Source organism: Uranotaenia lowii, chromosome 2 (assembly GCF_029784155.1).
Source record: "Uranotaenia lowii strain MFRU-FL chromosome 2, ASM2978415v1, whole genome shotgun sequence".
Classification (NCBI taxonomy): domain Eukaryota; kingdom Metazoa; phylum Arthropoda; class Insecta; order Diptera; family Culicidae; genus Uranotaenia; species Uranotaenia lowii.
The window spans coordinates 428,443,650-428,507,393 of record NC_073692.1 but is presented as its reverse complement, the minus strand read 5'-3'; the positions used below and the strand labels follow the sequence as shown (position 1 = coordinate 428,507,393).

The 63,744-nt window shown below is 41.3% G+C and overlaps 6 protein-coding genes across 7 annotated transcripts; 4 read left to right on the top strand and 2 right to left on the bottom strand.

The window, feature by feature from the left end:
- Positions 1 to 27,100: 27,100 nt before the first annotated feature.
- On the top strand, positions 27,101 to 29,098 carry LOC129743509 (uncharacterized). The gene has a single exon (XM_055735542.1). The coding sequence runs from the start codon at positions 27,101 to 27,103 to the stop codon at positions 29,096 to 29,098; it is 1,998 nt and encodes a 665-aa protein (XP_055591517.1).
- An 11,802-nt stretch (positions 29,099 to 40,900) lies between these two features.
- On the top strand, positions 40,901 to 44,340 carry LOC129747785 (ATP-binding cassette sub-family F member 1). Its single transcript, XM_055742129.1, has 3 exons — positions 40,901 to 41,473; positions 41,532 to 43,229; positions 43,551 to 44,340. The coding sequence occupies exons 1-3, from the start codon at positions 41,095 to 41,097 to the stop codon at positions 44,222 to 44,224; spliced, it is 2,751 nt and encodes a 916-aa protein (XP_055598104.1). The 5' UTR covers positions 40,901 to 41,094; the 3' UTR covers positions 44,225 to 44,340.
- LOC129747786 (U11/U12 small nuclear ribonucleoprotein 35 kDa protein-like) lies at positions 44,234 to 45,085 on the bottom strand. Its single transcript, XM_055742130.1, has 2 exons — positions 44,646 to 45,085; positions 44,234 to 44,586 (listed from the first exon to the last, which is right to left on the bottom strand). Exons 1-2 carry the CDS (start codon positions 45,029 to 45,031, stop codon positions 44,334 to 44,336), a joined length of 639 nt encoding a protein of 212 aa, XP_055598105.1. The 5' UTR covers positions 45,032 to 45,085; the 3' UTR covers positions 44,234 to 44,333.
- A 335-nt stretch (positions 45,086 to 45,420) lies between these two features.
- On the top strand, positions 45,421 to 48,930 carry LOC129749859 (ubiquitin carboxyl-terminal hydrolase 5). The gene is made up of 3 exons (XM_055744954.1): positions 45,421 to 45,832; positions 45,893 to 48,071; positions 48,452 to 48,930. Exons 1-3 carry the CDS (start codon positions 45,737 to 45,739, stop codon positions 48,622 to 48,624), a joined length of 2,448 nt encoding a protein of 815 aa, XP_055600929.1. The 5' UTR covers positions 45,421 to 45,736; the 3' UTR covers positions 48,625 to 48,930.
- On the bottom strand, positions 48,899 to 54,932 carry LOC129749866 (phosphoserine phosphatase). Of its 2 annotated transcripts, XM_055744964.1 has the most exons (6): positions 54,692 to 54,932; positions 54,500 to 54,635; positions 49,994 to 50,347; positions 49,644 to 49,924; positions 49,197 to 49,361; positions 48,899 to 49,134 (listed from the first exon to the last, which is right to left on the bottom strand). In XM_055744964.1, exons 1-6 carry the CDS (start codon positions 54,756 to 54,758, stop codon positions 49,052 to 49,054), a joined length of 1,086 nt encoding a protein of 361 aa, XP_055600939.1. In that variant the 5' UTR covers positions 54,759 to 54,932; the 3' UTR covers positions 48,899 to 49,051. The 2 variants fall into 2 exon arrangements, with proteins under 2 accessions (XP_055600939.1, XP_055600940.1); XM_055744965.1 differs by lacking the exons at positions 54,500 to 54,635; positions 54,692 to 54,932 and adding an exon at positions 50,422 to 50,477.
- On the top strand, positions 51,359 to 54,431 carry LOC129749862 (beclin 1-associated autophagy-related key regulator). Its single transcript, XM_055744958.1, has 4 exons — positions 51,359 to 51,582; positions 51,640 to 51,955; positions 52,023 to 53,080; positions 53,939 to 54,431. Exons 2-4 carry the CDS (start codon positions 51,753 to 51,755, stop codon positions 54,196 to 54,198), a joined length of 1,521 nt encoding a protein of 506 aa, XP_055600933.1. The 5' UTR covers positions 51,359 to 51,582; positions 51,640 to 51,752; the 3' UTR covers positions 54,199 to 54,431.
- Positions 54,933 to 63,744: the final 8,812 nt, after the last annotated feature.

The following is a 63,744-nucleotide window of genomic DNA, read 5'->3' as shown; positions in this document are numbered from 1 at the left end:
AAGGTAGGACAATAAACGTTTAAACTTAAAAGACCGGTTTCCTTGGTCCAGTGTTACTTCCTTGTCAGAAGCCGACCCGAGGTTCTTCGCAACCTCTGCTCCGCTGAGCCGACCAAAAGAGGCCGCATGAGGCACACCCTCACCAGAATCCCCGTGGCTTGACCAGGGATTCGAGGGCTATTGTAGCAGGCCCTTCTGGTCAGCTGATAATAAAGGTAACAAGCCACACAGCCATAGGCAGGGCGCTGCTATCGATGGGGGAACCTTACATACATACATATGTACATTGTTAGATATTTAAGTAAGCCATGGTTTGTAATACTAATAAAATGTCACTAGTTGCTAAGAGTGTTATTCGACGAGCTGTGGGCGAAATGCGGGGCACGATATTCAACAGATCCAATCAACTTATCTGCTTTACCGATGACATTGATATAGTCGGCAGATCATCTGCGGCGATGGAGGAGATCTACCGCAAACTGAAACGCGAAGCAGGAAGGATTGGGTTGATGATTAATACGTCCAAGACGAAGTACATGCTGGCCTGGGGATCCGAGACCGACCGAACCCGCTTGTCCTGTAATAACAAGGTCACGATCGACAGCGACGAGCTGGAGATAGCCGAAGACTTTGTATATCTCGGCTCACTGGTGACCGCAGAAAATGACACCAGCCGTGAGATCCGGAGGCGAATTATCAACGGAAGTCGTGCCTACTATGGACTCCACAAGCAACTACGTTCGAGAAGACTTAGCTCTCGCACGAAGTGTAACCTGTATATGACGCTCATTAGACCGGTTTTCTCTACGGGCACGAGACATGGATACTGCTCGAGGAGGACCTGCGTACACTCGAAGTATTCGAGCGACGAGTGTTAAGAACCATCTTTGGCGGCGTACAGGAGAACGGAGTGTGGAGGCGAAGGATGAACCACGAGCTCGCGCGACTCTACGGCGAACCCAGTATCCAGAAGGTGGTGAAGGCTGGCCGGATACCCTGGGCAGAACATGTTGCGAGAATGCCGGACGATTGTCCTGCAAAACAGGTGTTTGCTACGAATCCGGTAGAAACAAGACGAGCGGGGGCGCAACGAGCGGGGGCGCAACGAGCGAGGTGGTTAGACCAAGTGGAGCGTGATCTGGCGAACGTGGGGTGCCCGAGGAATTGGAGAACGGTTGCCATGGACCGAGTGAATTTTGGGAATTATGTTCGTCAAGTTATGTCGTTAGACGGAATACTTTGGAAATAAATAAAATAATAGTTGCTAAGAGTTCCCACTGAGCAGTCGCCTTTTACTTTGCTCTAAAAGGTTATGGGCCCAGCCCCATAGCAACCGTAGTCAGGGAAAGTAACAAGTAAAGAAAATATTCACAGTTAGGAAAATTTCGTTGAAATTAAATTTAATGAGCACAAGCCGAGGAAACCACGTAACACGCAATGGTGGAGAAACGACCGTCAGAAGCACCAGGATGCACGTGGGCAGCATGTCCTGGCCGGTAGCGGAGAAACTTCGAGGTCGAGAAAACTACAGCATGTGGGCGTTCGGCATGAAAATGGTGCTGATCCGGGAAGGGACCAGGAATGCCGTTGAAGAACCGGAAAACGCCGATGTAGATCCTGAATTACCCTTGCGCGCCCTTGCCACCTTATGTTTAGGCATTGAACCAATTAATTATAGTTTGGTTCAAGATTCCAAAACAGCAGAGGAAGCCTGGACGAACCTGAAGAGAGCCTTCCAGGACAGCGGAATGAACCAAAGGATAGGTTTGCTGCGGAAGTTGACCAGCGTTCGTTTGGTGCAGCTCGGTAGAGGATTATGTCAACCAGCTGATGTCAACCAGTCATAAGCTAACGGAGGTTGATTTCAAGGTAGACGACGTTTGGCTGGCAAGTATCTTGCTTATGGGTTTACCTGATACCTATGAGCCCATGATAATGGGATAGAAGCATCTGGAAAAAAAATCACAGCGGATTCCGTGAAGGCCAAAATATTGCAAGATGGGACAGTAGTTGGCAGTCACAAATCGTCTGGATCGAATGAAGCGTTTGCTAGTCATCAGAAGAAGTCAACGAAGAAGGATCGTTCGAAGCCAAAATGTTTCAAGTGTCAAGGCGCAGGGCATTTCGCATCGGAATGCAAGCGGGAAGAATCTGCTAGTAGTAGCTCATCAGGCAGTCGGAGGAAGTCCAATGCAGCGTTCAGTGTTGGGCTGGCGGCGTCTAAGGAACCGGCGTACTGGATATTCGATTCTGGGGCGTCAAGCCATATGTGTCGCTACCAGGAACCGTTTATAAAATTGGAAAAGACAGCTCAAACGGTCAACGTTGCCGATAGCGCTGAAGTGACAGTCGTCGCGATTGGAACTGTGAAGCTGGAAGCAGATGTCCAAGGTACGTCGCGTGAGATCACGCTGTCTAATGCGTTAAATGTGTTCCAGATCTAGCCATTAATCTGTTGTCGGTCAGCCAGATTTGTAGAATGGGCTACCGGATGATCTTCACGAAAGAGGCTTGCAAGGTGATTCATTCCGACACGGGCAATGTAGTATGCGTTGGTACAGAGACGGACGGTCTCTATCGTTTGAATATGGTCAGCAATCAACAGGCGTTTACGGTTCGAACAGAGGCCCGATTCCAGTTGTGGAATCGGAGACTAGGTCACATGAACGAGCGCAACATGATTTTGCGAGTCATTTCCACTGGCTTGGGGTACGAAAACGGAAAGCTGTATCCTTGTGTGCCATGTGTAGAAGCGAAACAGCAACGTTTGCCATTCGAGTCGAGCGGGCAGAGGTCTAATGAAGTCTTGGACTTAATTCACTCAGATCTCTGTGGTCCAATGGAGACAACGTCGATTGGTGGCTGTAGGTAAATAGCATCGTTTATCGTTGACGCAACTCGGATGATATTCGTATTCTACCTGAAATCGGAGAATCAGTAGTTAGAAACCTTCAAAGACTTTGTCTGCCCGTCTGCGTCTGACATGGTCGAGAGCGGATGAACCGCACCATCGTGGAACGGGCTCGGGCATTATTGTTTGATGCTAACCTAAGTAAGCGGTTCTGGGCTTGGGCAGTGTATTTAATAAATCGTTCGCCAACCAAAGGTCTTCAAGTTACTCCAGTAATAGCGTGGAGTTCACGGAAGCAGCCTACTGTTGCTCTGTCGACGACCGAAGCTGAATACATGGTTTTATCAGCAACCACACAGGAGGCGATTTGGTGGAAAGGATTCCTAACAGAGCTGATGAGTGTTGCGGGACCAACAGCTGTAAACTGCGACATCAAATCTGCTATTAGTCTTGCTGAGAAGGAGATGGGTTACTCGCCACGCAGTAAGCACATCGACATTAGACACCACTCCGTCCGCGAACAAGTTGAGCTTACATCAATCAAACTCAACTATGTGCCAACAGATCAACAAGCAGCGGACATCCTCACTAAGGCAGTTCCTGGAACAATATTCTGTGAAGCAAGAACAGTTTTGGGAATTAAATAATAATGGCTTAAGAAGGGGTGTTAGATATTTAAGTAAGCCATGATTTGTAATACTAATAAAATGTCACTAGTTGCTAAGAGTTCTGAGCAGTCGCCTTTTACTTTGCTCTAAAATACATACATACAACAACTTAGCCGAAGACCATAACATAGTATCTGTGTATCGTTCGAATTTTAGTATACGTGCCGTCGCTAGGACAATTCGCATCGAGTCATTGTTAAACTAAAATCTTCAGATACCCTATTGGATGGAGGTATCTCTTTTGTCATTGAAAGCAAATAGGATGGGACTCCATTGAAAAAAGTCCGATTTTAGTATTATCAAAACTATGAAAAATTCTCGGTAGAAAAGAAGAGAAAAGTTTTGAAATTTTCACGAATATGGAAATAAGATTTAAAATTGAAACCTCTTTTCCAATGTTTCCTGCGAACATTGAACAATTTAACTTCTGATTTTGGGTGGCAAATTTGTAGATGAATTTCAATGAAAATAATCTAACAGTGGCGAGAGCTTCTCAAACGTGAATGCTTTCATGACACCACATCCCAAACCTTATCCAGTAAATCCCATATTCCACATCGCACCGCATTGGGGTTTCCCGTTTTTCAACCAAACTTCACACACGAATTGCCGGCAACAAATTACTCGGAAGAATAATGACGACGAAGGTAATATAATGCATTTTTATTACCGGGTCGCGACATCGATTAGACAATTATGAGAGGAAATTTTGTTTGGTTTAAAGTTAAGCTAGCTTCTATAATCGTCGTCATTTCCACACATTTTTACACGAGGCGCCGCGCTTCACTCTCACGACTTTTGAATAGTTCCTGCTTGATTAATTTAAATTGGTTTGTACATTTCCAAACTGTTATAACTTGTGCTACGAAGATCATCCAAACTGATTTCATTAAAGAGCCAAAGGGGGGAGGAATTTTCTTATTTGTAATTTTTCCAATTTAATTTGATTTTTTTTATTTTTGTTATAACCATTATTTTGAGGATTTTGAAATATTTTATTCTTTGGAACATTTTCTTTTTCGGACTTATATTTTTCATGTTTGCTTAGTTTTTTTGAAACATATATTTGGAAATTCTCACAGGTTATCGCATGATTTTTTTTTTTTTTTTTTAAATATGTCTTTATTTGTATCAAATCATGATTACACTTATTTTACATTATTGCATTAAACTAGGTGTTCAGCTCAATAATGAACTGTTCATAGCCCTATAAGTAACTAGATTATAAAAATTTATTTATAAGATTTAAATTTGCTGAGCGCAATCAAGTTTTTAATGTAGGAGAACATCCTGTAATAGCAAAAATATTTTATACTTAAAACTAAACACTATCTTAAAATTAAACTAAACATAAAGAGAACGAATCTCTGCGATGGAAGACTGCATCGATTTGCCTCTGAAGTTGGAGATGATGTTGTTGGCCATCTCTTCGATAGATTCAATGCCTGCAATCCGATGAAGATCTTCGGTGCTGTGCCAAGGTGGAAGCCGCAAAATCATTTTCAGAACTTTGTTCTGAATCCTCTGGATGGCTTTCTTCCTCGTCGCGCAGCAGCTAGACCAAATCGGAACTGCATACATGATCGCTGGTCGGAAAACTTGTTTGTAGATGAGCATCTTATTTCGCAGACACAACCGGGATTTCCTGTTGATGAGAGAATAAAGAGATTTAGTGTATTTATTACATTTAGATTGAATATCTTCAATGTGATTTTTAAAAGTAAGATTCCGATCAAGTGTGAGTCCCAAGTACTTCACGTGATCAGACCATTCTAATGAAACCCCATTAAAAGTTATGGAATGATTTTCATTAGGTTTTAAAAAATTTGCTCTTGGCTTATGGGGAAATAAAATAAGTTGAGTTTTGGAAGCGTTTGGAGAAATTTTCCACATTTTCAAGTAATTCAAAAAGGAATTTAAATTTTGTTGCAATCTACTGCGTACCACCCGTAAATTTCGACCTTTTGCTGAAAGCAAAGTATCATCAGCAAATAATCTTCTACCTTTTCCTTCTGGTACATCAGGAAGATCAGAAGTAAAAATATTGTATAAAATTGGCCCAAGTATACTGCCTTGAGGGACACCAGCTCTAATGGGTGTCCTTTCAGAGCATGAATTTTGATAGCTTACTTGTAAGGTTCGGCTAGTCAAATAATTTTGAATAATTTTGGTGAGATATACAGGAAAATCAAATCGAGCTAATTTAGCTACTAAACCTTTGTGCCAAACACTGTCAAAAGCTTTTTCAATATCAAGAAGAGCAACACCAGTTGAATAACCTTCAGATTTGCTAGCGTTAATCATATTAGTTACACTCAAAAGTTGATGTGTAGTAGAATGTCCATGACGAAAACCAAATTGTTCATCAGGAAAAATAGAATTCTGATTAATGTGAATCATCATTCTATTCAAAATAACTCTCTCAAATAGTTCACTTAAAGAAGGAAGCAAACTAATTGGTCGATAACTTGAAGGCTCTGAAGCACTTTTTCCAGGTTTCAAAATTGGAGTTACTTTGGCATTTTTCCATTTATTGGGAAAATAGGCCAAGTGAAAACATTTGTTGAAAATTTTAACTAAAAAATTTAAAGTGCTTTCAGGCAACTTTTTAAGAAGAATATAGAAAATCCCATCTTCCCCTGGAGCTTTCATATTTTTAAATTTTTTGAAAATAAATTTAAGTTCATCAATATTTGTCTCACAAGAACTTTCAAACACATTTTGCTTAGAAAGAATATCATCAAATTCTAGGGAAATTTGAGCATCAATTGGACTTACAACGTTTAAATTAAAATCATGAGCAGACTCAAATTGTTGGGCTAATTTTTGAGCCTTATCTGAATTAGTTAAAAGAAGTTTATCCCCATCTTTCAAAGTAGGAATTGGCTTCTGGGGCTTTTTCAAAATTTTAGTTAATTTCCAAAATGGCTTTGAGTAGGGTTTTATATCCTCTACTGCTTTAGCAAAATTTTCATTACGAATGAAATTTAAACGACGTTTGATCTCTTTTTGAAGGTCGCAATAAATTAATTTCAAATAAGGATCTCTAGTTCGTTGAAATTGGCGTCGACGAATGTTTTTCAGTCGTATCAAAAACTGAAGATCATCATCAATTAAAGGTTGATTAAATGTATGTTTAACTTTAGGTATTGAAGCGGCTCTAGCATTGACTATTGAAGTTGTCAAATTTTCTACAGCCAAATCAATATCTTCTATTGAATTCAATGGAACGTTTACATCTAAATTACGTTCAATAAAATTCCTATATCGCTCCCAGTTAGCCTTTTGAAAATTAAAAGTTGATTTTAAAGGGTTTTCAATGGGACTTTGGGATAAAGAAAATGTTACTGGAAGGTGGTCTGAATCGAGGTCCGCATGAGTAACTAATTGACTACAATGCTCGCCTAAATCCGTTAGAACCAAATCAATTGTGGAGGGATTTCTAATTGAAGAAAAACAAGTATGCCCATTAGGATATTCAACAGTATAATAACCTGCAGAGCAATCATTAAACAAAATATTCCCATTAGAATTTGATGAAATATTATTCCAAGATCGGTGTTTTGCATTAAAGTCACCAATAATAAAAAATTTAGATTTATTTCTGGTGAGTTTTTGTAAATCTCCCTTCAAAAAATTTTTCTGTTCACCGCTGCATTGAAAAGGCAAGTATGCGGCAACAATTATAATTTTCCCCATAGAAGTTTCTAATTCAATTCCAATTGTTTCTAAGACTTTTGTATTGAAAGAAGGAAGAAGTCTAAATTTGAGACGACTATTGATGAAAATAGCTACACCCCCGCCTTGTCGATCAAGTCGATCATTTCGTAAAATTTTAAAGAAAGCATTGCTTTTCAAGTTATTGTCTGGCTTTAAAAAAGTTTCAGTGATGGCAGCAATATGTATGTTTTGAGTTTTCAAAAATAAAAAGAATTCATCTTGGTTAGCCAGCAAAGATCTAGCATTCCAATTCATAATATTTAAACATCTATTTGGATCCATGAGGGAATCGTAAAGTCATAATAATTTTGTTAGCATAATTAAAAGAAGTTTGGAAAGCTTCAAACATTGAATTTGCTTTCAACATAAGTTGCATCATTTCCATTAAATTTTGATGCAAAAATTTTAATTTTTCCTCAGTAATCTCACCCAAATCAACAAAATTGTTAGGATCAGAAAATGAAGGAGAAGAAAAAGTATTTGAATTTCGGGGATTTTCCCAAGCCTTCGCATGAACGTTGAGACTTGGTTTTTTCCCATTTTTATTAGTTAAACCTGAAGAGGGCAACCCATTTTCAACCACCTCTGAGAACGATAAACAACGAGTTTGTGGGGCAGAATCAGCCCAGGTAACATTAAAATCACTTCGGGTATTACCCAGCCGTGATTCCAATGTAGGCCGAGGCTAACCGCGAACAGGCAGGTTGTTTGCCGGTCTGACGTGTGAAGACGAAAAAGAGGAAGGAGGAGAAGAAACTTTTCTGGAAACTTTGGGATTTTTCCTAGAAGCAACAATTTTTGCCCTAACGGGACATTCTAGAGAATTCGAGGAATGATTACCTGCGCAATTCGCACACTTAAAAAATTCTGTTTTTGGCTTATCACCACCAAAAAGGCATTTAGATTTTTCATGATCGAATGAGCCGCAAAACATGCATCTGGCATTCATTCTACAATTTTTAGTGCCATGACAAAAAGCTTGACAACGACGACATTGCGTAATATTTTGTAAAAAATTGGTATGGGATTTACGAAAAGGTTCAAATTTTACTCGACAATGAAACATAAGACGAGCCTTTTCCAAAATTTGCAAATTATTGACCTGATCCTTTTTAAAATGGATCAAATAAAGCTCAGGAGCAAAACCAACACTACTGGTATTATTCGTGTTGGTTCTTTTCCTCATTTGAATTACTTGAATTGGAGAAAAACCTAACAAAGAATTTAATTCAGCTGTGATCTCATCCGGTGTCTGATCGCCGGTGAGACCACGAAGTACAACTTTAAATGGACGATCACTTCTAGTGTCGTAAGTAAAAAATTGATGTTTTTTATTATTCAAATAATTTAAAATTTTTTGAAAATCATTAAAAGATTCCGCCAATATACGAGCAGTTCCCCTTCGACCGATCTGAAAAGAAATCTTCACATCCTTAACGGAAGTGACGATTTCTTTTCGAAAGGCATTGAAGTCAGGAATCGTGACCGTTATTGGTGGAATGTTTTCGTTTTTAAGAGTATAAGAAGAAGAAGGTTTCTTAGTACTCTTATCAGAATTAAATATGAATATTTCCTCATCACCGATGTTATGAAGGACATCGAATGAGTTGGAAATTTCAACTTTTTTGGGCGATGGACCTGAATTAGTTTCGGCAATACGCTTTCTACCAGCCCTTGAGCCAGCCGATGACTTCCCCATGCTGGAAAGAAAAGAGAAAATATGAATAAAAGAAAATGAAAATAATTTTAGCACTGAAAAGTGCTGATTGAAAAACAGGTAAGGAAAAAAAATAAATAATGTAAAATGTTCCTGCAGGTACACAGCAACGATACGATGCTCCGGCGTACGTGTTGACGGCTCAACGGTACAGATGGAAGTGATTATCGCATGATGATGTTTGTTACACCTCAGTGGAAAATAAAAGAACCACAATAGTGAGAAAATAAGTTTAAGATGCCTTATAAACATTCTTATGGTAAACATGCGGTTTTGAACGAGTTGTGAAACATTCTGAATAAAGTTATCGGAGCTCTAAGACCACATAAAGTCAAATATCGATTGTGCAATCTTTTCCATACATCCATTACCACTCTAGCGTTTAATCAGGCAGTCCAAGTTTCTTTCTCAAAGTTTTAAAGATTAATATAGAGTGTTTTACACTAGAGTATGTTCCTGCTTCAACAAAGGAGATTATAGCAATTTTGCTCTGTGTGGTCCATCAACGTCCACCAAATATTTTAATGCCAGCGAAAGTTTGGTCCTTCGAACCGGATTCGATAAGTGTCATCAAATACTTTGACGTCGATAGGGGTTTGGCGTGTAACAAAAGTTTGCTGAAATGGATGATGAGCTCCAATCAAACATGTCAAAAGAATTAGAAAAGACTATTTCCACAGATAAGACCGCAACGTCCTTGAGGCTACAGCCTCATCCTAAACAGGCGCGGTCCTATGGGGGGGGGGGGTGATCGGGGTGATCACCCCCCCCCAAGCGGCAAAAAACCGTTATAAAATACCCGCAAAAGCTCGAATTTCTATAAAATGTTGGAACTTTGCTTAGTAGATGTGCTTTTAAATTTTCAAAATTTTCCACTCCGTGGGGGTGTTTATTCAGCAAAACACTTAATTTATCACTCTAAAGGCTCAATATTGAAAAAAGTCGGACCATTAAACTTAAGCAGCTGTAACTTGCGATTCCCTGGACTGAATTACACCAAATAACTTTTGTTGATAAGTAACTCAACCAAAGTGTGTTGTTGAGTTTTGATTTTGAATTTGCTATTAACACTACACCCATAGAAGAGGTTGCAAAAATCCAATGCCTATTTAGCATATCTCTGTGCCGATAATGCGCTGAAATGTGCACTGTGCCGAAGACGGTATGTTTGAAAAACCGTAACTGGCATAAGGACTCGGCTCCCAACCAAAATGATGACCACTACATTCAAGCGAAACAAGAAAAACCTATTCCTATTGGATAATTCATCCCAGAAACAAAAAAAAAAAATTAAAACCACAGCGCCGTAGTTAGGAATCGAACTCAAATTACCTATCATAGCGTCTTGCCAGACCGGCATTTTAACCAGTGTACTATTCAAGCTTCATACAGGACGAGGGATATTTGTCATAGGCTTTCTGTCACCGATCAATCGAAAAAAACGCACAACGGCGGCTTCCCGGCGTTTGGCCTTCTTTCAATGCATTCCTTTGTCTTTCGATGGAAACGGGAAAGGGAACGGGAGTGAAGGAACGGGAAACCCATTGAATGAGAACTGTGCTTTGCTTACTGCCTGCTATTACATACACACGCTACATATACACAGCTGCCAAAGCCGGGCAGCTTGTTTTGTTATGGAAACGGGAAAGGGAACGGGAGTGAAGGAAACGGGAAACCCATTGAATGAGAACTGTGTTTGCTTACCGCCTGCTATTACATACACACGCTACATATACACAGCTGCTAAAGCCGGGCAGCTTGGCCGGTGCGTGGTTGTTTGCCGGTAAATTGAAGGAATGTTTTTTTTGTTGCTTTTACAGCATACACACGCACAGCTTGGCCGTGGTTTGCCGGTGCCAGTGGATTGAATTAGAAGGATATTTTTGTTGTTGCTTTTGCTACATTCACACGCACAGTGCTCGGTTCGCTGGCTGCCTGGTGTTGGCCGGTATTTATTTCTATCCTTCTTCGTCTTGTGATGCGATAGGGAGGGACGTGCAAACGTTTTTATTTTGTTTCTTTCAGACATACGCAATTCGGTTAACTTGGGAGATTAATGCCAGTGGGAGCAAATCGAATCAGCACCGGTCGCGTTATCTTCTTGTACCAATGATGCTATGTAATTGACTACACGCCATTGGCACAGAGGCTGAATTTTGGGTGTAAACATACCGACACTTTGTATATACCTATTCATACCGCGAGCGGTCAAATGACGGCAAACACCGTTTTCGCTAAAATTCCCTTGTTTCTCAACCGATTTCTACCAAATTTATAGTTTTGAAAAGCTTATAACTCGACTCAAATATGTTTCTCAGACAATTTTCAGCTACAATCAATAACTTTAAAGTTATTTACAGTACAAGAAAAATTTTATGAAAAAACATGCTTCAGGAAAAAGGTTGTGAATCAGTTATTAAGTGCTCGAAAACATTTTCACTTAGTGCTAGAGAAAGCTGAAGTTAGAAGTTATATGTTGCATATACGGAAAATTTTTTTAAAAATTTTCTAAGATCATGGCCACAAAAAATGTAAAAAAGTTGTGTAAAACCCGTACTTTTCAATCAATCAACCGCCAAAGCTGTTCCTGTTACAGTAGAAAATTTTGAAAAAGTGAATTGAAAAGTAGACGTAATTTGTCACATTTTGGCATTTTTATATTTTTGAAATACTAAATACATAATTTTTGACGGCTTTTCAAAGGTAGTTGTTTTGCGAACTTTTTATGAATCTTAGTTTTCTGAGACAATCCCTACACCCAAATTCAGCTTTGCACTGAATTTTGAGTACGTTAACGTAATAAAACTATATGCAAAAGAAAGCAAATTTCATGCCGGTTCTAGTGATGTAACTGCATTGGCGGTGCAATGCTTTACAAAAATATAATAAATATATTTCTGAAAATAAAACTAGAAAATTTGAGCTAATGCTTGTTTGTTTTTTCGTTTCTTTCCATCCGTCTTCGTGTGCAAAATAGCTTTGAGATATTACCACCCACTGCGCCCGTCTGCCAAGCAAGAATTTGTGCTGACTTCTCAAAATTCAGAAACTAGTTCACTGTTTTATTTATCATATTTTTGCCAAGCATTGCACCGCCAATGCAGTTACACCACTAGAATTGGAATGAAATAAGCTTTCTTTTGCATATAGTTTTATTGCCAAAACCTTACGTAAACGTACTCAAAATCCAGTGCAAAGCTGAGCTTAGGTGTAGGAATTGTCTTAGAAAATCCAAATTGATAAAAAGTTCGAAAAACAGCTACTTTTGAAAAGTCGTCATAAATCATGTATTTAGTATTTCAAAAATCTAAAAATGCCAAAATTTGACAAATTACGTCTACTTTTCAATTCATTTTTTCAAAATTTTCTACTGTAACAGGAACAGCTTTGGCGGTTGATTGATTGAAAAGTACGGGTTTTACACAACTTTTTACATTTTTTGTGGCCATGATCTTAGAAAATTTTTTAAAAAAATTTCCATATGTCCAACATATAGCTTCTAACTTCAGCTTTCTCAGGCACTAAGTGAATTTTTTTTTGAGCACTTAATAACTGATTTACAACCTTTTTCCTGAAGCATGTTTTTTCATAAAATTTTTCTTGTACTGTAAATAACTTTAAAGTTATTGATTGTAGCTGAGAAACATATTTGAGTCGAATTATAAGCTTTTCAAAACTATAAATTTGGTAGAAATCGGTTGAGAAACAAGGGAGTTTTAGCGAAAACGGTATTTGCCGTCATTTGACCGCTCGCGGTATGAATAGGTGTACCACATACGTTATTCGAAAACCGTAACACTTAAAAAAAATAATTTAAAAACGCAAAAATACTTGCATTTCAAAAACAAAAATAGTCCTGTCGTTGAATTTGCGAAAAAAACAATTATATAAGGCGTAATCATCGTTTAAAGTTCAAAAACCGTCATTTGACCGACTCCGGTACGTTTAGTGTTAATGAAATGTAGAGACAACTTTTTTAAATTGTCACTTATTTCCCTCATATGCTTAAATTAACACGAGCAAATCGTCATAAATTTTATTTTTGGTTCAAATTCAGAGCTTTTGAATTCATGATTTTGTTTTGAATTTTAATGAAATGACAAATTTGAAAAAGTCATATAGGGGGGTGAATATGGTTATAACACTGAAATACTTGAAATATTTGTTCTGCTGTCATCATACATTTAATGCATTTAATATGCAGTTTTTTTTTATTTGCTAAGATTTAGAAGGAAACAATAAAAAAAGCTTTGAACTATAAACGTACGGAATAATGTGATTTTCAATTTTCTTTATTTTTAGAAATTTCTACCATGTTTAACCCTCCAAAGCTGTTCGGGTCAATATGACCCGAAGCGCACATTTCAAACACCTTTATCATCACTTCAAAATACTGATGAACTGGTAATTTTGACTGACTAGGTATGTTCTATGGAAATAATGATCGAATTAACGACAATAAATAAAAAATTGAGTTTTAAAAATCGGTTAAGTGGGAAATGAAGTACAGCTGAGCAAAGCCAAAACTGGATGTCGTTTTTTAAAGTAAGATTTTTTTTCTACCGGAAGATCTGTGATGGCGATCAAAACTTTCATTGGACCCCAACATATCTATACATCGTCGGATAGATGGATTCTTGACGATTTTAAACATCAATAAAACACTTGAATACAGAAAAGCTGTCAGAAGTTATGAGTATTTTAAAAATAAAATTGATTTTTCGGACTTTTTACTTTCTGAACCAGTTTCTGATAACCTGGTAATACATATCGACTTTATTTTGAAATGTTGAGTTATAAGAATAAATTACCTACACAATGAATATAATATCATCAAAATCGGTTTACATTCACAGCCAGGAGAACGAAATCAAACTACAACTCAAATTTCTCCGAAACGGATATTTAGCGAACGGCTTTGGAAGGTTAATGAATTAACAGATCTTGGTCGTTCTAAGAAGTAAAAAAACCTTTGACCTTGAAGTGTTAAATTGCCTTTATTGTAAGATATTTAAATTTTAGTCAAGTTATCCATCGGAGTGTCAGTTTTCCAGTAGGCGTTTAAGAAACGTATGACTTCAATTTTCTAACTTTCTAATCTTTTTTTATTTTTTGTATTTTAGTCACCAATATTTCAATAAACAAATTAAATCGTAATAAACAACATATGTTGATGCCGGATTAAATTCATTTTTGGTAAAAGTTTCGAGCAGCTAAAAGCTTCCCAATAGGATTTTTTTGTGTTTCAAAATATTTCTTAAATCGAAGGAAAATTATAAATTCAGAATTAGGAAAAATCATTATAATATAACTTAACTTTAAGAATATAAAGCAAATACCTCTCTGAAATATAAATATAAATTTGAATTTAAAATTTTGTTTTATTTTTATTTTGTTTATAGCTGGTTTATTGAGATTTTTTAAACTTTACAAAGTCATATCAGATGTGTAATGCTAACCTCATTTAAAAACCTAAAGTAATGCTATTTTTCACTTGCGTTTATAAGGAACGCATGTCTTATTGCAAAATAAGAATTCAGGTTCTGAATCACAGTAAAGCTTCTCTTTCGCGAGTTTTTATCACCCTCAATTTTTCACCATTCAAATATGAATTATAAACTTAAAATTAATAACCTATATTATTAATTTAAAAACATAAATTTAAATTTCAAATCTGATTTTATTTAATTCTGTTTAAAATGTATCACATCAAACATTTATATTATGGATGACCATGAAAAAACTACAAGTACTGCCAAACAGAAATCGAATATAAAATATTCATAGTAAGAGTTTAAATCAAAAAAAATTCTCTTGAGATTTCAGCAACAATAAATCGAAAAAAGAGATAACGTGTTATGATTTTTGCGTTCCCTGTGAGTTTTTAGAGCCAAAAAGGAACAAAAAAATACTTATAAAAATTGTTTCAATATGAAGGAATTCATCTCCAGAACCCACAATCTGCATTCAAAACTAAAACACAAGGAAACAAAATCCACATTTCCAAGGTGCAAAGAATTTAAAAATTGATTTCGACTTATTTAGGAGCACTAAATGCAAATTTGTATTTTTTTTATCAGCACTTGTTTCCGGTATAAATTTTGAAAATACAAGGTTAAATGGAACAAATTTAGCATTTTAGCAAAAATGTAAAATATCAAAAAGATAAAAAAAAGGTTTTAACTTAATAAAAAAAATTCATAAAGACTGTGAGTAATTTACCATGAGAAAAAATTATAAAAGTAAGTATCTTTCCCCATTTAGTAAAATACGCAGATTATCTAGACGAAATCTGTATTGTTTTTTTCCGGGAATTTGTCAATTTTTGGCTCTTCCCTCTAATCTGGAGCATTGAATGAATAAAGGATCATGAAAAGATTTTACATATTTTTTGTTGTTCATGTTGATTTCTCTTTGATCGATTCAATTCCAAACTGCTAAATTTTAACATTACTAAGTGCCAGAAAATAAGAAAGGAGTGAAAAAATCTAACCAAAAATCGAGTTTGAGTCGCGAAAATCTTCCGAAATCAGTTCGCCTTGGTTTTAATTTTTCCCTTGTGAATAAAAACTATTCCCTTATAATTCCACAAGGCAATCTATCATACAAAACAGTCAGAAGATCTTTAGTGATTTTCAACCAACACTCCTGGATTTTAAGATCTACAGCAATTATGTCACCGATACTGCTTATAGCTGATCTACACAATAATATTGAAGTTTTTAGTTGAAATTATGCTTAAGGTTTGATATTCTAAATCTAAAAGCTTGGCTATTTCAATTGCAAATGATTGAGACTCTACACTAAAGTAAAGCAGAAATTAACATTCAGAATTAACCGTTTATTTTATAGTTCTTTTTTATAACTCAAAATTATTAAAAAAATTAGTGAACAATAAAAAAGACATAATCACTTTTTCTTATAATTTATTTGTTGTTGTACAATTAAAATTGAAAATTTAAAATGTAAATTTTAAATTCAAGAGCAAATCCAATAAAATTAGGTTCCAGAAGCTTCATATTCAGAAACTGATTTAAGTAATCGGTTTTTTTTTCTAAAAAATAATAATACTAAATTTCGAAATCACGAATCAGTAAAATAATTCAATGAAGAATTTAATGCCCGTATGTTATGTTTATTGATTAGTTTATTGGCCTTATCGGTGAAAAGTGAAATACTTTCGAAAGATTTTATAATATCAGAGCTCTAATATTTGAAAGCTCAGGAAAAAATCAAGATAGCTTGGAAATTTTATACTACATTTTCATCTCTCAACAACGTTTGTATTATTTTCATTGAAAAAAATTACATTTATAACGAGAAATTCTTTAAAGGCCTCTTAAAGTGACAATTTTAAAATACCAGATATACCTACAAATTAAAAAAAAATTATAAACATTTTTTCACAGTGGATATTATACATTCGCTGGTTTATCTATAAAAGGATGTGTAAGTTGTGTAGAAGGATATTGAAATGAGTAGATATATAGAGAAATTTTGATAAAGTTTTCATTATTCATCTCTTGTTTCATACTTTTTTAAATACCTGTAGTGCAGTGCAATTCATGAGGGAAGGAGGAGCAGTGTGCACCCCCCCCCCCCCCCCCCCGCAACCCCTCCCCCTCCTTTCACTCACTCAAATGATTGTTTTTTTCACCAGATATTAACGTTCCTACAAATTGACTGATTTTTGAAAATTGGAAAATCACCCCCCCCAAGAGCCAGCTCTAGGACCGCCCCTGATCCTAAATGTACCACAATCGACACTTTCTCATAAAAAATACAACAAGCCGACAACAACACTTCATCTGTATTCAGAAGCACCTGATCGGAAGTAAATTTGAATGAAACCAACTGCTATTTACGGCAAACGATAATAATTTACGACCGAACTATAAATAAGTCCACCGATCCGATATGTTGGAACTGATTTCCAAACGGATGTGTTCAAGATAGAAATCGAAAAAAATAATCTTCACCAATTGGATTATTTCTATTAACACTCGATAATGGCAATATCATTTACGAGGGCCGATCCAGTGTAATTTACGACGAATGCGAGCGAGCTGATGCGGCAAATGACTTCCAGGTGAGATAAGGAAACCGAAGATGTGGGCAGAACAACGAAGCACGAATTTGCTGCCATGGAAGCACTGTGATAGACGGACAATCAGGACAGGACAATTGGAGAAGTGGAGAAAGAACAAATCGAGACGGGGAAGATACATCAATTGTTATGCGAGGCAAATGATTTTATTTTATTATTTTTTGCAATTGTGGACCTTATTTGGAGTGATAGTGTTTTTTTTTTAATTTAAAATCGAGCAATTATCATCTAGATCTGGATGTTTTAACAAGGTGTAACCTCAAGAGAGAAAAAAGTGCAATATTGAACGCTAAGCTTCAACAAAGTCTTAGCTGACAATTATAATGCTGATAAGCTGATAATACAAGCAGTTCATGTCAATGCACCAGCTCTAGCAATAAACTTTGATTGATATCATTTTGTGCGGAATCACCTATTATAGGAATGGGTATTTCTAGAAGAAAATTGCCATTTATAAAACAATTCAAGACTGTTATATTTGGGGATTCATTCCTTTCAAGGATTCCTTGGATTACAGAGGAAATACAGAGGAATACAGCGGAAAAACACACAATTACAAAATTTGAATTCCTCTTCGTGAATCTTAAGTATAGAGTCTTGCACTTTGATTCATGAGTTTTGAATTCTGATTCCTGAATCATAATTCATTTTTTGTGTCATTTTTGTGTCATTTTTGTATCATTTTTGTGTCATTTTTGTGTCATCTTTGTGTCATCTTTGTGTCATTTTTGTGTCATTTTTGTGTCATTTTTGTGTCATTTTTGTGTCATTTTTGTGTCATTTTTGTGTCATTTTTGTGTTATTTTTGTGTCATTTTTGTGTCATTTTTGTGTCATTTTTGTGTCATTTTTGTGTCATTTTTGTGTCATTTTTGTGTCATTTTTGTGCCATTTTTGTGTCATTTTTGTGTCATTTTTGTGTCATTTTTGTGTCATTTTTGCTTCATTTTTGTGTCATTTTTGTTTCATTTTTGTGTCATTTTTGTGTCATTTTTTGTGTCCTTTATGTATCATTTATGTATCATTTATGTGTCATTTTTGTCATTTTTGTCATTTTTGTCATTTTTGTCATTTTTGTCATATTTCTCATATTTGTCATTTTTGTCATTTTTGTCATTTTTGTCATTTTTGTCATTTTTGTCATTTTTGTCATTTTTGTCATTTTTGTCATTTTTTTCATTTTTGTCATTTTTGTCATTTTTGTCATTTTTGTCATTTTTGTCATTTTTGTCATTTTTGTCATTTTTGTCATTTTTGTCATTTTTGTCATTTTTGTCATTTTTGTCATTTTTGTCATTTTTGTCATTTTTGTCATTTTTGTCATTTTTGTCATTTTTGTCATTTTTGTCATTTTTGTCATTTTTGTCATTTTTGTCATTTTTGTTATTTTTGGGTTTTATCAAAGATATTATATTCTATCAAGATACCCGGCTGAATAGTTTTTCGAACAAGTAGTCTGGGACATCAACTCTTTGATTACGGTGCTGCCACCAGTGAAAAAGTCTTCAAGCTTTCAACTTGCATTCAAGGTTGCAGACGCACACGGACAGAAAAAAAAAACTACCTGACGTAAATTGTCACCTCAGTGCAAAAACTTACTAGTAGATGGGAGGGTAAAAATTATTTACTTCGCAAATAATACAAAAGGATAACTTACAAAAGAAATGAAATTAAAGGTTATTTTACTCAATAAAACTGTTCCCAGCCTCTATAAGAACTATTTCGGATACTAATAAATTGTATATTCAAACAATTCATATGAGTTTGATCAGCTTCATTATTATTATTATAAGATCCAATCATATACAATTATCATCTTATATTATATTTTTTTCACATTCGTCATAACATCCTTGGAGAGGCCAAGTTCTACTGCAGGTTGAAAATGTGTGCGTATCGAGTCGTTTATGTTTCCCATGTTGGCCGTCCTTCTTCCAATCCTAACGGGATCTGCAGATCATGGCAAGACTTTCTTCTGGTGGCTGTTTGAGCTCCACGAGAACGGAATTGTACCGTACATATTTTCATCTGGAGAGTAAAAAGAATACTTTTTAATTAGTTTTAAAAAAAATTAAATCAAACAAAAAAGTCACCCAAAGCTTTTGTTTTGGATGATGAGCCGGAAACTGTTTCTAGAGGATTTAGCCTCTTCTCTACCACCTGTACTCCTACTGCCACGTCATATTTGATGGTGGCAATGATAGAAAAGTTCCATTCAATTTTTGCACCTTCCGGTTGTGTTTCCTGCAAACCATCTTGAAGTTGCACCTTTTTTCCATATCCATCAGAATTAAATGGTTACTGGAGCAGTAGGAAAATCAATGGTTCCGGCTGAGTGCTGCTGTAACAGAGAGAACAAATTCGATCAGTTGCTTACTTGAGGAAGAATTTCTGAATACGGGATTCTATGACTATAATTTCTCCAACAAGCGCAAGTTTTACGAGAACTAATAACTTTAAAAACAGTTTTTTTTTGGAATTCCATCGCACCGAAAAAGTAAACAAAATTGGTTACCTCGAACCATTCTAGGGGTTCCGATTAATTTTGAGTCGCCTTGAACAAGGCCACTTGCCTTGCTGTTGCTATTGAAGTTCGTCCTCACCGGAACCGGCAGACCTTAAATCCTGGCACTGGTAGAGGCATTAGAGGATGTTGCTCCGAATGAATCCAGAACAATAAATTTACAAAAAGCTATTGTAATTTATTAACTTTAACTAGCTATTACGGCGCGGCGTAGGCGATAACGAGGTAGAAGTATTTAGCTCTGACGACTGGCGAAAAATATTCTGCACCAGTTGTAAATGTAAACAAAAACTTCAAAGCATGCTGTTGAAAATTCCGAATGAATGGTTAAAGTCTTATTCGTCAATATTATTTTGGCGCTAGTGTTTTGTCCCCAAAAATTTTTCAGAAGCCGATAGTACCTGGTTTTATGTAGGTATTAATTATTGTATTTTCGATCTTGAACTACGAATCTACATTCTTAAAACTTCAGTTTTCAATTTAAATCATTGAAAAGAGGCATGAGTCTTGAATCTGGAATCTGAACAATTTTGAGATCAAAAAGGAATTTCGAACCACAACATTGAGCCCGAAACTTGAACTTTGCGCAACGCTTTTCATAGAAGCTGTCAATTTCATTCAACTCACGAGTGGGGAATGTGCGGCTGAGTTGCACCAAAGACCAAACAGGTCGGCAGATTTGATAAGAGCTGTTTGCCGTCGTATCGCACATAAAGTAATCACACCCTCTTCTGCGAGTGCGCAATTTGATTGTCTATTTTGTATCACAATGGAATTGCTAATAAATATCACGTTTCCAAAACTAACGTCTGGGATTCTCGAATCTTGAATTCATGAGCCGCCATTTTTTGCAACTACCCGATGATAAGCATATTTTTGAGATACCTAGCGTAAAATACCGAGCGTAAAATTTACCACACTGGCACTGCCTACAAAATGATTCTCTTATGAACATTGAATTAGGTATTATAAATGTGAATAATCCTGTAAGAAGAAAAATACCGTGAATGTGTCCTAAGGGTCTTCATGATTTTCTTTTTTCCTTACGCTGCATGTCGCGGTCTTTTGACGGGGAACATTTCACCGCCTGCTATTTACCGATTAACTGCGATCTCGTGTTGCTGCTTCTTGAAAGTAATTTTTTATAGCGTTGCAACGGTTGCTACGATTGTGCACTTGAACTTGCTAAGGGTTTGTTTGAGCAAACACGGTCATTATTGGAAGACCAAATATGCCGCCAGACTGTAGAAAGCTGAGTAGGTGGAAGGGATCTTAACTGGAATGGTTATTGTTTTATAATCTTCTTATTGTGAAGCAACAGAACGTGGCAAGCTTAGTAAATAGTGATAGCGCTACAATAATTGTTTTATTGAAAAATTAAATTAATCATGAGTTTTTAAAATTTCATTTCTTATCAATCACCACTTTTTGGCATGGGATCGAAAAAATGTCGTCAAAAACATCACTGATATTGTGATATCTTTAAAAGACTACTGTCTATCTCGCTATGGAGAGATTATTCTCAATCAGTTTCCCGGAATTCCTCTTGTCACCTTGTTTTTTGAACACTTCGGTAGGAAGCGATACCAAGTCAAAATTTAAACAATCATGTTAAATTAATGGCGATAACCGAATTTAGAATTATTTCATCATTGTGGTAATATGTTGACATTTTATGAAATTTTTGTCACGAGATAAAGGAAGCCCAAACGTTGAATTAAGATTCTATATTTTTGTTATTTTGTTTTGTTTACTTACATTGCACCTTCTTGTCGACAGTTCTCCCAGGTGTCCTTGAAGGCATCTGATGGCTCTACCAAAAAACATAAAACTGATTCAAACCCGTCGCTGGAGCTTTACATACGCGCTTAGCTTGTACAACTGTCCATCTGTGATTTAGGTGACTCAAGTGTTTTTTTCCAAAAAACTGGATTTTGCAAAATTTCAGCAACAGGAAATAGCTGGGTATTAGAACTTCAAAATTTCCTGATCCTGACCTGACCCACAATATGCACTTCTCTTTATTTTTATTAGTAGCTCTATTAATTTCCTGCAGGTTTGTTTTCGTAGTTATACAAATACTGTTTAGAGTTTCTGGCACTGGCTGTCTACATTTTAAATCAGTTTACAAATGAATTAACTTTAATGGAAATCAGGCCGGAACAAATTTCAAATCCTTCTTTTGTCACTCAGAGTTGGAACATCGCGGGGGGTGGGGGGGGGGGGGCAATAAAAAATAACACGAAAAACAAATAAATTGGAATAAATTGCACTAAAGCTTGTATGCAACAAAATTGCATACTATATTGTTGCATAAAACCTATAAATCAAGTAATTTTTATCGAATAATTCAACGAAACCAAGAAAACAAAAGGTGTAATAATTCCCATCTTCTTAAATTTGTTTTTTGGTCTTGTAATCTTTCAGATATTGGATTTTTTTATTGGAATTTACATAAATTACTTCCAACTTTATTTATTTCCCCCTTCGGGATTTTGGAAATTTCGAAGGGGGGGGGGGGGGTGGTTGACAAAAGAAGAAATTGATATTTGTTCCAGCCTTAGTTTTATATTTTAATTTTACGTACACGCTATAAGCTTTTTGAACTGCACTAATTCTTCCTTACAGATTTATGATTTGTGTGACCGATTGCTATGATTAATTTAAACCCTCAACACATCCTACGGCAAGAAACAAGATATATGCAACGTAAGGTGCTTTACTCCGCAGGTTGTGACAGTAAGAGTCAGGCATTAGTGTTCCAAACTTCAGTGGAGACAAAATGGCGGTTCGGCGTCTCATGGCTGTAACCAGTGCGTTAGTTTACCGTTAAGTGTAGTGAGAATCATAGTTTAAATTGCGAAAAACACCATCAAGATTCAAGGAGGTGCTTTGGGGAGGAACGGAGAATGACCAATCCAAGTGTTGACATCGGAAACACCGCAAGCGTCGCTTTCGACGCGCCGCTGTGAAATGCAGTTCAGTGGCGGGCGGATCAACTGACGTTTCTCCTGAACTGTCAGAGGATTGGCGGTCTCGCTCGGTCTCTTCTTCACGTCAGCCGAACGGACCGGGTGGATATTCTCATTTCTAAAAACACGAGTGTTTAATCTAGGTGTGCTTAGTGCTAGCTATCAGTACGGTAGGATTCCTGTTGAAAGTACGGGTTGCTCAAGCAGTACCAGAACCTACGAAGTCTGACCGCGATCGGATTACAGTTTATCTTCAGCATAATCTAGCTTTAATAATAGATTTCAAACGAGGTTAACAAGTTGAAGCGCATGCACTTAGCCTACATTAAAACAAATTGTTCGGGCGCGAGACAACATCCAAGAGAAAACTGAATTTTTTGAAGCTGTACAAACTGCTGTCAAAAATCAGCGTTTTTTCTCGAACCGCTCGCAACAAACTTCAAAAAATTCAACACGACCAAGATGAAACCTTCTTCCGGAAGTAATCCCGTTGCTACACCGAACCAACGCCGAAAGGGGTACAACTGCTATGCGTGCTCGGAGCCTGATTCCATTTGCGATCTCGACCAGTGTGATCGCTGCAAGCGCTGGTGGCATCAATCGTGTGCGGGAGTTACTCCGTCGGTGGAAAATCGACCATGGTCTTGCCGACTATGCTCACCAGTACCCAGCCAGCCAACAATTCGTGCTAAATCAACTACATCCGAGAAAAGCTCCCGGGCTCGCAAACGTGATCTTCAGCTGCAGCAGCTTGATGAAAAGCGCGCATTGGATCGCAAAGCGAGGGAGGTGGCATTGAGAGCCACGTTGGAAGAAATAGAGGCCGAGAAACAGCATGTCTCGGAGAGATTCTCCGTTATGCAGGCGGAGGATTCTTCCAGCGAAGAAGAAGAAGAAGGTGATCGATCGATTTTGAACACTACAATCGAGCAGTCTTATAGAACTCAAGATTGGGTACAATCATCGCCCACCATCAACGAAGTGAATCAGCAGCAGGCAACGAATAGCAGCGCGATTCAAACCGAATCCAACCATCGAGAATTGCCACCGACCCCCCAGCGGATTACCGGTGCCTTTCCAAAGCGGCGCAGTATGGTCCAGCATCCGGATCTGGGTCCTTCCAGAATGAACTGGCCGAATTGGGATTCCCTTTCCGTGGTAGGAATGCATCAATGGGAATCGTTATTACTGCGAAAGAACGTCTTTCACGTGCAAGATCCGAAAGCAGGGCCGCTAGATCGTAACGCGGTTTATGGGTCGCCGGTTATTGATCGTACGGTCCAGGATTCCACCAGTACAGCGAAGGATAAATCAGAGGTCCAACTATACCAGTCGGGACCATCAGCTCCAGCGTTGGCACCTCCGACCAGTTCTGGTTATTGTCTACCAGTACCGGAAATTACTTCACGCTCGGTGCTCAGTGCGCCGAATCAGGAGACATCGAATAGGAATGTCGAACCGGCATTCCTTAGGCCTTCATCGAAACCAACGGTACCCAACCCAAATTGAGCGCAGCCTATTCCGGCGATGGCTCAACGGCAGCAGGTCGGTCCGAGGGGCAAGCAAATATTGGAGGAGCAGCGTTCATCGAAAGCGGGTCAACCGCCCTACCAGCAGTGGCCGGAGCGATCGACGATGATACCGTCGGTGGTCCAGCCTTCAACGTCGGGTCAACCGGTGCCATCTTCAAGGGCTTCCAACCAGCAACGGCTCGCATCAACACAGCCACCGGTAACCACTCCTCCCCCCCTCCATCAAGCTCAAGGTAAGGCCGAACCATTTTATTCTTCTTTCGAACAATACATGCCGCTCAATATTGCCCATAATCACAACCATACTGCCCATAAAACCACCAATGAACATAACTCAAACCATACTGCCTTCAATACCAATAATACTTATGATTATCGAAATGATAATAATCATAATGCAAATAATTATTCTGCCAATGATTCGAGCCATGATAGAAATCATAACATAGACCACCTCGCACCCCTTATAAAACAACTTGGCTTAGGCCCGAATGAATTTCCGGATTTTACCCATTTTCTGAATACTTTCCAACCAACCCCCTCTCAACTACTAGCCCGTCAAGTTTTCCCAAGGGACCTCCCAACCTTTGACGGTAAGCCAACGATTGGCCAGTTTTTGTGAGCAGCTTTACAAACTCTACGCTAGCTTGCGGCTATAGTCCGGTTGAGAATCTTGGTAGACTTCAACGCTGCCTGAAAGGTCATGCCTTAGAATCAGTCCGTAGCCGACTTCACACCCCAGAATCGGTTCCTTTCATTATGCAAACCCTACGTTTTCTTTATGGGCGTCCAGAGCTTCTTATCAATGCCCTACTGGATAAAGTTCGTTCCGTCCCCGCACCGAAAGCGGATAAGCTTGCGACTTTCATAGATTTCGGGATTGCAGTACAAAGCCTTTGTGGTCATTTGGATGCTGCTAATCAACAAGACCATCTGTCAAATCCGAGTCTGCTGAACGAGCTAGTGAACCGACTGCCTCCAGATTATCAGTTCAAGTGGGTGGAGTTTAGTGAGTTCGAAGAAAGAGTGGATCTGAAACTGTTTTCAACGTTTGTGACGAAAGTGGCGAAGTCTGCAAGCCGTGTCTCCGTTTACAACGGAGCAGTGAAAAGGGAGGACAAGCTGAAACCGAAGCGTGGATCCTTGAATGTGCATTCGGAGTGTGAGGAACGGAACCAGGTGCCTAACGAGAAGCTTTGTCCAGCCTGTTTTCGAAATCAACATTCACTGAAAGATTGTAGCAGGTTTTCAGCAATCAGTGTCGACGAGCGGTGGAACCTTGTGCAGCGATATGGAGCGTGCCGCAATTGCCTGAACTTCCATGGGAAGCGGTCCTGTCGTATCAGCGGTAGGTGTGGAGTCAACGGTTGTACACATCGCCACCATCAGCTCCTACATTCCGGACGTTCAAAAAACTCGACATCAAATCCACGGGAACCTGGTTCAGGAAGCGGACATCAGAACAAGCCAACGACGAGGAATTCTACTAATACCGTAGTGCCAATCTCACAGCCATCTACTTCTCATACACCAACCCATGGAAACAACTATGCCCACCATAGTCCGGAACTTACTTTCTTGTTCCGAATTCTTCCAATTACGGTTCATGGGAACGGCAAGTCAGTGGAGACCTTTGCCTTTGTTGATGAGGGGTCGTCACTCACTATGGTCGAAGACTCGCTCGTTGAAGAGCTAGGAATACAAGGAACACCACAGGTTTTGTGCCTCCAACGGACCGGCGATATGATGCGTACAGAGCAGGAGTCCAAGATTGTCGATATCAAGATTGTCGATATCAATTTGACAAAGCAAATGGAGAGCTACCAAGCCAAAGGGTATGCACATCGAATAACCGAAGATGAGAAAATGAACTCCGATCCAAGACGTGTCTGGTACTTACCACTAGGCGTTGTGGTGAATCCGAAGAAGCCCGGGAAAGTGCGGATGATTTAGGATGCATCAGCGACAGTCGACGGCATCTCACTCAACACTATGCTGCTCAAAGGTCCAGACGAGTTAGCCCCTCTTCCTTGGGTACTTTTCCGGTTCCGACAGTACGAGTTTGCAGTTACCGGAGACATTGCTGAAATGTTTCACCAGATCCGTATCAACGAGCGTGACAGACAAGCGCAGCGGTTTCTTTGGAGGCCGGATGGAAGCAGTAAACCTGAAACCTACGTAATGGACGTCGCTACGTTCGGTTCAGCGTGTTCACCAGCGTCAGCCCAGTACGTGAAAACAGGAACGCCCAGGAATTCAAACAGACAAGCCCTCGCGCGGTTGAAGGAATTATAAGCGGACATTATGTTGATGACTACGCCGAAAGTTTCAGCACCGTAGCCGAGGCAATCAAGATAGCGACAGAGATCAAATCGATACACGCAGCAGGTGGTTTCAATATACGGGACTGGAGATCAAACAGTGAGAAAGTTGTGACAGCCCTTGGTGGAAACGTTTCTCCCGAACCCAAATCCCTGAAGCTGGAGACAACTTTGACTGCCGAAAGAGTGCTTGGAATGCACTGGCTGCCGCATGACGACGTCTTGGGCTATTCTACCGCTTTGGCCCCGGAACTGCAGGAGATAGTGTCGTCTAAACGTAAACCTACGAAGCGCGAGGCACTTCGCTGTCTTATGACGTTTTTTGACCCCTTAGGGTTGCTCGCCGCATTTGTGTTGCATGGAAAGGTCTTACTCCAGGATATTTGGCGCGCTGGTACGCAATGGGACGAAGTCGTGGGAGACGAAGAACACGAGAAATGGCTACGCTGGATCGAAGGTTTTCCACTTATCGATAGCTTGCAGATTCCACGATGTTACTTCGACAGTGTTGACTACGATGATCTACAACTCCACTCGTGGATGCTAGCGAGGACGCCTGCGCTGCTGTGGGATACTTCCGTGTTCCAAAGATAACCGGGGGGTACGCGTGTGCACTGGTTGCAGCAAAAACGAAGGTCGCACCTTTGAAGCATTGGTCCATCCCACGTCTGGAACTTCAAGCGGCTGTAATGGGAACCCGTCTTAGAAAATTCAACGAAGAAGGCCATACATTCGAAATAAAGCGATGTGTTCTCTGGTCCGACTCAAGCACTGTGCTGGCCTGGATACGGTCCGATCATCGGAGATACACCCAGTTCGTAGCCTGCAGAGTAGGGGAAATCCTTTCAAACACCAACATCGCAGAGTGGCGATGGGTCCCATCAAAACAGAACGTCGCCGACCTCGCCACCAAATGGGGACAAGGCCCGCCTTTGACTGCAGAAAACGCTTGGTTTCGTGGTCCGGATTTCCTTCAAGAAGGCGAGGACGAATGGCCACAACCGAGGAAGCCGACTAGCACCGAGGAGGAGTTGAAGACGTCTCGCCAAGTATCCTGTCTCCATTCTGGGTTTGTAGCTCCAGTAGCGATCGTCGACACCAGTAGATTCAGCAAGTGGGAGCGAATGCTGCGAACTGTGGCATATGTACATCGTTACGTAAATCGTCGACTTAAGATGTATCCCGTCGAAGCAGAAAGCAGTTACCTGAGCCAGGAGGAGTTGTTAGCAGCTGAAACCACAATGTTCTGGATAGCGCAGCAACAATCGTACCCGGTGGAGGCATCTATCCTTCGACGAAATCTTCACCAGAACTCGAACGGTCAGGATCGTCTCCCAAAGCATAGCGAACTACACCACATATCACCATACTTCGACGAAAACTTTGTCCTCAGAGTGGATAGCCGAGTTGGAGCAGCAAAAAACGTCGCTATGACAGTGAGGTATCCTGTCATTCTTCCTCCGACCCACAGAATTACTGAGCTGATCATCGACTTCTATCATCGAAAGTTCCTGCATGCCAACTTTGAAACTGTGGTGAACGAACTTCGCCAGTCCTTCCACATTTCGAAGATTAGAGCAACGGTCAAGAAAATAATCCGCCAGTGTCAACATTGCAAGGTATACAGGTGCAAACCACAGGTACCTAGGATGGGTCCTCTGCCCGCAGCACGGCTAGCATCGTTCGAACGTCCATTCAGCTACGTCGGTTTAGACCTGTTTGGTCGAATCCTGGTCAAGAGAGGCAGAAGTTCGGTTAAACGCTGGGTGGCTCTATTTACCTGCTTAACCATAAGAGCAGTTCACGTCGAAGTAGTCCACAGCCTCACAACAGAATCCTGCATTATGAGCATTCGGCGCTTTATTGTTCGACGAGGGGCACCACTGGAAATCCATTCGGATAACGGAACCAACTTCCGTGGAGCCGGCAACATTCTCGAACAACAAATCGGCCAGTTTCAGGACGACTTAGCAGCAACCTTCACCAACACTCACACCAAGTGGGTCTTCATACCTCCAGGAACGCCTCACATGGGTGGGAGCTGGGAGCGTATGGTACGCTCAGTGAAAACGGCCATGGAAAAAAGCTTGTGCGCGGGACGGAAGCTCGACGACGAAGGCCTCAATACATTTGTGGTAGAAGCTGAAGGAGTCGTCAACTCCCGACCTCTGACATATTTACCATTGGATAGCGAGGAAGCTGAATCCCTGAAGCCCAACCACTTTTTGCTAGGCAGTTCGAACGGCGTAAAGCAACCGAGCAAGCAGTTTGTGGATGGAGCTGTAGCCCTGAAGAGCATCTGGAACCAGATAGAGTGCCAGCTGGACATGTTTTGGCGTCGTTGGGTCCGGGAATATCTACCCACTTTGACTCGTCGCACGAAGTGGTTCAACGAAGTTCAGGAGATCGGCGTGTGGAACTTGGTTGTAATTGTGAACGAAGCTAAGAGAAATGGGTGGGTGCGAGGTAGGGTTCTGGAAGTATTCCCCGGGGTAGACGGGAGAGTTCGCCATGCAGTAGTGCAAACAAATAGAGGGTTGTCAAGGCAATCGGTCAGTAGACTGGCAGTGTTGGATGTTGAGCTTATGGGTGACACGGATCCAAAGGCAGTCACCGGCCAGCGTCACGAGGGGGAGGATGTTGACATCGGCAACACTGCAAGCGTCGCTTTCGACGCGCCGCTGTGAAATGCAGTTCAGTGGCGGGCGGATCAACTGACGTTTCTCCTGAACTGTCAGAGGATTGGCGGTCTCGCTCGGTCTCTTCTTCACGTCAGCCGAACGGACCGGGTGGATATTCTCATTTCTAAAAACACGAGTGTTTAATCTAGGTGTGCTTAGTGCTAGCTATCAGTACGGTAGGATTCCTGTTGAAAGTACGGGTTGCTCAAGCAGTACCAGAACCTACGAAGTCTGACCGCGATCGGATTACAGTTTATCTTCAGCATAATCTAGCTTTAATAATAGATTTCAAACGAGGTTAACAAGTTGAAGCGCATGCACTTAGCCTACATTAAAACAAGTTGTTCGGGCGCGAGACAACATACAAGAGAAAACTGAATTTTTTGAAGCTGTACAAACTGCTGTCAAAAATCAGCGTTTTTTCTCGAACCGCTCGCAACACCAAGATACCGAACGCGTAGAGGCAGCGGGATCAGGTCAACAGAGCGCTAGTCGACACCAGGTGGAGCTGAAGGACGCGTTATGGTAACGGTAACGCTAACGCATCGAAGCGTAACAGGACATGATGGGAGGAATTACTGGACGGACCTGAAATGTCTATGACCGGAGTACGAGGTCAATAGCCTAGCGAAGGAACAGGCTCATTTGGATCCATAAGCTCAAGACGTCGACTTCACCAAACCGTACAACCACACAAAGCCAGTAGGCAACCCAGCAAGTTATCTGGGACACACTTTGAACCAGGTAACCGCCATTTTGAACCCCGTACCCGGCGTCCGACTGATACATTTCCGTTTCCCATCATGTGCCTTAGGACCCTGTAATTTTTGGCTGAACAACATCAGCTCCACCGGTCGATCCACCGAAGGTCTACCCTTGAGGTCGCCATCCAGGGAACCGCCAATCCGCTTCACCTAAACTGCGAGGGTCGTGAACTACCAGCCGATACCCAGCGTGCTTCGTCCGTCGTCGCTACAACCCACCAAGAGATCCTTGGATCCCTGTCACCAGCCGTCGGGAAGACGCGAGAAGGTAATCGAACCGAAGCCAACCCACAACACCGTCACGGCACCATTGTCACCACCGCAACACGAGGTAGGACCGTTTTAATTCCTTGGGGAAAAACCCTCATATCGGGGAAGTGAACGACCAAAAAGCTATTCGCCCAGTGTCACGTTAGTGCTTTACGTTTTCGGGAAAATAAAGTGGGAGTTCTCTTGACCGATCTAAAGTGTTTCCTTGATTCCGCGATTCCTTTTACGAGTGCCGACCCTGAGGCTAGAGGGGGGTTCTTGCTCCACTGAGCAGTAGGTTAGCCCGTGGTTACATGGCTTACCTGGTGCAGGGAAGCAAATCGAGTAGATCTGTTAACTCTTGAGTTAATACTTATTCGAATGATAGCCACACAAGGAATGAATCATTATTACAATGTTTCCATCTTATATATTCTTTGACATAAGTTTCTGAGTTGCTGCGATTAGGATAAATGCACTCTGTGTTGCTAACATTTCTTTCTAATTTCAGATCACGATGTATGGTTCCAGACGGGAAGGCATCCGGATGGTACGCCGCGGTCTAACCCGTTCAGAAACGGTTGAAGATTTGGGTTCGTCTACTTGTTGAGTTCGAACCCGTTAGGAAACGTTAGCATAAACTGCATTACCAGTCTTGAACGCCGTGAAGATGGTTTTGGGGATGATAGTTTATACTGCTGCATGGTTACCAGTTGGTTTGATTCCATTTTGTGGCAGATTGAAGAGACTCGAAGTGACCATAGACCGAATTGTTCGATCCAATCAACACCAAAAAGTTTGAGATTTGGTTGATTGGTAACGTTAAAAGTTGCACACTTTGTTCGGTCTCCCACAGTAACGTCGCGTTAAACTTTGCCAATGAACTGGAGGGGTTTGCCAGATGCTGCCTTGGTCTGTTTGAAACTCGGTTGCAGTGGTGGAGATCCTAGCTTCTTCCAAACTTGTTTCGAGACCACGGTGATATCAGACGCTGTGTCAAATTGTAGTCTGATTACCACGCCGCTGATAGTGACCTCGATGAATTTTCTTCGAAGCTCGCTGCTGATGTAGTTGATAGCAACATTCCCTTGGACCGGTTTTGGTTTTTTAAGTTTCTTCACCGGAAGACAATCGCAGTATCCCTCTTTGTGACCAACAGGACTTGCAGATATATTTGGTGAAGGTGCTGCCACGGACATAGTGCATAGCACCGCACAGCCAGCATGGTGCCTTGGGTTTGATTGGTTGCCTTTCTTCGGGGGTTGACTCGGTGATAAGTGTTTCCAGTTTGCAATCCGCTTCATCCGTTTCCAGCTTGAACAGCAGGCGTGTACGGACGTCGGCATCCTAGGAAGATTAGAGGCCTCGGAAAAAGATAAGAGATTTGAACTGGTCCGGTGTGATCTTGACAAGCTTAAAATCTTCGCATCGTTTGTTGACCGTGCCAGCATAGGATACGTAGTCCTCGTCCGGCTGCTTCACGTCTTGGAAGCAGTCGTACCTTTTACTGAACTGTTGAGTTTTTTGAGTTTTTCAACTGTCTCAACAAAGCTGAATTCCCTCGGATGTTTGGGTAGAATGAAATTGAGATACCTATCGTGGACGGTAACGTTCGGAGCAATAACCGAACCTTGGCCGTATCATCGAGTTTGGAACCATCCTGGAGGAAGTCTTCGTATTTTTGATATCAGAGGTCAAACGTCTGAACACTGTCCGGATCGTAGCAGAATTCCCGGATGTTCGATGAAAGGGACTCGATGACCAGTTCCGAATTGTTTGCTGGCTGATGGGAGACTGCTTGATTGGTGAAACGCTCCATGATTACCATCAAACGTTGATTCTGCTCCGCCATCTGTCGATTTTTATGCAGGATCATCTTGAAAATTTCCTCCATGCGGTTTGAACTTCCAAAACTTCCTTCGGTTGGTGATTGGGTAAATCACGTAAAGAAGACTTAAAAATGCGTGAAACGTCTAAATATGGTGTTATCCCGAAAAAAAAATTACTTCCTGGGACTTCAAAAACGGCCGGTTTTTCGAAAAACGGGTAAGTCCTAGAAAGTCGATTTTTGGCATGCAACAATTTTTCAACACGTTAAATGAATTTTTGACGGTCGCCACAGATAGAAAAACGTCGCAAAGTCGTAATGCAGTCACGATGACAGTCATTTTTCCCATTTCAGACAAACAAAAAAAAAACGAAAATTATCAGCTGTGGAAAGATTGTCCTTGAGATCTTTATCTCTCCCGCACATTCATTGTCATCAAACGTCTGCAGAGTGAGATTACTCAGTAGGTACTGCACACGCACTCGATTTTGGCAGATGAGTTCAAGGTACAGTTTATAAGTTTACAACCACTTCAAGGTAACAACAGGCAGGTAGGTTTCGATTGATTCTTGCGCTCAGCTTGGAGATACCTACTGCTCAAAGATAGGATGGCCAGATGTGTGATTAGGAAGCACTTTAGCGAATTACTTGAAGCCAATAATTTTCAGGAAGTTTCAGGAATACCAAAAAATCTAAAATGGAAAAAATCAAATTTGCACCAGAAGCGTTTAGTAAAACGCTTCAACCAGACATTTAAATTTCTAAAGTTTTAATGCGCTTTTTCTATCTAGTTAGATGTAGGCTTAAATTCACTCTGTTGAAATTGTTCATCTGAATAACGATCTATTATCACCGAGTCATTGCCTCATAAATAGTAAAAAACACAAAATTCCTTAGTTTGACAATTTAATCCCTTGCTCAAATCTTGCGCGAACATTAATTGATTGATGTGTTTTAGAGGGAGATGTTTGAGCAAATAAAAAAAAAGTTATCATCTCCGTCGTCTGCGAATGAAACCCCCGTATTGCAAAACGACGCAATTCCTGAATCTTTTGCCATTATCATTTCGTAGCCATAAATCCATTATTTGCGAGCCCAATTATTGCATTTTAAACTGGAAAAACTGTACCAAACCAACGACAATAATGATGGTTAGCAGCATTTATTCACTATCGCGGGGTTCTGGCGTTTCTCAAATATCTCAACTGAGGATGCACCCACAAAATTGAGAATTTATACTAATTTTCAAAACTGCCAATTCACGAAAAATCTTTGCTTTTATTTAGATCTCTGATTAACGTAAGATGTCATATTTATCTTTTTTTAAAACTGTGACCCAAAGATGGGTCTTGACTCAAACATTCAGTCAGCGAAACTTTTTTTGTAGAGAAATGAATCCAACTTAGATGAAATTTCAGGGACTAGATATGGGAAAATTGATGTTGAAAAACATGCGAAAAAAATTCGCCTTGTCTCCCGGTGAGACTTGAACCCACATCTTGCGCCTCTCCGGGGCCCATGTATTAACATTCTACTACAGGAGACCAACCTGGCGTATGAATATTATATTGGTTGAGTGTCGATGTCTATCGGAATGAAGGGAATAGTTCTCCCATGTGATCATAATCACCGGGAGACAAGGCGAAAATTTTTTTCGCATGTTTTTCAACATCAATTTTCCCATATCTAGTCCCTGAAATTTCATCTAAGTTGGATTCATTTCTCTACAAAAAAAAAGTTTCGCTGACTGAATGTTTGAGTCAAGACCCATCTTTGGGTCACAGTTTAAAAATAGAAAATAAGGCGGTGCCAAACACCGAATTTGGTTGGATATCCAAATACGGCAAACGCATCATTTCTCATCATAACTGACAACCCGTGCAGTATATGAGAAGGCAATGCAAATCTTGCCGTGCCTAAAATATCCAAATTTGAGTCCAACTACCGTAAGATGAAAAGATGGGAATAGATATAGACCAAGAAAAATGATTATGATCACATGGGAGAACTATTCCCTTCATTCCGATAGACATCGACACTCAACCAGTATAATATTCATACGCCAGGTTGGTCTCCTGTAGTAGAATGTTAATACATGGGCCCCGGAGAGGCGCAAGATGTGGGTTCAAGTCTCACCGGGAGACAAGGCGAATTTTTTTCGCATGTTTTTCAACATCAATTTTCCCATATCTAGTCCCTGAAATTTCATCTAAGTTGGATTCATTTCTCTACAAAAAAAAGTTTCGCTGACTGAATGTTTGAGTCATATTTATCGTTTTCGTGATCAGTTAGTCAATTTTCATTTCGTTGTCAATCTAGAATGTTTTGCTGGGAAACCCTGACGTCCACGCCGTCAGCCATTGTCAATTGCTCTCTTCCCCAGGGAATGTAAATGTGTTTATTCGGCGCTGCTGTTATCTGAATCCAGTTCGGCTTTAATGACAATCACAATAACACACAACAGACAATTGCGCCAAATATAGAAAAAAAAAAGCAGGAGAGCAGAGGCCATGCCCACAGACTGCGAGATCGTGCCCACCGCAAAAGCAGCCGAGTGTCCATCACGTGAACCGGGAAGACCACCCACACTTCTGATGACTAGCGATAGCTGTGGGTTGTTGGGTAGATGGTTCGGTTGAATACAACAGCTTTTATAGGGCTGTCATAAAAGCTCTATCAGCGAAGAAAGATTGGACAGTGTATCATCATTATCTGCCGATTCAGAAGAGTTCGCAAGCAGAATCAATACCGGAGGCTCTGCAAACGAGGAAGATGTGTTTGCCTGCATTATTACTAAAAACGTTTTACTTAAAATTTATTCCGATTAAAAAATATGAATGTCGAAATATTGTATACACTTTCAAAATTTTAAATTTTTGATAAGGTTTATAATCTCTCTTCTCTTTATATTTAGCTTCGTTTTGATGTTTTTTCTGCAAGTTTTGGAAATCATAAAAGTTGAACACATCGGCGTAAAGATCTAAAGAAATATATAAGCACTGATATAAGCTCAATATTAACATAACGAATAAACTCGGTGAAAAAAACAGAAAAATGATTTTTTTAAGGGATTTTATACAGCGACATAGTAGACCTTTTCTAGAAATTCACAATTAATTTTGTCTATTAAAGTATCAGTAACAAATTCAAATTGAATATGTACTTTTAGCTGTTTGCAAAATTGCTGTTTCGGGGATGTTAGGGGATGACCTGTAGTTTGTAGGCGTTCTCCTTGTCGCAAATTGTTGAAGAAAACTGTTCCGATCATAGTAGTCGTAGGAATACTTTTAAGGAATTTCTTGACTAGTTAAAAAATCCCGGAAAAAAAACTAGACTAGTTAAAATGAATTTAGTGTTACTTTTGAGTTCAATCTGAACAGACGCCTTTCATTACGCCACTAACTCACAAGAGGTTTTGGGACCCAGTCTGAAAGATGTCGAATCCAAATTCCGGAATCGAAATGCTTGTCGGTAGGGAAAATTGGAGTACCTGGAAGTTCGCCGTAAAAACGTATCTGGATGTGGAAGAACTTTGGGATGCAGTCGAACCAGGAAAAAAACCAGACGGAGCACAGGAAAATGATGATCCCGTTAAGGACCGGAAGGCACGTGGCAAGATCATATTGTTTTCGGAGCCGGAATACTATTACCATGTTCGAGACACAACCACAGCTCGGGAAGCTTGGACGAAGCTGAACAACGCGTTCGAGGAAGGTGAACTCACGCGAGAAGTTGGCCTGCTTTAAAAGCTAATCAGAACCGACCTGGAATCTTGTGGGAACATCGAAAGTTACGCGAATCGTATGATTCCAACATGCCGAATTAAACGAAATTGGATTTTCAATTTCTGAGTGAAAAAACGACGACACACGTTGTGGTCACCAAAGCAACATCAAATAGAAGCAAAATTTTTCGCAGCAAAAGGGTCCTAGAGGCCGAAAATGCAATTAGTATGGACACGTTGCAAAGTTCTGTCCCGAAAATCATCAGGGTAAAAGAGCGGATGCATTTTGTACGGTTCTATCCACCATCCGAGCATTAGGGGCGAACGATTGGTACCTGGATTCGGGAGCCACACGTCACATGACGAAAAATCTTGCGTTGCTGAAAGATGTTTGATCGTCTGGTGGTATGGTGGTTGCGGCCAATAAGGAGACAATGTACATCAAAGGTTGTGGATCGAGTACCTTGTATCCGGTTTGTCAAAAGGATTCCCAAGGTATCGTGGTAAACAACGTGCAGCTGATTCCAGATATTTCTACCAATCTGCTGTCGGTGGTTCAAATCGTCAAGAAAGGCTACAAGGTTGAATTCGATTACTGTGTTTGCAAGATTTTTAACGCGGATGGAAAGCTGATTGCGCCAACCGAACGATAGTCGAGCGAACCCGGTGTATGATTTTAGACACGAAATTACCGAAATCGTTCTGAGCTGAGGCTGTTGCTGCTGCGGTTTATCTGATAAACAGGTCCCCCACACGTGGTCATGCGATGACACCCGAGAAAGCGTGGAGTGGTAAAAAATAGACCTCTCCAACGTTCGAGTGTTTGGAACGAAGGCGATGGTGCAAGTACGTTCGGTGGTCTCATTAAGGAGGAGATAGGGTCTAATACTTTCAAAAAATCGATTTTTTTATTTTTTTATTTTCTTATTGTAAAACATTTCAAGAATGTTGTGTCAAATTTTCAAGTCAATTGAAGCAAAACTGTAGAAGTTATAGGCCTTTATCTCCTCCTATCTAATACTGCAAGAAAGCAAGAGCAGAAACTTCAAACGCGTTTTTCTCGAAAGCACATTTTTAAAGTCCGTGGACATCGTCGTTTGAAAACTACTTATCCGATTCTTTTCAAATTTGGAACATATTTTCTACATATAAAATACCAGACCCCAACGTTTTTCTTTTTTTAATTTTTTACTTTGGGGAGATTTTACAGGTGAAAAATGGCGGATTTTTAAGTGAAAAATCGTAGTTTTTACTTCAAACAGCCACAAAAATTTCATAAAAATATTTTTAAGTAAAATAAAAACGTTGGGGTCCAGAAAAACATCTATTGAAAATATACAGTGAGATAAAGTGTCCACCGCAAATCCTGTTTTCTAAAAGGCATCCTCGAAAGTGCTCCGTCACCGGCTCATTTTTCAATATTTTTCTACGAAAAAATTACTAAATGTTCTTTTAACAATGCTTTGTATAATGCAAAAAATTTGAATACATTTGTTTGAACGATAGCTCTAGAAAAAAATCGTGAAAATGGTGTTTTTTTATACCCGTTAGACCCTACCCCCCCCCCCCCCCCCCCCCTTAAGGAAACGACTGTTCCTTTAGGAATCAACGCTGCAAGCGATGCTGAGGTTTATGACGAAAATTCTGATGACAGGATACATCAATAGAAATTTTTGAAGATTCCGATAATGCTGAACCAATTCCTTCTACCAGTGCCGATGATACCGTGCTTCCTATTCAAAAATTCTCAAATCCATCTCGGTCACAGGTGTTGAGGCGCACCGATCAGGAGCACAGACTGTCCGGCAAGTACATTGATTATTCTGTCAAATGTAAGGGTTTACCCGTTTCAAAACTTACACAGGCATATTCCGACGAACCGTGTGAGACGAAGGCATCCGATGACGACGGGGAAGCAGTGGAACCGATGGCATCACCACATGCAAGATTCTGGAAGCAGGCATTTTTCAAGGAGAAATGGACAACCATGCCCACTGGTAAAGTGCTGCGGTACAAAGCACGCCTGGTTGCCCAAGGATTTAGTCAGCAGTATGGAACTGACTAAGAAGAAGTGTTTGCTCCGGTCGTTCAGCAAACCACATTCTGAACATTGATAGCAGTTGCAGCGAAGAAAGGCATGGCTGTAGAGCATTATGGCGTCAAGACCACATTTCTCATTGGTGATCTTGAGGAGGAGATTTTTATGCGGAGTAGCAGTGAAGGCAAAGTTGGCAAGCTGAAGCGAAGCTTGTATGGTCTGAAGCAAGCAGCCAGATCCTGGAGCCAGAAGCTTCATGACGAGTTGTTGGGCAACGTCTATCGCCGGTGTAAGGCAAACATATGTTTTTATCGGAACACGAAAATGGTCATTGGTGCTACGTTCTAGTCTAATGATCTGGAAATTGCCTGCGAGGATCCGTTAATGATCAAGAGGTTGGTCCTTAAACTTCGGAAGGTGTTCGAGATTAGCGATTTGGGTGACATCCGATTCTTTCTTGGCTTGGAACAAACCTCTGTGACATCCAGGAAGTTGTAAAATCAAGTGGATAATCCGACGCTAAAGTTTCTAAGATTCTCTTGGATCCTGGGAAATTTAAGTAAGTTTTTGGAAGACAACTCCGATTACTCCGACTACGACTGCTGTGTCCATTTCGAGTAGAAAAACGAGTTGCTGCGCACAGGAAGACTGCACTGAGATGAAGCGTGTGGTACGATATCTGAAGGGAACCGAGAACTATCGTTTGGGAGCAAGCAGGGTGTGCCTGGCATCGTCGGATACTAGGACGCCGATTGGGCGGAGAACAGAGAGGGCCGTAAATCAAACACCGGATTCGTATTCAATGTGAATGGAGGTACGTGAGCTGAGCATGTTGCAAGCAGTCATGTGTGAGCCTGTCGACTGCCGAAGCTGAATTTGTTGCGTTATCTGTGGCTCAAACTGTTGCTGCAGGAACTCAACGACGAACTCGAGAATTTGGTTATCCTGGAAGACAACCAAAGTTGTCTCAAGATGTTGGCAATGGAGAAGCTGTGTCGGAGTATAGAACATATCTCTGCCAGGTTTCATTTCACGAAAGATTTGATGGAGAAGAAGTTTACTGTCCGTCTGAGGAAATAGTTGCAGACTTACTATCGAAGCCGCTTCTGAGGATCCGGATGAAGAAGTTAACGTTAATGATCGGTCTTACCGTTTAGGAGGAGTGTTGAGGAAATCTGTAATCCGAGCATAGTAGTCGTAGGAATACTTTTAAGAAAAAGCTTTTTCTCAATATTTTAAGAAATTTCTAGACTAGTTAAAATAGATTTAGTGTTTCTTTTGAGTTCAATCTGAACGACGTCTTTCATTATGCCACTAACTCACAAGAAAAATGTTAACCAATTTTGATGTTTTAAATTCATTTATTTAGTTTCTCAATTTTTTTAAATAAAGTCGATATAATACAGCATTTTATTTTTGAAATTCCTATAATTTTTCACAGCTAAGTTGTATTTAAATTGATTAATTGGGTAATACATCGATTTATTATTATTTTTTTTTTTTTTTGGTAGATGTCGAATCTAATGCTTTTTCATTCAGTTTGTTTAATTTATTAACGCGCATCGATAAAAAAAAATCTCTTCGATAGGAAACATCAATTTAAGTGTTTCATTGGGTTTTGGAATTGTGAAGAATAAATCTATCCAGGAATTTTATAAATATGTGGGGTCTAATGAAAGCTTCGACAGTTATCTCAGATCTTTCGGAAAAAAATCTTTGCCGCCGACCGTGGCCTAGAGGATAGCGGTTAAGCCAGAGGTCCTGAGATCGAATCTTGGTCACGGCATACATAGTACGCTTTCTGTGGGCTGGTGATGTTAGCATTAGTAAGATGCTAGCCATTATATTCTTGAAAGATGTAGGCTTTCGTTTTAAGAAGAATTTAGATCTCTTCAAAGAAACATGAAGTTTCACTGAGATCCTAAGTGTGTTCGTTTTTTTTTACTTTGTTGGAATAATCGACAAACGAAGAATGATGGTGACTGGTCGCCTCTATGTAAACGGAAGTTTTCTTTAATAAACAACCGTGAAAATTTATTTAGTCTAATTTGAGCTCTCCGCGTAATAGCTAATGAATCTTATCCACTGTAAAATCTTGTGGGAATTATTATTAGCCGATTATCAATATACTTAAAAAAGAGACATCCAATTAAGGATTTGTTTTGCTGTAGCTTATGTTTCAATCAGTTAGTTTAGTAAATACTAAAATTAACTTAACTAAATTTAATATAAAACTGTTAGGCTGAAAAAAATGTAAAAATTCATGATATCATGGGTGAATTTTGCTAATTGAATTTTAGGCTAATTTCGAAATCGACTGTCAATGTAAAAAAAAACTTTCAAGTTGTACAACACTTACCATTGGCTATTGAGAAACGATCGGGCACTCCTGAACACTGGACTTTCCGGAAGCGCACAATAACACTCCGGAAAACTTTTCTCATCACTTTCTTTTTAATATGTTTTTTCAGAATTTTAAACACGACTCTTCCGAAATCGATTTATTTCCTTAACTGCAGCCTCGTGTTTAGAAGCACATGTCATCTTATCGATTACCGCGAATAGTTTGAAAATCATCCGGGAAATTAAAACGCGCGAACAAAACAACATCCACCGACGGTTTCACTTCTAGCACTTCAGAACAACAGAAACCGACGAAAATTCCATCCAACTGACAGTATTTTTATGCTTATCACTTCATTACATCTGTGGCCACAAATGGGTTTACTGGAAAATTCCTGAACTACGAAATAAAACCACAAAACAGCGTCACTAACCGACAAAAAATAGCACGTGTTTATACATTCAAATTCAAATTTAAGCAGGTACCGCTAAACAAAAATGAAACAAAGCAGCCTAATAGGATGCTTCATTCCCATTCGAGGTTTTGTAGTCTACGGTTAAATATTATTGTTAACCTTAATTCAGAAATTAATTCATCACTTTCACGTAGTTATGTGGGGAATGTACATTTGAATCATCGTTAGAAATTAATCGAGATAAATGTATTCATTTTTTGATAAAACATTTGAACATGAATATGCGGCATGTGTTTTCGTTTTTCAAATAATTTTTAGTACAAACGACTACTTTCCTATCCCTTGCAAGACATTTAAAACGTCATTGATGTTTTTGTTTTGATTTCATCGAGCTGTCACGCGCGCACGAGTTGCCTTTTTTTGCGAACGGGTTTTTTTTCGGTTTTTCTGGTTTTTCTCATTCTCATTGCACCACATTGCAATCGCATGCCAGAGTCGCCGTCGTGTCATTTTTCCCTTCCCTTCAGCTCAGTGAATTTCGTGTAAAATCCAGTTTCTCTGGTGGCCTCGATATTCATTGTGATTTGTGTGTGCAAACTAACACTTTAGGTAAATATTCTAATAATAACCTTTTGGAAGGATGCCACCGAAAAAGAAAGGGAACAAGAAAAATCAGGACTGGTCCGATGACGAGTCCACAGAAGCAGCAAAGCCAGTCGAGTCGAAGTCGAAGAAAGGCGCTGCGGCCAAGGCTGCTGGGAAAGTGAACGTGGCAGATTCGGACGATGAACCGATTGGTAAGGGTAAGAAGGGTGCGGCGGTTCCGGTTCCGGCAACTTCCGGTGGAAAGAAAGCCGGTGGGGGCAAGAGCGGAAAGAAGGGAACTCGAGGAAAGAACGATGATTGGAGTGACGATGATGATAGTAAAGAAATAAAGATCCCAAAGGGTAGCGACGAAGACGAGGCCAAGATTGCCAAACCAGCCCAAAAGAAGAAAGCGGCTGCCAAGGGCAAGAAGGGTGAGTATTTTAACAATAATAAACGGTTTGGAATAAACAATTTTAACAATATACCTAGGTAAAGGAAAGGAAGATGATTGGTCCGATCGGGAAGAGAAGGAAATTAAACTTGGCGCATCCGACGAAGACGATGAGGAAGAAGAGGATATTCCAAAGATAAGCTCGAAGGCAGCCAAGAAGAAGGGCAAAGCTGGCAAAAAGGCTTCCAAGAAGGTTTCCTCCTCCGAATCGGAACCCGAAGATAGCGAAGAAGATGAAGAAGAACCTCCCGTTCCCGTTCCGGCTAAGGGTAAAGCTGCTGCTAAGAAACAACAAGCCAAGGGACGCAAGGAAGAGTCCGAAGAGGAAGAAAGTGAACCGGAATCGGTTCCGGTCCCCGTAAAAACAAAAGTAGAGGAGAAACCTGAACCAGTGAAAGTGGTTCCTGTTGCTGTTGAACCACCAAAAGCTGAGCCTGTTAAAAACAAAATAGAAAAAGTCAAGGAAGTAGAACCTGAGCCGGAACCAACGCCTGATGAACAAGAAGCGGAGGAAAAGAAGGATACCGTTGCGGAAGAACTTGTTTCTAAGGTGGAAGAATTGGCTATCGGGGAAACGGAGAAACGTCTTACTCACAAAGAGAAAAAGAAGTTGAAAAAGCAGGAAGAATTCCAGAAACAAGTTGAAGCCATGACAAAGAAAGGTGGCCAAGGTCACTCCGATTTGGACAGTAACTTTACCATGTCCCAGGCCATGAAAAGTGGGAATCAAAGCAAGCACATGGAACACGCGGTGGACATTAAGATAGAAAATTTTACAATATCTGCCAAGGGCAATGATCTGTTTGTAAATGCGAACCTGTTAATTGCCCATGGTCGTCGTTATGGCTTAGTGGGGCCAAACGGACACGGTAAAACGACATTGCTTCGACATATAGCTAATCGCGTTTTTGCTATTCCGCCTAATATTGATGTACTCCTCTGTGAGCAGGAAGTTGTTGCGGACGAGTTCTCTGCAGTCGATACTGTTTTAAAGGCCGATGTCAAACGAACTGCCTTACTCAAAGAATGCAAAGATCTCGAGCAAGAGGTTGAATCGGGAAAACTAGAACTGCAAGATCGACTGCAAGAAGTTTACAATGAACTGAAAGCCATCGGAGCCGATTCGGCCGAACCGCGTGCCCGGCGTATTTTGGCTGGTTTGGGATTCTCTCGTTCTATGCAGAATCGTGCCACCCAAGATTTCTCCGGAGGTTGGCGTATGCGTGTCTCCTTGGCTAGAGCTCTTTTTCTCGAACCCACACTGCTGATGCTTGATGAACCTACCAATCATTTGGATTTGAATGCCGTCATTTGGTTGGACAACTATTTGCAAACTTGGAAGAAAACTTTACTGATCGTTTCCCACGACCAGAGTTTCCTCGACAATGTCTGTAACGAAATTATCCATCTGGACACGAAAAAGCTCTATTACTACAAGGGCAACTACTCGATGTTCAAGAAAATGCACATTCAAAAGCGAAGGGAAATGATCAAGGAGTACGAAAAGCAGGAAAAACGCATCAAGGAGCTAAAGGCGCACGGTCAGTCGAAAAAGGCTGCGGAAAAAAAGCAGAAGGACAACCTTACCAGGAAGCAGGAGAAGGGTCGTACCAAGGGTCAGAAGGCCGAGGAGGATGACGGACCGGTGGAGCTGCTGGCCAAACCGAAGGACTACATCGTCAAGTTCAACTTCCCGGATCCGCCGCCACTGCAGCCACCGATTCTGGGATTGCACAGTAAGTACCTATTACCGTTTTAATTTATTATCTCAGCGGTTAAATTTTTGGCTGTTAAAATTAAGTGCTTCTTCCCGATTTTAATCCATGATGGCTTGAAGTGTGTCAGACTTAAAGCAGTTTCCACTATTTGGTAAACCAGTCCTCCACCTGGAAATTTGACCCGTAGGTATCCTAAAAACCAAAAGCCTCTGACTCTTTCAAACTAATAGATAACGTCAGTTGCTGATTTTGTAGCTGGGATTTTTTAGGTACCTAGATGTTACTATCCTTATTCAAGGAAATAATCAGACACTCAAATAAACTCCTTTTCCTTTGTAGATGTTACGTTCAATTTCCCCGGTCAGAAACCGCTATTCATCAATGTGGACTTCGGTATTGATATGAGCAGCCGAGTGGCCATCGTTGGCCCCAATGGTGTTGGAAAATCAACCTTCTTGAAGCTCCTGATCGGCGACCTCGAGCCATGCACCGGGGAAGTTAAGAAAAATCATCGCCTTCACATTGGCCGCTTTGATCAGCATTCGGGTGAACATTTGACAGCCGAGGAAAGTCCGGCCGAATACTTGCAGCGTTTGTTCAACCTGCCCTATGAAAAGGCAAGAAAAGCTTTGGGAACGTTCGGCCTAGCCAGTCATGCTCATACGATTAAGAACAAGGATCTGTCCGGTGGTCAGAAGGCTCGCGTAGCTATGGCCGAACTCTGTCAAAGCGCCCCGGATGTGCTGATTCTTGACGAACCTACCAACAATCTGGATATTGAATCGATCGATGCGTTGGCCGAAGCCATCAACGAGTACAAGGGAGGTGTGATCATCGTTTCCCACGACGAGCGGCTGATCCGAGAGACGGAATGTGCCCTGTACGTGATCGAGGAACAAACGATCAACGAAATCGACGGAGACTTCGACGAATACCGCAAGGAGGTGCTGGACAGCCTAGGAGAGGTCATCAGCAACCCAAGTATATCGGCCAATGCAGCCGTGCTTCAGTAAGCCGAAAGTTTAAAAAAAAGTCTCCTAGGAATTGATCATTTTATTAAAATATATTCGTTGCAGTCTTATTTACCTTATTGTGTAGCATTTTCCATAAATAGAAAACCAACTACGAACCTTCGGTGTGGTCAATCTTGTTGAGAAACTTCCTATGTTGACTGGTCTTTCTGTAATAATCGTTCTTGCTGTAATATTTCTCTCCCACAATTGAAGGTTTCCTCCACGGTAGCTCTTTACATCCGAATCGTAACTGTTGACTTTGTTTCCTACCACCGAAACCTCCACCGAGCCGTCGGGGTTTCCAATCTTTAAGCCGTCGTTCCCACTCTTCGTCTACCAGAATATCTTTCCCATCAACAGTCCTACAGTCGAAAAAAAGATCTTAATAAAACGCTACATTATTGGACTATCTTCAAACAACCGTCCATTCAGCTCCTGAATCGCCCTCTCGACATATTTCCGGCGGCTGAATTCAACGAAGCCGTATCCCCGAGACAGCCCCGTGACAATATCTTTAACCAACCGGCAACGGACCACCGTCCCGATCCTCTCGAAAAGCGCCCGCAGCCTTTCCTCGGTTACTGTGTGCTCAAGACGACCCACAAACGCCGTATGATATGGGTCACCGACCACCTTCCGGTTCGGTTTGTAGCTGCTGTTCATTGCCCGAACTAGCGCTCGATCGTGCGGAAACTCATCGGTTCCATCAATTGATCCCACCTTTATCGGATCGTACACTTTGCGAACATACGGAGACCACTGCTGGTGCCGATGGCCGCTATCCGATGGAACCGACATGGTTCGCATGCAGAGCGCATCCAGAGGGGAAAGTTGTTGGTAAACAAAACGCCGGTACACGCTTAGAAAAAAGTTTACAAAACTGCGTTATTTGTACCCACAAATTGTTTCATTTAATATTATTAAATATGTAAAAATTTGTGGGTGCCCTTGTGTTACATTATCGAGTCAATTAATTTTCAAATAATTTTATGCCCAAAATACCCACTAAATACCCGGAGGACCCTTTAAATCAGTCTTTGAATTGATTACAAACGTCAATTACAACAAAAATCGTTATTTGCTTGGCCCATCTTGCATATTGATTCTCTTTGTTTTGCGCGAATATTTTTTTTAGTACAACACAGTTTCCTACCCCTCGAACCGGCTTCCCGCGCGAGCTTCGGCTGTCATTTGGTGTGCGCAAAACAAAACAGTCTCGGCTAACCGAAATCGCAGAAAAACGCATTTTCATCGTTCTCTGCAGTTAGTCATCTCGTTTATAGTTGTGCAAAAAGTTAATTGGAATTCAGGTTAACTAGCGACAAAGGAACTTCCAATAATAAGCGCCATTATCTGCATCCAGATAGTGGGTAACGAATTGAAAGGTATTTCCGTGCGCCCGGCTTCACCATAGCGCAACAGCAAAGCTTGAAACGGAACCATCCGGACCGAGTTTCTTCTCCTCCAATTAGCAGCAGTCCGCTCATTTCTAATTGGAAAAACGGCGCCAAGATGGAGCTCCTGCAGAAACAATTAGGTCAGATCAAGGTGCCGTGTGCCAACGATAACGTCTACAAGGAAGAATGCGTTTACAGCTTTGATAATCCGGTGAGTTGAATTGTGTTATTACCTACAAAAAAAACTGACTATTTTTTTCTTTCAATTCAGGAATCGCCGACCGGATTGTTTATCAGTTTAACCAGTTTTCTCGGTTTCGGGGAGGAGTACGCCAAAGCGTACGCAGCTAAAACTGGCAATAAGGTGTTTCTGCACCTAAAGCGCGATAAGATTGAAATTCCGGAACAGCCGCAGGAGGGTCCGGAGAAGAAAATTACCCGGCTGGCCATTGGGGTTGAGGGTGGTTTCAATCCGACTGACCAGAAAAAGTATGAGTACAAAGAGCACTACAAGGTGGTGGTTCTGCCGGAGGGTGAAGGCTTCCCGTACCCCAATCAGGATCTTCCGCTGTTAGTAACGAATTCGGTGGAAGCTGTGATCAAGGCGGAAGCTGCCTCGGTCAAGCGAGAGCGGGAACAGATGAGCGGCACCTGGGATGGGGAGCTGAGACAGGTATCGCGACATGCCGAAAACTTACTGCAGCTGGACAATGGCAAGAAGGTTCCACCGACCGGATGGAAATGTGAGAACTGTGATTTGACCAGCAACCTGTGGCTGAATTTGACTGACGGAGCCATTCATTGTGGTCGTAAGTTTTACGATGGCACTGGAGGAAACGAACATGCTTTGAATCATTACCGGGAGACAAATTACCCTCTGGCGGTAAAGTTGGGGACCATCACGTCGGATGGCAAGGGAGACGTTTATAGCTACCAAGAGGACGATATGGTTGAGGATCCTTATTTGATTAAGCATTTGGCTCACTGGGGCATCAACGTTGGTCAGTTGGAAAAGACTGAAAAGTCCATGGTCGAACTGGAGTTGGATCTGAACAAAAAGATTGGTGAATGGGGAATTCTTTGCGAAAGTGGCAGCAATCTGCAACCGATTGCTGGGCCAGGATTGACGGGAATGCGAAACTTGGGCAATTCCTGTTACATGAACAGCGTGATGCAAGTCATGTTCACGATTCCGGATTTCGTCCAACGATTTGTCGATGGCGCGAAGGAATATTTTGATAAATTCCCTGCTGATCCAGCAAATGATTTTGATATTCAAATGTCCAAACTGGGAACGGGTCTTTGCAGTGGAAAGTACAGCGTGCTGACTGATAGTAGCATGGACACGGTTGATTCGAGCGCCGGAATTGCTCCGACCATGTTCAAAGCGCTTATCGGAAAAGGTCATCCGGATTTCTCCACCAAACAACAGCAGGATGCTCAGGAATTCTTCCTTCATTTGATCAACATGCTTAAGAAATTCAGCCGTAACCAGAGGGATCCGGCTGATGCTTTGAAATTTTGTTTGGAGGATCGAGTAGAATGTACCGCAAGTGGCAAAGTTAAGTATCATCGACGGGACGAGTGGTGTTTGCCTTTGCAGATTCCGCTTCATTTGGCAACGAACATTGCTGAGGTGAAAAAGTACGAAGACGACTTGGCGTTGGCAGAGAAAGAAGGCCGTCGTATGGATCCGGAGGCTTTGGTCCGTCCGAAGATACCGCTATCAGCTTGCCTGGACACATTCGCATTGCAGGAAACCGTTGAGCAGTTCTACAGCACTGCCATTCAGGCGAAAACTACTGCCAAGAAGACTACTCGGCTGGCCAGTATGCCAGACTTTTTGCTCCTGCATTTGAAGAAATTTACCCTCAAAGAAGACTGGACCTCTGTTAAGCTAGATGTTGCGATCGACATTCCGGAAATCCTAGACTTAGAAACCCTTCGTGGAACCGGTATTCAACCCAACGAAGAAGAACTTCCCGAGCTGGTTGGCAAAGCACCGACTCCTCCTCCAATGGACCCCGCCGTCATGGAGCAACTGATGCTGATGGGTTTCCCTGCCGATGCCTGCAAACGGGCCATCTTTTTCACGAAAAACTCGGGTATCGAACCGGCCACCCAATGGATTATGGAGCATATCGCCGATGCAGATTTCTCGGCTCCATTTGTGCCACCGGGAACTGATACAGGAAAATCGGGAGGGGCCTCCGCTTTCGTGCCGGACCCTATGGGACTAGAAACTCTGATGGGAATGGGTTTCACTGATCTGCAGGCTACCAAGGCTTTGAAAGAAACCAACAACAACACCGAACGAGCTGTTGATTGGATCTTTTCACATGCGGACGAGCTGGACAGTATTGCCATGGGCGGTGCCGAGGAAACCGGTGCTGGCAGCGCTGAACCGAACGCTTCGGCCAGTGCTCCCCAATATCGCGATGGAAGTGGAAGTAAGTTCCGTTGTGTTTCCTTATCCTAGTTTGTCTCGAGCCGAATTTCATGGCAATATTTTCGATTCCATTTCGAGGTTATGCCAGTTTTGAACATATGAGGTGGCAAAATTTGGCACCATCGTGCTTTCGAAATTTTTTTAAACGAAAGCAAAATGAGGTATAAAAAATGTTCCAGTGCAAGCAAGATTTGACATTGCTTTGCTATTCGCGTGTGTAAATTTGGTCTCATTTTACTGTGTACCACCTGAAGATTTAATTTGGGTGTCTTAATGTGATAGCACAAATTTGGTATCATTTTGTTCTTAAGTTGAGAAATGAGGAAGCATTCTTTTTTTTACTCTTTAACTGAAACACTAATATTTGTTTTTTTTTTGCAGAGTACAAGCTGGTGGCGTTCATCTCCCACATGGGCTCGTCGTCCCAGGTTGGCCACTACGTCTGCCACATCCTGAAGGACAGCAAGTGGGTGATCTTCAACGACAACAAGGTAGCGATCTCGCAGAATCCCCCGAAGGAGCTGGGCTATCTGTACTTGTACCAGCGAGTTTAGATAATTTTCGTCCAAAAGCTCTCTCTTTAGTAGCAGTGCAAAGTGGCTCGTCAAACAGGATTTTTTCGGCTCCGCGTAAACATTTTTTGATCATTTTTTGTTGTATTTTCCCTAGTGAAATTCTTTTTCCAAAAATAAGTCTTTTTTCTTTGTTTTGTAGTACAACTGCAAACTAGCTTTTTCCTTATTTGATTAAAGCCTAGATTTAAAACAAGCTAACTTATTGTCTTGAGCCTTAAGTAAGAATTCGGAAATAAATCAAAAGAAAGAATCGTTTGAAAGTGCATATGAATGCTTTGTATATACTGCTCTAGTATCGTTTAATGGAATCTTAATCAGAAAAGATATATTTACACTTGTAGATTTGAGTAATGGATAGATGAAGTATTTTATCAACACGTCAGCCGGTGACGTTTTTTCTCCAGTTTTACCACAGCAGATCGGCAAAGTTAGTTACATAATACGTCGCTCGTTTTTGAACCTCGTCCCGGATTGCGTTTCCTCCATAACCTGTTGACAAAAATCAAACATCAGTTTCAGGACATATTTTGTCGAATAGAAGGCCATCTCACCGATGAAGTAGTCTGCGGGTGGACAAGCCTCGAGATCGGTCATTCCGTCGCCGATCATGAATACAATTTTATCACTGTTCAGCCGGCCCTTGATCATGTTGATCGCCTCGCCCTTGCCGCCCGATTTCGATGTGACCTGATTGGTGTCAAATCCGGCGTAGCTTCCTGAGTGGATTGGAGAGAAAAATTTGTCGTTAATGTTTTATGGTCTGATTACTGTATGGCAAGCACGAAAGCCATCCAGAGGATGAAGAACAAGCTTATGACAGACATTCATAAGTTTCCACCATGACAATGGACTTCTATCGTGTGAAAGTTACAATTCAAGATTGAAACAATGATAAAATGTCAACTTAAAGCTAGTAATTCCAAGTAGAATGTGAAACGGGTCGTTATTTACTTTTCTTGTTTTAGGCTAAATAAATCTGTCAAGGATTCGCAACTCACCATTAAAGTGGAAGAACAGCTTGTTAGCGAACAGATTGCAGAGGGGAATTTCCAACGCATCGGCAACCGGCTCGATCAGACAATCGAATCCCCCGCTGATCAAATAGACCTCGGCACTGTTTCTCCGCAACTGATCGATCAGTTCCCGCACTCCGGGCGAAATTGTGCTCGGGTGGGTTTTCAAAAATTCTCGAATCTGTCGCTGCGAGGGCTTAATAATGTCCAGCCGTCGCTTCAGAGCCTCCTGGAAGGTCATACTGCCACCCATCGCTTCCTTGGTCCTTTTAAGTGGGGAAAAGTAAGAATTAAAATCAAATTATTCGTTTCAAATTCGCAGTACTGGAACTTACAATGCCGCCACTTCGCTGCCCTTGCCGCAGTACTGAGCCAGCTCATCGATACCTTCTTCGGTGATGATCGTTGAGTCAACGTCGAAGCAGACGATCTGTGCCGTGCGGAGCTTTTCGCGAGCTTCCTGAGTCCTCTTGGCAGCCTGATCTGCGGTCGGTGTTCGATCGTGTGTCATTCTGATGGGCGTTTTCGATGTGGGAACGATCGGTTTGAAGATAGGTGCCGCCGGAAGACTGTTCCGTCGGACCGAAACCGGCAAGGGAGCACCCGCTGCGATTACCACCGAGGCGGAACTGTTGGTGTGAACCGATGATTCGGCAGCCGAAATCGCCACCAGGCTACTGACGAAGGCTCTGTGAAGGAAACGAAGTAGTAGGACAAAAATGTGATCAGTTGAGGACGCGTTATTTTCTGTCTTATATCGTACCGATTCCTCAGAATTTTATTTAAGTTTAAATAATTATTCATTTCACTGTGTACTTAAGTCCGGTTAATGATTGTTTTCTAGAAGGATTAAACTTTGTTAATTCTTGAGTCTGTACCTAAAAATTTATTCTGATGAATGCGCTCTCTCTTTTGGCTTTCTCATATCTTTCATTCGATTGGAATTTTTAACTGTTTCTGGATTATTTGATCTAGAGTTAAAATCTACTTTTTGTAATATATTCTATAACCGCTCTTATATCACACTTAAATACTTTACATCTCTAATTACAAAGAAAGAAATTAATTTTCAGACAACAAAACATCGGTACCTTATTTGAATCAAAAGAGTTGCCACCACCTAACGATTAAAAGCGTCGTTTGGAGTAAAGGTGAGGTACTATTTTGTAAATGAAGTACAGGTAAAATGCTGATAAAACTTATTGAATGATAAGGTTATTCACAAAAGAAATCTATTTTTTCAATGAATTCATGGTGATTCTTGCTCATAGCTTAGAACTTTTGCTGAAAAGCATCAGTTTTTTTGCAATTACTCGACTGTTTGTGAATCATTCTAATCAAAAAAGATCACGTCCACAGAAAACAAATAACAACTCTCTCTCGGCTCGGCGGAGAAGCGGAGAACTCTTTCTTTCCTTGTCCGATTCAAGAGCCACCAGCTGAATCATCAGCTGATTGAGAAAGTGTGTTTGTGTTTGTGAGATCCTCAAAAATTAAAAGGAATAAGATTTCAAAAGTATCTTCGCATATGATTTTCAAAAAAAATTGATCTAAAATACGTGTTTCAACAAATTTTTAACAAAATTTGATTAAAATTCTGTTTATTTTTTTATCCAAATATTTTCGTCTTTTTGGGAAAATATACCCTTTTCAAAGGCAAACTGTCAACATCTCACTCTTTCCCCCGCAGCCAGCTGCAGTTTTTCAGTCGTTCGCTCGCTTTCGTTTCGTTCGGTTTATTCGTCGTGATAATTCGCTCAAATAGTACAAAGTGTGTTGAAGAAAAATAAAAACGGACAAGCCAGGGAGTAATGATTACTGAATTTGTCCCGTAGCTAGAGAATGTTATTTTGGCTTTATAGTGTCAAATATAGTGCAACACTTTTTCTCCCCGATTTTCGTTTGCCGTGCCCGATTGGAGGAGGTAGCGTTTTTAATGAAAGGTTGTAAGTCGCTAATGAAGGAAATCGTGCGATTTTAGGCAGCGCAATAGTTTTGCGCAGTTTCATCACCGTTTTGTTTTGTAAAGCAAAATAAGAAAAGGGGGAATCCGGAAAGCGGAAGACGATTGCATCGTTGTCTGTCTATACTAGTATGGCCCATGGTCTTTTGACGGTATCGGAGGAGGGAGCCCCGGAGAACTTCCAAATTTCGTTTACCAATGACGACGAAGACTCAAACCTTAGCTCCAATGCCGTCAAGTGTCCGCTGTGCTGCTACCTGAAGAGACACTTCCACTGCCGGGGTTGTATCCGGAATGGCGACTTCCGGCATTCGTCCCATCATCTGATGGAAAGGTATAGAATCTTTTGTCTGATAGTAAACACACGAAAAAACCCACTTGTTTCCCTTTATTTTTTGCAGGTTTTCCGAAAAGCAAATCCGGTTCAGGAATCTCAAAGCGGCCCTAGCGACTCAGGAGGGCAAATGCGTTAATCTGCTGGCCCAGCGACGTCTCTGCTGCCAGCTGAAGGCACAAATCAAGCAGAAATCCGAAAACATAGCCAACATCCGGCAACTGTTGGCTCAGAAAAAAGACAATATTACCCTATCGCAAGCCAGGAAGAAAGAGTTGAACGAGCACAATCGGATGCTGCGTATCAAGTTACCCCGCTGTGATGATAAGGTCAAGGTCCTAGAGGATTACGTCCTCTCGAAGCAAGACGAAAGCGAAAGACGACGGCAGTGTCTCAAGGAATTGCAAAGCAAACTGAAACAGGAACGCCGGGAGAACATAGACAAACTAATCAAGTACATTTTCCCCATCTCACAGGCCATCAGCAATCGGAGTAGTTTCTCCAGCAGCGATGGTGAAAGCAAAAATACTATCAACGAAATCTTAGAAGCTACCAGAACCGCCTACGTCAGGGGCAAATGGGTACTGCAGGATAGCTTCGGAGAGGTGCAGCACATAATAGTGGCACCAGCTCTGCCGGGCAACGGCAACTACTCGGCCTACAATGACTGGGCCACGGTAAATCCGGCAGCGGATGCTAGCACGAAAACTTCGGACGACGCTGCCCGTAACGTGTCCAGTAAAAACCCGGCCCACACTATTGCGGCCGCCTTGACCTACACAACTCAGCTAACGCAAATTATGTGTTTCTATCTGGACATCCGTTTACCGTACAAGGTAGTTTACAGTGATTTCTGCACAACGGCTCTCTCGGAGGCCCAATTCAATCGGAAGGTAGCGCGGCTGAATGCCAACATTCTGTATCTGTGCTACACACAGGGATGCCGGCTGAATGATCTCCAACCGACGCATACGCTAGAAAACGTAATACGGCTGGTGGGACAATCGTCCAGCCTGGCCGATTTGGGTCGATTCGGCCCAACCGATAGGAACTTTTGCCTGAACGAGTCGGCCGATTCGGCGCTGGCACCACATCTGGGGGCGGGCGAGGATTCCGATTCGGATGGTAAGATTGATTGTTCCCATTATTGCATCTGTTATTGGTTTTATTTGAACTGCGTTAAGAGATTTCTTAAACTTTAAATTTTGTACAAATCGGTCGAGAAACAATAGAAATGTAACTGTTTTAGTCAGGAGTGTCAAATTGACTCTTCAGGAACTGAAACGGGTAAAAACTGTTCTGGGACGGATGAGGGTAAAAGAGCAAATGCGTTACAAAATTCTTGAGATATCAGGTTTGATCGGGCCAAAACATGATTACATCTTTTTCAGTATATTTGAACAAGAAAATGGCTTATTTGAAGGAAGCAAAGGGAAATATGTCTTTTTTTCAAGTTTTCGTATGATCTAAATTTTTCAATCGAATGATTTTTGGGAGTGTTAAATATTTTTTTAAAAATAATTTTCAAGCAATCCAATTTTAAAAAAATAAAAAAAGAAATTGGTTCAGTAGTTAGTAGATAATAGTTGCAAAATCTGGTGTTTTCATTTGTTTCGACTTTTTTTTTAGATACCGTATGATTTAAGTTATATTTTAAAGCTCGACCTCTGTTTTAATTATCTCATGCCTAAGATAACTAAAATAAAGGTTGAGTTTAAAGTATAATCACTGATGCGTTTCAGCTGTTATTATTTTTAAACATCAATATAGATTAAGGCTTTTATCAAATTTGATAGAGCACTCGAGCTCGGTGGCCTTCAAATTTTAAACTACGAATATTTCAATCCTATTAGTTCGAATGTTTTCTAAGTTTGCGCACTGTTAGAATATACAAAAATAATATGCGTGTTAAATTCGAAGAATTTACAAAATGTGTATAATGATCGGTTCAAAATCCTCAACCATTTTCTTCATTCTTTACAGACGAATCGAACCTGCAGCAGGAGTGGGAAGCGGTGCCCAGCAACCTGCCTCCGCCGATCGAAGCGAACGCCATGCTGCTGCTAGCCGATGGCACATCACATCACATGGCAACCCAGCCATACGGTAATACTCATCACTACTATCAACAACAATATCATCACCCACCAGCAGCAGCAGCTCATCAGGCGACAACGACGAGCCTGATGACGAGTGCCGTTGCTTCCGTGACCTCCTTCTGGAAGGGCTGGACCGGGAAGTGAGAGGGGTGATTATTTGTTTAACAATATTGTGATACTGTCCCAGTTTGTTGGAAGTGGGCAGAAACTACACGATCAAGGTCCGATTTTCCAAAGCCAGCAAAGTAAGGACATGAGGTAATTACTTTTTAGTTTACATTTTTTGATTGACACACTGGAACTGTTCATGCACGGTACGCATAGATTTATTTACCGAATTTAGCTTCTAATAAACTTTACTAATTTGCATTTGTAAAGTGGAGCAGAACGGTATCTAACGTAGAAATCTTCGAATTCCCATTTCAAACTTTTTCAAAATGCTTACCGGTTAACCATTTTATGAGATGTTAGGTATAAATCCGTTTGAATGATAACTGGAAGTGTTTGTCCGAAGATTATTGCGCGCTCGCCACCTTCCGTCGCACTAGTTTCACATAAAATCTCAACTGGCGTCCTCGTTTCTAGAAAAATAACGTACAACTGATCACGCTAGCCAGCGAGGTTGTCTCTTTATTACTCCGTGCCTCGTTCAGGAGGTCCCGATAACCTATACTGATGCCTAATGAGAAGTATGCGCCGATCATGCATCGAGCGTGCTGCCGAGGGACAAACTGATTGTGGTAGAAATTTGAACAAATATTTTGCTCCCTTCGATCGGAAACGTCCGTCGGCCAGTACCTATTATCAATTATTGCTAGCTAGCTACCAGCTGAGGAGGTTGGTTAGTTGGTTAGACGAGTCGAGGGACGGCCCTACATCGTAAGCTAGCAGCTAATATAAGACAGAGGAACAGAAAGAAAGAAAGAACACAACCACTCAACTCGTCGACACTAGTCCCGTAGAAGCTAATCATCTTGTTTTTCCACTTTGGGAAAGGAACAAATCCACACACTCAATGTGCACGCATTTGCATTTGCACAGGGTGAAAACAAGTGGCCGCTCATTCAAGTCGCTTCACAACCGAACGACTGCACATTTCAAAATATAAATAAATACCTAGTTGATGATGGTTTTGCTGATAGGAGGACCACGCGGATGGAACTTACCCAGGGCAAAATATTCCATACAAACTCAAAAACTGTAGAAGGAGGTGTGTTGACTTGGCTAAGCTAAGCGGCCTCGGAAACACTAGCCCGTTTTGTGTCGCTCATTGCAACCCAGCAGCAAAGCGGTTGACAATGCTGATGATTTAATCTAGTCATCAAGTATAGGTAGGTCCCTGAACCCAATTCCCGCCAAGCTCGCTCGACAAGTGTGGCTTGATTAGGGGAGCAAGCGAGTACAGGAATTCAGTAGTTTGTTGTGACGGGGTACCCTACCTTTTTATATAGGTCAGTTGATCGCAAGGGCGTTCTAGAAATATTTCCGTTCTTGTTTAGCTTAAAAGAGTAAAAATCGAGCGACTGTTCTCCAGTTCAGGGGTGGCTCAAACAGTGTCTGTAACGCAACGAACGGCTAAATTTATGAAATGGGGCTCCCGCCAGCTAAATCCAAGATGGCAGCCCCATCGCGGGATAGGGACCTTGAGCTAACAACCTACTGCTCCTGATAAATCAATCGTTACCGAAACTGATACAAGAAATAACCGTATTAGAACTTTAGCAACGACATTAAACGTGAAAACACGGACTAGAATTGGAACTTGGAATGTTTTGACCCTTGCCCAACAAGGCAAGCTTGCTCAACTTGCTAGAGACATTGGGACTGAGCGAAGTCCGTTGGCCTAAATCTGGAGAACACAAAACATAGTCCGGGCAAGTCCTACATTACTGTGGCATACGAGGAGAACACGCTACTCGGGAACCAGGAGTTGGTTTCCTACTAAGCCCGCAGGCCCATGCGGACTTCATCAGATGGGAACCGATCAACGAAAGAATAATCGTAGCCAGATTTAGAACACGGGTTAGAAACCTTATAATGGTCCAGTGTTACGCGCCAACTGATGTTGCCGATTTGCAGGGGAAAGATCAGTTTTACAGTCAATTGAAATCGTTGTTGAGAAGCTCCGAAGGGTGACATTCAAATCCACTTAGACGTCTTCAACATAAAGATTGGCTCCGATAATCAGGACTTTGAGCGCATCAAAGGGTGCCATGGTCTAGGACAGATGTGCGAAAACGGAGAGCTCTTCTGCCATCAACTAGCACATAAGGTCACTTAGGTATCCCGAGATGGCCGAACAGAAAATCAAATTGACCACATCTGCATCAGCCGAAAATCTTGACTTGATGTCCCCAAACAAACGAAGCGAAGACATTGTATCTGACCATCACCTCGTCCTTGGTGAGATACGACTGAGAGTCGCGCGTGTCCAGTGGCGAGAAAAGAGAGTCGAATGTAGATACAACGTCCACCGGCTGGAGAATCCAGAAGTGAAAAGAGCATACGTTGAACAGCTTGAATCCCGAGCCTCGGAACTGCCGGCAGATGGAACAGTCGAAGAGCAGTGGTGTAGAATCAAGAATGCCTTAATCACGACTAGCCATGGTACTCTCGGTTAAGTGTGTAGAAGAAGGTTTTGGGGATGAATGTGTTATTCAGTGTTCGAGAGTGTTAAAATCCCAGAAAAACAAAAAAAAAGTGTGGAGTAAGAAATGAATGGATATTGGAATAAATCTGGAGGATGGTCGATGATCAGAGAAAGGCGAAAGTCGGAACTGAGCAGACAGCTAAAGCGGAAGTAAAGGGTGTCCACCATTAACCATTATTGAGAAGAGTTAAACGAAAATTTTGGTGGATTTAGTTCATAGTGGATTGTTTACATCCTGCAAGTTTTAAAGTCCTGTGATTAAAACTCGCAGAAATGGAGTCGAAAGAACAGCTCGTGCGTGATAAAATCTTGCGCATCCATCACGAAAACAAGGATCTCTCGCGTCGTTCCATCGCTCAAACGTTGGGAATCGCGAATTCAACGATTAAGTGATTCGAGGAACGATCCACCGGTCGGAAGCCCAGAAGTGAAGGAAAAAGTATTCCTTACAACAGCAAAAATCACAACCGCGTAGTTGGGGCCTTCAGGCGAAACCCGAACGCCTTTGTTCGGGATATGACTATGAAGCTGCACCTAAGCCGAAGTTCCATAAGGTCAAAACTAAGTTTGGGCTTCGAACGTTCAAGTTACAAAAGACCCCTAATCGCGACAAGAAGCAGAACGCCAAAAACCGTGCCAGGCCAACTTCAAACAAAGCCCCGCAACCTGTTTTTCATGGCCAAGGATAAGTACAGCGTTCCGGAGCATGTCCGCACTCAGAAGATGTCCAAATTTGTGAATAAATTCCTGGTTTTGCAAGCCATCTGCACGTGCGGGAAGCGGAGTGCACCTTTCGTGACCCAGGACACGATGAACGGACAGGTGTACATGAAGCGGTTGCTACTTCTCCTGAAGACCCAAAACGTCCCAACAATCTTCTGGCCGGATTTGGCCTCATGCCACTACTCCAAGCACGTGCTGAAGTGGTGCGGATAATAAGGTCAATTTCGTGCCGAAAATGTTCAACCTTCCTAACACTCCGGAGCTCCGCCCTATCGAGAAGTACTGGGCGATTATGAAGCAGCACCTTCTTAAACGACCTGAGGTAGTGAAGACAGTCGAGGAACTGAAGAAAGTATGGGTTTACATGTAAAAAACGGTTGATTCAAAGGTTGTGCAGAATCTTTTGGCCAGGGTTAAGGCCAAGGTGCGGGCATTTGCGTATGGACTGTAAAATGGTAAAATTAAGTTTAATAGTTGTTTTTCATTCCCTGAAAATATGATGGCATTCTTATGAAAACTCAAATTTTGCGAATCAATTTTGTGTGTGGCAATTTCATCGTGGACACCCTTGAGTGGAGCTGAAAAAGGCAACTAAACGAGTTTGTAGACTAGACAAAGGGAACCTGGACTAACTCCCTAGCCGAAGAGAGAGAAAGAGCCGCCGCCATTGGAGATCAATGCGGTGGAAAGAGAGGTGATGAGAAAGAAACGTTGCAATAGTAGAAGTAAAGTTTTTTCTTCGTAAACATAGTTACCGTGACAGAAGTGACGTCACTACCGACAATTTTCGCAACGCATTTTGCCTAGGATATATGAAGCTCCCTGACAACGACGCGTCGCGACGCAGGGCTTGTTTATGTTTATTTTTCTTTTTTCTCTCCGACATGCAATAGTGTGCGTTCCTTTGCGCCACCTTAGTAAAAGTGTACCTCATTGATTGGAGATATCTGATAGCTATATGACTCGCAAGAATGCCGCTGAAAGACCGAGCAGGTCAGCTGTTGACAGATCGAACAGATCAGCTGAAACGTTGGACTGAGCATTTTGAATAACTCTTCTGAGTCACAAATAGCGATAGCCAATACAATCCACAGCTCGAAGCGCCAACAGTAACCCTTATTAACCCAGCCAGTATTAATGACATCAACTCGGAAGCGCCCTCGCTGGCTGAAATAGAAGCGGCAATCAAAAATATGAAATCCAACAAAGAGCCTGGAATCGATTGCATTCCTGCTGAGATGCTTAAAGCAAACCTGCCTTGTCAGCAAAAAATGTTGCTGACTTTTTGCTGACATCCCAGACTAGATGCAGGATATCCTCGTAAAGGTCCCGATGAAGCTGACCGAGTGCAGTATCTGGCGTGGCATAACGTTGATCTGTACAACTCTCAAAGTACTCTGCAAAGTGATTCTGAACAGGATCCAGGAGAAGATTGACGCTACATTCCGACGGCACAAGCTGGATTCCGATCCGGACGATCATGTATGGACCACATCACAACGCAACGAATAATACTGGAACAAATCAACGAATACCAGGACTCTCTTCTGCTGGTGTTCGTTGACTTCAAAAAAGCATTCGACCGACTTCACCGTGAAAACATCTGAGCAACTCTAAGGCGACGAGGAGTCCCAGAGAAACTCTATCTCATCGAAGCACAGTATGAGGCATTTTCGTGCCAGGTCCTCCACGACGGTGTCTTGTCTGATCCAATCCCGGCAACTGCTGGAGTGAGACAAGGATATATCTTATCACTGCTACTCTTTCTCATAGTAATGGATGAGATCTTGACTGGATCGATTGACTGTAGACCAAACCGAGGATTGCCGTGGAAACCTTCAACAATGGAGCAACTAAACGACCTTGACCCGATATTGTTTTGCTCGCCCAAAAACAACAAGATATGCAGAGCAAACTCGACGACCTCACCGAAAGCTCCAAGACAGCAGGTCTCAAACTCAATGTCGGAAAGACCAAGTCGATGAAGATCAACACAGGAAATCCCCCCAGTTTCATGATGGCTGGGCAACAACTTGAGAAAGTGGATTGTTTCCGGAGTCTTGGTAGCCAGATAACGCCTGATGGTGATACCAAAAAAGACATCGAAACCCGAGTCAGAAAAGTCCGAGTGTCCGAAACATCTCTCTACCAACAAAAATCCGAATCTTCAACTCAAACGCCAAATCCGTATTGTTGTACGGGTGCGAAACTTAATGCACACTTTTTCGGTGACGACGCGAAAACCACAAGTTTTTGTGAATCGCTGCCTGCAAAACATCATCCGCGCTTGGTGTCCTGGCAACTGGTTCTCAAACGTCAATCTACATCGCCGGTGTCATCAAAAGACGTTAGAAATCGAGATTCGGAAACGTAAGTGGAGATGGATTGGGCACACGCTGCGAAGAGATTGAATCGAGATTTACAGAGAGGCGCTTGACTGGAATCCAGATGGGCATCGAAAAAGAGTTAATCCCAGAAGCTCGTGGCGGCGAAGCCTAGCCGTAGAAATCCGAGCTGTCGACGAGAATCTTGACTAGGACAAAGTGAAGACGCTGGCTCCGGATAGTCAACGGTGGAGTTCTTTTACCACGGTCCTATGCGCCGGAGAATCGACGCGAGACCATTGAGTAAGTAAGTAAAGCAACGACGACAATGACAGTTGGATTGATATTTTCATCTCAACACACAGCTAAGATATTTAGAATAGTTCCCCAGGCCCAAGATATAAAAGTCTTTCCCCAACATTCCTCGAAAAAAAAATTAGATCATCCTGTAGGGACTCGTTTCCCCCACACTGTATCCATTGCTTCGTAACCATAAACCACCAATGCAATGTAGCTAATTGAAACAAAAAAGGAAACTGATGATCACTTCCATTTGGAGCAGCATGGCAAAAAAAACAAACTGCGCTAGGCAACTGTGTACGGTTTATTTGCGCGAGCGATTGAAATATGATACACGACAACGACCATCCTTCCTCACGCTATAGAGCTGGCTTTAGCAAAGCCATATGATTTCGTTAAGCCGCCGGGCTTACAAACACGCGCACGCGGTCAGGTCAGTAATTCGATCGGAAGGTGGGACGCTACTTATTCCTATGTAGTGTAATTCGTTATCACTCAAAGGAACACTCAGTTTTAATACAGCACTCGACCGACAGCTTGTTTGTTTTTTAGTTCGAGTATTTTCTTTCTGACAAATCGCAGGTCTCGCGATGGATGGGCTGCCCAGAGATAGGATTCCCTTTTTTATTGTTTGTTGCCTTAGTTTGAACCTTGAAAATTAGTTATGTTTGTGATTGGATTTTTTTTTCATTCATTTGAGCGGCTCATCTCAGCCCGTTATTGTGATTTGATTCTTGGAGAGGAATGACTTCATTCGGTTTAGGAATTGCATGAGATTATTGACGTTGTTTATTGTTTTTTTTCTCAATCAATTCGAGGGGGGTCGCTTCCGAGGATCATCATGTTGGCTTATGGTTGTCATTCAATCGGAACTTGTCACTATCAGCACTAAGGATCTGGACATTAAACAACACTTACAAATAACAATTTTTAACACTCACCCTTGTTGGAGGTTTCCTAAGGAATCCAATAAATAAAGTCGTTTTTTAAATCTATAGAAAAGCGTCTGGTTGGCTGTCTTACATTAGATTCAAAGACTGGCCCGGGAGACAAGCTTACAACATAACACGCGATCACTGTCTGGTTTCTGGCTTGGGTTCCTGCTGCACTTGCGTACGATCAACAACTACTTAGAGCTTATGCGATTGCACTTGTTCCCTAAACGACGACCTGCTGGAGTACTCTCATTATTTACAGCACGGCAGGGAACTCTCATCGCGATCATATGTTTCGGTATTGCATCGTTCGTTTGAACTGAACTTGATGTATCGTTATTCGAGGTCTAGGTCTGTCTCTCCAACGTTGATAAACTGCTTGTGCTCTGCGGTTTTTCGATGCTCACTCACTTCCTATTAGTAGCAAGTAACAAGCAGTTGACAACGTGTTCTCCTTACCGGTTTTCATTATCATTTTCATTGACCGCTACTAAATATATTTACATATCCAGTTGGAAACAGAATCAATGAGCGCATACTTCCGGCTGCGTTAGAAAATTTGCATTCGATCAGATAGCATAACATTTTCAAGTTCCATGAACTTCGAGCTCAATTTTTGTGACTGTTATCAACATAAAAAAACGGTATTGCGCACATGGGACTATTAAATTTACTTCTCTGTGGCCTGTTATTTAATACCAATACGCAATCACGTGCGGAAGGCGTCTTCTCACTTTTGCCGCGATCCTCTTATCGCGCGGGTTCAAAACCGTCGTAAGGCCGGATTTTCGAGCCAGCTCAATCCGGATTTGGTCGGAAGCCGATTGCTCATTTTTAGGTTATCATCCGTTGTTTTTTTTCGTTTTTTGTAACCTACCATTTGACCTCTAGTGTTGATTTTACTTTTAACTTCAACCAAACATGAACCAGTTCAGTGTTTTTGTATGATATTATCCAGTAATGATTGCTTTTTTTATATACTCTACATTCAACATATATTTTTGAGAAGTTACCAGCAAGAAGAATGTTTTGAAGGTAATTCTGAAACATTGAACATAAATAACATTAATAGAACTAACAAACAAGACTACTCTTTTAAGCTTTCTAAAACATCGAAAACCAAAGTTTTTGTCACGAAAGTTTTGTTTTTTTTTTTCATCCACAAAAGCAGAGTTCTGCCAAATCATGATATTTTTCGCAAAACAGTCAGCAAATTCAAACTTAATTCTGCTAGGGACCTTGCCACGAGCAAAGATGTAACTTTTTGGCTTTCTTACAGAAAGGCATAGCGAACGATCACTTTAATTAAGGGTCCAAGACCCCATTTTATATACCAATCGACTCAGCTCGACGAGTTACGAAGATGTCCGTGGATCTGTATGTTCCATTGAAACGTTCTTACCACATTAACTCCTATTCTAGGTTTTACGATTTTGATGAATTTAGTATCAAAAAATGGATTTTTTTTCCTGTAGGTCATATCTTAAAAACAAAAAAAAAACAAAATTGTTTAAAAATTTTCTATTCGATAATAAATATCATGCTTATGTCGGCACCAAAAAAGGTAGCCATTTGCTCAGCCAGCAATCACTAAATTAATTTCGGAGGCGATCGAAAATTTGTCAAAAAGGTCATCAAACAGCCGAGAATGGATCCCACGCCATCTATCATGAAAGGTTTGGAAACACCTTGACCACTAGTGAGTGACGTCGAAAAATGTGCCTCCCCACTGCCCAATCCACTGTTAAGTGTATTAAATCGGGTTTTTACTTAATGATCCCGCGCTGATCTTCCGGCGCAAAGGGCCGTCGTAAAAGACCTCCACTGTTGACGATCCGGGGCCAGCGTCTTCACCTGGTCCCAGTCAAGATTCTCGTCGACAGTTCGGATTTCAGCGGCTAGGCTTCGCCGCCACGAGTTTCTGGGTCTATCTCTTCTTCGTTGTCCTTTTGGATTCCAGTCTAGCGCCTCCCTGCAAATCTAATTTTCATCTTTTAAAAGCGTGTGCCCAATCCATCTCCACTTACGTTCCCGAATCTCGATTTCTAGCAGACTTTGATGACACCGGCGATGTAGTTCCTCATTCGAGATCCAGTCCAGATCCAACAATACGGATTTGACGTTTGAGTTGAAGATTCGGATTTTCGTTCGTAGAGAGATCTGGCGTGACCGCCAGATGTTTCGGAGACTCGCAAATGCAATTTGGGCCTTTCTGATCCACAGCAAAGATGTAACACATGTAGCAAAGATGTACAAAATCTGTTTTTTCACAAGTCCTTCGAATCTAAGCCGTCGTATTGGCTGGGCACTGGGCACAGGCTTTTCAGCATAAGAATTCTGGAATTGGTAAAAATGTGTTGTTTCAGTTTTTTTTTACATGATTGATTGGTAGGCAACACTACTAGCCTTTCAGAAACAAATCAAGTGTACATTTCAGCGATCTATACTTAGATTTTCGCTATTTCATAATTTAAAATGCTGATATAAGCTTTGACTTCCCTGATCTTTAATCGTAGTTTCGGATCGTGAGCTCCTCTCCAACACTTGGTTTGAACTTTGTGGACATTCTCGATAGTTTGTTTTGTTTCGATTCTAGTCGTATATAAAATTTTTGATTTTTTATTTGGCTCCATTTTTCTGCCATGATAATGAAGTTGGCCTATGTTGATATTCGCTTATGTATATAATGAGGATCTCTCGGGTTGAATTTTCTACATGATTTTTTTTTTTTTCATTTTTCGGGTGAAGATGACCTGGA

Bases quoted from the DNA above. Each gene is read 5' to 3' on its own strand.
- LOC129747786 (XM_055742130.1), bottom strand. From the start codon at position 45,031: ATGCGAACCATGTCGGTTCCATCGGATAGCGGCCATCGGCACCAGCAG. The intron at 44,587-44,645 runs GTTGTTTGAAGA...TTTCGACTGTAG, and splicing joins ATTCAGGAGCTGAATGGACG to GACTGTTGATGGGAAAGATA.
- LOC129747785 (XM_055742129.1), top strand. From the start codon at position 41,095: ATGCCACCGAAAAAGAAAGGGAACAAGAAAAATCAGGACTGGTCCGAT. The intron at 41,474-41,531 runs GTGAGTATTTTA...CAATATACCTAG, and splicing joins GGCTGCCAAGGGCAAGAAGG to GTAAAGGAAAGGAAGATGAT. The intron at 43,230-43,550 runs GTAAGTACCTAT...TTTCCTTTGTAG, and splicing joins ACCGATTCTGGGATTGCACA to ATGTTACGTTCAATTTCCCC.
- LOC129749862 (XM_055744958.1), top strand. From the start codon at position 51,753: ATGGCCCATGGTCTTTTGACGGTATCGGAGGAGGGAGCCCCGGAGAAC. The intron at 51,956-52,022 runs GTATAGAATCTT...TATTTTTTGCAG, and splicing joins TCCCATCATCTGATGGAAAG to GTTTTCCGAAAAGCAAATCC. The intron at 53,081-53,938 runs GTAAGATTGATT...CATTCTTTACAG, and splicing joins CGAGGATTCCGATTCGGATG to ACGAATCGAACCTGCAGCAG.
- LOC129743509 (XM_055735542.1), top strand. From the start codon at position 27,101: ATGGGAACCCGTCTTAGAAAATTCAACGAAGAAGGCCATACATTCGAA.
- LOC129749866 (XM_055744964.1), bottom strand. From the start codon at position 54,758: ATGATCGGCGCATACTTCTCATTAGGCATCAGTATAGGTTATCGGGAC. The intron at 54,636-54,691 runs GTAATAAAGAGA...TTATTTTTCTAG, and splicing joins CCTCCTGAACGAGGCACGGA to AAACGAGGACGCCAGTTGAG. The intron at 49,135-49,196 runs GTGAGATGGCCT...TTTTGTCAACAG, and splicing joins ACCCGCAGACTACTTCATCG to GTTATGGAGGAAACGCAATC.
- LOC129749859 (XM_055744954.1), top strand. From the start codon at position 45,737: ATGGAGCTCCTGCAGAAACAATTAGGTCAGATCAAGGTGCCGTGTGCC. The intron at 45,833-45,892 runs GTGAGTTGAATT...CTTTCAATTCAG, and splicing joins TTTACAGCTTTGATAATCCG to GAATCGCCGACCGGATTGTT. The intron at 48,072-48,451 runs GTAAGTTCCGTT...TTTTTTTTGCAG, and splicing joins ATATCGCGATGGAAGTGGAA to AGTACAAGCTGGTGGCGTTC.